The 70995-nt window shown below is 50.2% G+C and overlaps 1 protein-coding gene across 2 annotated transcripts; it reads left to right on the top strand.

Annotated features, from left to right (window-relative positions):
• The first annotated feature begins 21958 nt into the window (after window positions 1-21958).
• Window positions 21959-50438, top strand: MINAR1 (membrane integral NOTCH2 associated receptor 1). 2 transcript variants are annotated; one of them, XR_005987423.1, is made up of 5 exons: window positions 21959-22088; window positions 41858-44208; window positions 45683-45937; window positions 46173-46341; window positions 50199-50325. XR_005987423.1 is itself a non-coding variant. In XM_041753149.1 (4 exons), exons 2-4 carry the CDS (start codon window positions 41908-41910, stop codon window positions 50394-50396), a joined length of 2754 nt encoding a protein of 917 aa, XP_041609083.1. In that variant the 5' UTR covers window positions 21959-22088; window positions 41858-41907; the 3' UTR covers window positions 50397-50438. The 2 variants fall into 2 exon arrangements, 1 of the variants encoding a protein (XP_041609083.1); XM_041753149.1 differs by lacking the exon at window positions 46173-46341 and having other exon boundaries at window positions 50199-50438.
• Window positions 50439-70995: the final 20557 nt, after the last annotated feature.

The raw sequence follows: 70995 nt of genomic DNA, 5'->3' as shown, positions 1-70995 counted from the left end.
AAGCCTGTCCCTGGGTTTGAAGCAGTTGCGTTGAATATTCTGTGCCAGCGAGTCTGTCCTCGAATGGAGGAGCCTGAAGGGCCTGCATGGGCTCAGTAACACTTCCTGTAAGGTTATATCACCCCTGCTACCCTCCACCCCAGCAAGGGTGCTTGTACTCTTCCTGCCATCATGTGGCTGGTTGGTCTTCTTGAGGAACGGTGCCAGAGCAGAGGTTCAGTGTCAGCCTTCACTGGTGATAGGACATTCAGCAGCCCCTGTAGCGTGATGGGCACGGGTGACAGGGGCCCAAGCAGCCTGCCTGCAGCCTCTGTGGTGTCTCTGTCCCTGGTTGGAGCAGCCTCCTGCGCCATGCACTCAGAGCGGGGGTACCCAGACATGAGGTGTTTGTACATACTGTGCTCCTCCTGCACCACCGCCCCCAAGCCACCACCTCAGTGTTTCTGGTTTCTAGTCTCCCAGCCCTGCTCCTTCTGGACCCCCAGCCAATCAGCCATTTGCCAGTACCCAGAGGTGGATGTGGCTCTCCCTTCCACCTGCTTCCCGCTTTGTGCAGGGCTGACCAGCCCACACAGCAGTATCGGTGAGCTCACTAGGAGGATTCCCACACAGATGTCCTTCAGACAAGCCGGAGAGGGATGTGGGCAGGAGTGTCCCTGCCTCGGTGAGCACCCACGAAGGGAGCCAGTCATCTGTGAACAAGGCCCCAGGATTTCCCGCTCTTCCCATGAACCAGGGAAGCCTCCTCTGCTCCCTGCTCTAAGTTCAGAAGGAGGCACGGGTGCCTCTCATGTGGGAGACTCGCAGCTTGGGCTTCCCGCCGAGGCCACAACCAAAACTTCCTGGACCCGATTCTGAACATAGGACTTCGTACAGCTGGAAGACTGCTCATGGTTGCTCAGGCATGCTGGGCGGTATGCCAGAAGGGGCTTTCCCAGGGCAGTGGTCCCCTGCTGCTGATGCTGTGACCTTGATCTAGAGCTCTGGAGGTCTCAACGGCAGCTCTCCTGCAGGGCTGGCCAGCTGTGCACAGAGCATCCTTCCTGCCACTCCCTCCAGCCCCATCAGATCCTCCTGTCGGACCGCCGGAGTGACAGGAGCTTGGTGCAAGTTGGTGTCAATGCACCTTGGATCTGCCAGAGAGTGCTCTCTCGCTCTTGCTCTGCTCAAACCTGGAGGCCTTCCAAACAAAGTGTGCCTGATAAATTGGTTGCAGTGACTCCCAAGTGCTGTATATGCTGTTTCAGAATCCAAAGAACCCTACAAAACATCTTTCTCTGCGGAGGGGGTGCGAGGTGCAGCAAACGACCTCGGCAGGCATGTCCTGGCGAGCCTCAGACCCCTGAATGTCTGGGAACTACACTAATGTGACCAGGCTCTGAATTTCCATGGATTTTCCTCCCCCATACCCTGGTCATGTGTCAGTGGAGAATCTAAAAGGAGCACCATGCTCATCAGGACCGGTTAGCATGCTGTCCTCCGTACAAGGCACCGTCGTGAGGTCTGTGAACGCCACGACCATCCAGACCTGGGGGCTCTCCTGGGACGGGAGCATCCCTGCAGCCCCAGGGCAATGCAGTGAGCCTGCGCACCCGCCCATCCCGTGGAAGGTGAGCAGCCTCTATTCTCGCTCCTGATGGGGTTTGAGGAGAACGTGTTTGCCGGATATCTAGCCGCATTCCTGGTCTTGGAGACTGTGTTTCTCTCTCTGTCCGGCACAGCAGCTACAAGCGAGGCTGCGGTTTGGCTCAGGTTATAATAGTCTGTCCCCATCCGACTTCTGCAGAACCCCCTCGGATGGATGGATGGAAGAGCAGACACGATGAACACCGCCGTGCGTGTCTGAAAACTGTCAAAGATGCGCTGGGATCTGCCACCCTGGAAGCTATATGGCTTCTCGCTCACATCTTGGTTGGGGCGGTGGGCTGTTTAGGGGCTTCTGCTTGCCCTTCCTCCTTGACAGCTCTCCCACCACAGCCCAGGGAACGAGTGAGAGGTCCTGCCAGCTGCCGGGCATGATCATGGGCTTGGAACCAGAAAAATGACTGGAGGGTGGACCTACATGTACAGGGGCCAGGGCTGCACCTGACCTTTTGAGTCTCCCCTCTGCCTGGGAGGGTGGGACGCACGGTGGAGGCGGTGCCAGCTCAGACTGCATCTACGGGAGTCTGCACACACATGGGCTCTGGGGAAGAGCCTCCGGTCCCTTTGGAGAGGTCGCGGAAAAAACGTTCATCTCGCCTGACACGTGATGCTCGGTCTGAGGGCACGCCATCCCTCCATGTGCTGAGGCACCCGTCTGTCCCGTCAGCCCAGGCCCGCAGAAGGCGTGGCCACGGAGCCTCTCCAAGATACCGACGGACTGTCCTCCATGCCCGTCCCTGGGAGTTGTCCAGGTGGTAGGTTCTCTGGTCTATGAGTCCCTCTGGCCTTCAAGCCCTTCCTCCATGTGCTGTGGCACCTCTGTGTCATTTACTGAAGGCTGTTGTGTGGAGGTTTCCAGGGGCTCTCCTGGCAGCACGTTTGCCTGGCCCCCGGGACTCTAGCAGAAGCGTGAGCCCTGTGCCATGGGACCTGGCTCTAGAGCCACCAGGATTCAGCATCGGTCCTCCTCAGCGTCTTTCCCTGTGCTAGCAGGTCCTGAAACGTTACCACTTCCTCCCAGAGTAGGGAGCCTGTTTTCCAGTTCTGATCACGCTGAGGGTCTAGAGCGATGCAGGCAGGTGGGCGCAGTTCTTGATGAAGCCAACATGATGCCCGGCCCTCAGCCAGCTGTGGCCTTATCTACTTCTGCTGGTTCCCATCAGAAACCCATCAGAGACGCCCCGTGTCTGTGGTGGGGTGGGGAGGAGCGCTCTGAGCTTTAGACACTGGCTTGGGACAGTGTGAGGGCCCAGCGTCTACAAAGAGGAGCGACCTGCATGTGAAAGGAACTCATCACAAAACCGTTTGAGGGAAGAAAGTAGAAGTGAGCCAGGAGAGGAACTTTGAGGATGCCTGCCTTTCAGCGAGTGTAAGGAAGAGAGGATTGTGCCAATGAGCTAGAGAGGGTGGGAAATGTTACCTGGAAGCTGGAAACCCTGGATCTAATTTTGCTATGTGGCTTTGTTATGTCATTCCTTTGCTATGTGGCTTTGGAGAAGTCACTTGACTTCTCTGTGCTTCGATGTTTCTCATCCTTAGAATGGAAGTGGTGGTAACTCCTGCCTCCTGGATTCGTCATGAGATTCCACCGGGAAAGGACATAGGGGTGCCACAGGCAGGGCTTTGAAACTTGGCTCTTTCCCAGGGCTGGGGAGGGAGGGTCCACGGCCTTGCTGGGTTTGCATCCTTGTCTGGCCACCACACTACCTGTTGGCCTCGGTAATTTCATTTCCCTCGTACAACATAAGTTAGAAAGATAGGCAGGAACTTGGGACACCTGGGTGGCTCAGTGGTTGAGCGTCTGCCTTCGGCTCAGGTCATGATCCCGAGGTCCTGGGATCAAGTCCTTCATTGGGCTTCTCGAGCCTGCTTCTCCCTTTGTCTCTGCCTCTATCTCTGTGTCTCTCATGAATAAATAAATAAAATCTTAAAAAAAGGAAGATAGGAGAGAACTTGACATTGTATAGATTTCTCTGTGCATGCATAGCTTCTCTTTGTTCTGTGATTGCGTTTTCCTGACATCTATACCTTGCATTCCTCAGAAGGCAATAAGATGTCCCCAGTGCCTGGCAACCTGCTTCTAACTCCCCGGTGAACCTTGTGACAAGGACGGCTCAAGGTGCTACAGGCTGCAGGTGCAGAGAAAGGCTTTTCTCCAGGAGCAAAGATGCATTTGTTCACGGTTGGGAGGCAGCACCTTGGAGCATCGCACTTCCGTCAAGATTCTCAGATACTCAGCGCCAGATCTTGTAGCCAAATGATGTCCTCACAGGTTTCTACAGATAAAACCATTATAGGAAATCACTGTGTTTCTGCAGCTTTCATTATAACTCAGCCACAATGCCCCTGATACGGCCGGGTGGACGGAGAGACGGCCACTGCACTGGGGCGAGGACAAGCTGCACTGTCCACGGGGTCAGGAGCAGTGCTCAGAGCGCCTGCCCCTGGGGCCGCTCACCTTGGTTTCCCAAGTGAGCCTGTGTTCCTCATTGGTAAGCCCAGGCTGTTGCAGGAGAGGAACTGAAGTCCTGCACCTTTTTATGGAACAGTCAGCCAAGTGAAAGCATTTTGCACATTTTCCTCAGCCTTCTGTTTCATCAGAAAGTTTGGGTTGCATTTTAAGAAAAGAATGTCTTGGGGTGCCTGGGTGCCAGTGTTTGAGCAACTGCCTTTGGCTCAAGGTATGATCCCCGGGGTCCTGGGATCGAGTCCCCCATCAGGCTCCCTCCAGGGAGCCTGCTTCTCCCTCTTCCTGTGTCTCTGCTTCTCTGTGCATCTCTCATGAATAAATAAATAACATCTAAAAAAAATGTCTTTAGTTTGCCTGGAGCTTGCTGCCAAGCGGTACTGTGGGGAAGGGTGGTCTGGTGGAGGGGAGAGCTGGTGTCCTAGTCCAGCAGCAGCAGCAGCAAACAACTTGCTCTGTGACTTTGGATTATACAACAAATCAGTAACGTTAGTGCCCTTGGAGAGAGAGTCTAAGGAGCTGGTGACCAGTTTTTGGACATCGTGGGCTGAATTTCGGTAAGAGCTCTACTCACTTGGACTTGTACTCCTCACTATACCCCATGCATTTTACACACACACACACACGCACACACACACACACACACACACACACACATCTACCACCTGCTACTTCAAGGCATAAATGCCTAAAGTTAAATTAGCCCATAGACCTAGGAAGCTTACATATCTGCTTCCAGAAACAAAACCCATACCATGGTATTTCTCACCCAGGATTCTGGAGGCTTAGAATGGTTGATAATGTTCCCCCCATGGAGTGTCCACATGGTTTTATAAACAGGACATGAACATTATGGCTCTACAGCATCCAATCCAGGTCATTCTGGAGTGTGAAAGGGCCCCGTTCTGTCCGTCAGAAGCAAGCACGACCCCTTTTGCTGGCGCATCTTACCGCATCTTTGCATCTTCCACATGACCAGTGACCGTGGCGTGGCCCGCAAGGAGCACTTCCACTGCGGAAGACTCTCGCCAGAGTCTTCCCTGCACTCTCAGGGGAACTGGTTTGGTTGATGTCATCAATCCCATCACCAGCTTAATTAAATGAGAAGTGTTTGTTTTTTGGGACTCATGAAACGATGCTGGGTGATTTCCCATGGATTTAAGCTTCAGACTGTGGGGAACACATAAGATGTACATCCTCACAGATGGACTCGTATGAGCGGCGGATGGTCCTAGCATAAGGGACAGACAAAACTGTGAAAATCGGCAGCTCCAGCTCAGAAGCAATGATTTGCAAGAGGTTCGATCTAAATTATAATTTCCTGAGTCCAACACGATACATTTCCAGACACACGCATTAAAAAATGCAGGATGCGTTGACAGGAAGATGGTACCTGAGGTGTTTTCTGTGACTCTTTCTGGGCCCTGACCCTGAAGCATCCTCTGGGTATTTGTCTTTGGATGTGTGACCTGAGTACTGCTGGTTGCTCACAAAGGCCCCAAGCAAGGGGGTTTGCAGGATTGCAGAGAGGAAACAAAGCAGGGCCAAGGACCTGTTCAATGAACCTCAGGGTTGCCAAGAGCACCCCACCTCTGGCAGGTGAGTGTGCATCCTTCCTAGCCTTCTGGGCTGCCAGTAAAGGTAAATTCTTCCTCAAAGAAGCTAGGCAGCCAACAGAAATGTAGCCAACAGGTGGGGGGCTTTATCCTGGGCTGTTCATGGTTCTGAATTTCATTGTTTGAATCTTTTCATCCTTTTTAACAGTTTTGCAACTCAGAGAAGGGCCAGAGGTGTAGAGTCTGGCTCACTGGAGAATCTGTCATCTGCAGCAGTGGTGGCTGTCCTCAGAGCTCTGTGACTCACCTGCTCAAGTGCAGCGCATGCCAGGTGTGCTGTGGGACCCCCAGGAGGACTTGCTCTTCCCCGAGAAAGACCCAGAGCTGGGATAGATCCTTTCTATGGCCTTATGGATTGGAGACTGGATGGGGTCTGAGGAGGCAAGGAGTCCCTGTGTGGCTCTGGCTGAGTTGTGCCGGAAGCACGTTCATGGGGCATAGCTCACACCCGGGACCAGCTGAAAATGGGCTTCCTGTCTGCTGTTCCAAGCAGGACCTCAGCCATCTGGCTGGGGTGAAGAGAGACATGCAGATCTAGGGTACAGCTTTTCCCGGTGCCGTCCAGAGGTGAGGATCCTCCCGGCAACCTGTCACCGGACAGCGCACCTCAGGCCCTTCAGACTGCATGTTTTTAGATGTTCAGCGCATATCACCGAGATGGACATGAATTGTTCGTGTTGTCTGTGGCCGTCCCGCACCCGTCCCACCATCTACTGAAGATGGCAGCTGGCCTCTGCCACCCTCCTCCCCGCGCTCCCACCCCGGGTACTGTCTGTGGGTTAATTAGGTCTGCCTTTCCCTAACTGAACACATGCAAAAGATTTATACGCGCCCTCCTTGAGTGTGAATTATTGAGAGGAGAGAAAACACAGGGCTGAGCAGCCTGGGGTTCACATCTGTGCTTCCCGCTCTCCTTTATTTGCAGCCTTTCAGAGAGTCCCCTTCCCTATGAGCAGCCAGCGGTGTCTGCGCCTGCAAGAAGAGCCCTTGCATACACGTTAAGACCCCTGTGTGCCGGATCTGTGTCCACCAAGCAGTTTGACTTCTGTGCCTGCCTCTGGTCTTGCACTTGGGTGCCCAGTGAGGTCAAAGACAGCAGTACACGTCCAGGCGTGTGCTGTGCTGGGGATGTGCACGACGAGGGTACAGCAACAGGACAGAGGGCTGGAGGCGAGAGGCACACCAGGTCACTCCAGAGAGGGAGGGCCTGGTGCAGAGTTTGGGTGGGACGTGGTTGTGGGGGAGAGGCAGGGATGGGAAGGCTCAGCATGGCCTCCTAGGGCCAGCTGTCTTCAAGCTCATAAACACCTGCTGAGGACCTACTATGTGTCTGTGGGGGGCTCATAGGGGCACTGCACTGTGGGTTCTGGGGTGAGTAAGGTGGGATGGGGGATTATCTGGAGGACACCAATCATGATAGCTCCTTGCAGAGCACACTGGGTCAGTGGGTATGTCAGGAGGGGTGCCAGCCACCACACTGGGGTGACACAGGGGTAAGAGTGTGAGCCCATCTCATCCACGGTGAAGTGCAGAGCTTTCCAGCAAGTGCCAGAAAGTTAAGTCACAAACGTCAGCCCTCAGTTTGAGGACGTTGATTGAATCTTCCAGGCTGCTGGTGTCAGGATAGGGGCTCAACCGAGAAACCACGTTGGCTCCTTTGGAGTCACAGAAATCTAGTGAGGTTTCAGAAGGGGACAGGGGAAGGTGTGACGAGGTCAGTCGAAGCAGAGTGGGTGGGGCTGGGAAGCACAGGGACTGCATGGCTGGAATGGGGACCCACAGGCTCCCATAGGGAGGCCCTGACTGTGGGCCTGGGGTTATTGACAAGGTCAGCAGTGGCAGCCACGGATGCGCTCCCAGCAGGCCCATGGCTTCGTCAGTCAGACCCCGTGTCCTTTTTAATAAAGCAGCAGTTGCAGCTTCTTTAGTGTTAGGCACCAAAGCACAGAGGGAGCCTGCGTGCCCAACTCGGGCCACTTGTTATTAGCGATTCCCTGGGCACACTTGTCATGATGATTGGGAGATGATATAATTACTTACTATTTTTCTACCTTCGGTGGCGGAATTCTTCCAAAGTCACAAACCCAAATCAATAGTGGTGGGAAACGTTGGCACAGCAGTCCTGGTTCTAGGGCATTGTTTCATGGATTTGGATGAGGTCTGTGCTGGGTTGGGCTGCACACAGGGACCAGACAGTGCAGGTGTGGTCAGACCAGGATCCAGGGCTGCAAGGGCTTTCCCTCTGCATACTTCTGGGGTCTTGCATCCTAGTACAAACGCCTTGGAGCCATAGAAAAAGCAGTGCTCCCACAAAGGTCAAGAGACAGGAAACACACATTTTAATTATAGGCCTATGTGCTGAGAACATGGGGCCTGGAGACAGCTCCAGGGATTTAATAAATGGAGGCGCCAGGACATGGCGTTTTTTAAATTATCCCTTTTCTCTGCCCTGTGGTAAGGTCATACTTTTAAATAATTTTATTTTTTAACAATATATTTTATTTTTTAAAGATTTTATATATTTACTCATGAGAGAGAGAGAGAGAGGCAGAGACATAGAGGGAGAAGCAAACTCCCTGAGGGGAGCCCAATATAGGACTGGATCCCAGGACCCCGGGATCACCACCTGAGCCGAAGGCAGACCCCCAACCACCCAGGTGCCCCAAACTGGCAACTTTTATCATCTGCTCCCCACCTTCCAATCCTTGTCCACACACAGAGGTATTTTCTCTGCAGCAATAATACACAGGGTTCCTTTTGTAGTTTCAAATACAGTGCGTGATAAACTTGTTTCTCCTTCAGATATTATGTTAATTTTATTTTAGTGGCTGAAGGACACACCTTGTAAGCAGGTGTACCATACTTTTCAAAATCCTGCCCTAACCCCGGAAGCTTTCCTGTTGCAGATGACACTGCCACAGGCATCGTCATGGACAGCTTTTGGGAAATGTCTCTCTTGGCTTCCTACTCTGACTTTTTATAAATAAGTCTTAGAATTCTCAGTTGAACCCAGAATCTGGCAGCCGGGAGTGAGGTTTCCAGCATCGGGCACAGTTCTCACCTGGCACATCTGGTGGGGGAAGGCCTGATTTGTGACGGGACAGGCTTCTTGGCCAAAAATCGTGGCCAGCCAGGGTCGGTCGCCTGTCAGCAGATGTGGCCAGCGCACCCAGTCTGTGACCGCTGCCAGGGATGCCAGTCTTCTCTTAGTGGGAGGGAGGCACTCTGCCAACAGTGGTGGCTCCAGAGAGATGGCCCAGGGCCTCGTGAAGTTTGGGCTTCGAGGCAAATATGGGGAAGGGGAGGAAAACCCATTGTGGAAATAGCTCCAGATGGTGTAGGCCATGAAGTGAGGACAGTGAGGCTAATCCAACCATGTACCCCCACCCACTGCATTGTCGCTGTGGTGGGATGGATGGGGAGCACGGCGGCTGCCCCCCGGGGGCGTCGTGGGCTTGCCTCTGTAGCTTGCCAGGGTTGGCGGCCAGGCTCATGCAGTTGGAGGGCTCGCCGGAGCACCGCCTACACCCCTGCCCCCAGTCTGGATACAGGGTGTTGTGACCCCGGCTGCCAGCGACCCCTCCCCCGGGGAATCTAGCAGACCCCCATCTTCCCGGGAGAGGTAAAGTGTCCCTGGAGGCACACAGCTGCCAGGCAACACATCTGTAGCCCAGACGCTTCCACCGACTGGCCTGGCCACGGTCACACCTTGTCTCCTTGCTGCAGCACGACAGAGTCCCTGGAGGGAAAGTCCCACTGCAGCGTGGGAGACCTGCTCCTTTGCATGGCACAGGGTCGTCCCCATTTCCAAGCCTGCGGAGCAGGGCTGCGGGAAGGGAGCCAGGCTTCGTGCAGACCAGCATCCCAGCCCCCTGGCTACTCGCTCTGGGTGCTCTGGTTTGAAAGCTGGTTCCTGGAAGAATGTAAATGCACATGTTGGAGATGCTTGTAGGGACTTGAGAAATAGCTTTGTTGTAAGCATTTTGAACATGGGCTCGGTGGTGCTGTTGACGCCGTTTATCTGCACGGTCCGTGGAAACAAAGATAAACTGTGGTCCAGTCGTGGATTATCATACGCCGTACATTAGTGTCATCCACGTTCATGAGGCTTTACCGTAACCCCCCCTGTGGAGGCATGGACCCGGCGGGGCAGGCCTGGTTGCTGGCTCTCCTTGCAGGTAACAGGGGCAGGGGTGGGGGGGAGGGGGGCTGTGCGTGGGTCACGGAACCTGGGGGTGGGAAGCCTGGCGGTGGAGGTCATTCAGCTGCATTTAAAGTCTAAATATAGCATTTCAGATGGAAAGAACTTAAGGATCCTCTTGGCGGATCCTTCCTTCCCCCCGAGAGGAGATGGAATTAGGGAGGTGAAGCTGTTTGTCCAAAGTCACACAGAAAAGCTGGTAAGAGGCCCGAGCAGATGTTATTTAGATAAGAGATTTAGGTTTAAACCGGCTTTTATAAACACCTCTGTGAAGATTGGTTTTCGTGCTGCCAGCCTGTGAGCAGCACCATATACTCGCGGTCTAGAATCCAGGAGGGGCCCCTGAGAGCCGGACACAGAAGCCAGGGCAGCCGAGGGACACAGGGTGAGCGCTGGCACAGAGAGGGGGCCAGCCTGAAGCTGCTCTTGGTCAGCTGGTGAGAGGAGCTGGGGCAGCAGGGAGCCTGACACTTTGGGGTCACCCATGCACACCCTGCCCCTCTCCCCAGGCAGCAGGAATGCGTTCCTCCAGCGAGAACGGTTATAGGCCCTGGCACTGGGAAGGCCGGCACCTCTTGGAGGACAGAGGACACTTGTGCCCGGGTGCCCTGGGAGCCCGGCCAGCTGACCCAGTTCTGGCAGGCACTGAGCATTCTGTGGGGACAGGTCCTTGCCCTTCCAGGCAGCCGCCGTCAGCTGACCGTGAGTCTCAGCTAGTAGGATGGGCCTCACGGCGAAGAGCCAGGAGACATTTAGGGAAAGCCAGCCCCCTGCAAAGGAGACAGTGTGTCCACACAGGGAGGACATTAGTCCTAGGGTGACCCATCTGGCCGGGCTGTGGTGTGACTGTGATGTGACTCTTCTGCCATAGACTCTGGTCCTCTCTTCTATAGGGATGGGGCCAGGGTGCAGGGACAGGCTGGTAGGGAGCTTGGAGGCAGCATCATTTTTTTTTTTTTTTTTTGGAGGCTGCATCTTGGTGGTACTTGGACAATGGTGAGCTAAACTGTACCAGACCAGCTGATAAAGTGGCATGAACTAGCCAGACAGGTCCAGGGGTGCTCCTACAACCCTTCAAGTCTCAGAGGGTGTGTGACTCAAAATAGTCTCCAATGATATTTAAACCAAAGGTGAGATCACTGTGAGGTGGTGCCAACCTTCAACTGCGGCCGGGGCTGCCTTGGATGCCAGTGAATCTGTGCCTCTCAGCCGGCCAGTGGCGCTATGCAGCCCTACGCCAAGATGGGGCTTCTGTGTGTATAAGAAACTCCCTAGCCTCCCCCACCCATAAGCAGATGTACTTATGACACAAGAAAGAAATTTATAACAAAGACCTTATAAATAATAGGAAAATGCTAACATAAAACCTTCAATAAATGAGTTGAACAACAGTGAAGAGCATAGAGGAGTGAATGAGTGAACCGTCAGGCTGATTGCAGGGACACTCTAAGACCACAAAGAAGGGAGATGTTCAGGGACACAAAGGATCAATGCAGAGGTAAAATCATCCACATCCTTGCAGTTTTAGAAGCAGAGAGGGAAGGACACCTGTGTGGCTCAGTGGTTGAGCATCTGCCTTCGGCTCAGGGTGGGATCCCCACAGGGAGTCTGCTTCTCCCTCTGCCTGTGTCTCTGCCTCTCTCTCTGTGTCTCTTATGAATAAATAAATGAAATCTTAAAAAAAGAAAAGGCAGAGAGTAAGCAGAATGGGGCGGGGACACAAGATCTGGAAAGTATGAAAACTCAGTGTTTTCTACAGCTGTGCACAGACATCCATCCTCAGACTGAGAGGCTCACTGCCCACCAAGCAGGTGAATTAACTCGCAAGCCCATCAACAGCAGCTGGCCAGGTTGTCACGAAATGTCAAAGCTGCAGGGATTTAAACAAAATTCTGAGACCTCCCAGAAAATAGAGATAGAGCGTTTATATATGAATGAGCATCAAATTTACCCCAGCAGCACCGGGAAGAATAGCTACAGGATATATTTCAGGAGGAATCAGAAAGATACTAGTAGAGAAAAAAAAAGAATCAAGCATGAATATTTGCATATTAATTGTGTAATTAAGAATAATTTTTACAAACAGCTTTTAAAAGATAGTTTTAATTAAACTGGAAATCTCAGATACATCACAATGGGAAAGGAAACAACCATGCATTTGATGTCAAAAGCCTAGGTGATGAGAATTTAAAACAAAATGTCTTTGAACACGTACATATGAAATGGAACACGCATGTGTGAGTGTACTGGTTGGTCTTCGTTGGGCTGCCTACCCCTTACCTGTGTGTCCCGCGGGCTTGGCCTGCTCGTTAGCACCTGTAGAACTGAAGGTGAAGAGAAATGAGATTCACCTGTAAGGGTCTCAAAAAACCCTGATCCATAGAGAAGAGCGAGGAGTGCGCACGGGGAGGAGCTGAAGATGGGGGCCCCGCTGGGTGGGCTGCTTTCACCAGCCTGAGACCACCTGCTCTCTGAAAGGGAGTCCAGGTGAAAACACTCAGTTAAATGTTTTGCTCAACAGGTGTAAGCAGAGAGATTGTCTATATTCCAACTAAAATAGGTCTTATTTATTTTTCACGACAGATGCTCATAAATCTGGTTCTATTAGCAAGTAAACTAATGGAGATGCTGACGCAGGGTCAGGTGTTATAGCAATACTTTGCCTTGGTGAAAGAATGCCACCAGATGTGAGTGCAAGGCAAATATTGTAAGAATTAGACAAGCTAACCGGGAGCTCTTAAGGCATCTTGTGAAGTGTAACATATCATGTAAACTTAGGTATTGCTACTAAGCAAGCACCTATTTGAAAATAAATACTTTTATACTAATATATGTGTCTGTCTGCACATGTACATACATACCGGTGTGTACGCATGTGTCCTGGTCTTAGTACAGTACACTGGTAGTAATACATGCACGTATGGCTGTGTGCACAGGTGTGTGGGTGCCGGGGACGTGGGGAGGAAGGTAGAAAGGGGAAGCGTGGTGACTTTTCTGCGTGACACTGAAATGATGGACCACATGATACTGCATGTACTTGTTTCCCGTGACCACTTGAAACAACAGGAATTTATTCTCCCACAGATCCGTAATCATATTCATATATGAGTAAATGAATAAGTGCGGGAGAATAGGCAATTTCATTTGTTATTTGGAAGAATTCCAAATGTGGGCTGTATCTGGTGACTTCCTTCCAAGGAACAGAGTTCAGAAATGGGGGGAAACAGGGTGACTTTGCAGTGGAGACACATGATAAATATGACATCGGCAGGTGAGCAGATAAATGCGCCATGGGGACGGTCTGTCCATGTGGTCATATGTGACGGGAAGGACACTTCACCTTTGTGATTTCCTGCCCCGACCCAGACCCCAGACTAATTAAGAGGGACCCCAACTGAGGGACCCAACCAGCCTTCCTCAAATTGCAAGGTCATCTTGAACAGGGCAGAACTGAGACACTGTCCCAGCTCAGAGGAGCCCAGGAGACATGGGGTGTACATGGGGCCCTGGGGTCCTGAGCAAGGCAGTGGATACCAAGGATGGAATCTGGATGACATGTGCTGAGCACCCTTGATGAGCTGCATCCATGGGAGCTCGTTACTGGTGACACACGAGCTGTGTTGCATCCGGGACACAGAGGCCCTCCTTTCCCCCTCTGCAAAGTATCTGTGACTCTACACAGTTCTTCAAGAGAAGCTTATGAGAAAATATAGAGCTCCAAAGAAAGCGTGTTTTGTTTGTGGGTTTCTTTTCTCCTTGCTCTTTCAGATAATGAAAATACAAGTAACTAAATAATTACAGAAGAAGACCAAGAGGCCAGGCTGTGAGCTCCCCGTGGCATCTCCTCCCCCAGGGTCGTTTTGTGTTTGGAGCACAGGCTCCTGGCTCAGGATGAGCTGTGGAAACAGGTATTTGGGGACCAGGGCTTGGGAAGTGGCTGTCCCCGAAGCCCCTAGATTCACCGGAGACTTCTGCGCTGGGACAGTGGACCCACTGTGCCCAGTCAAACAGGGACGATAATGCTACCTCTGGATCGCGCTGTATGGTTTTCATATTAAATCTTGCCATCAGATGCTCCTGATCACCCCGACGCGGGCAGAGGTGGGCTGTCGCTGTGCTGATCCCTTAGCACACCCTTTACCAGCTGTGGTGGCCACACACAGACCAAGAGCCCCCTGCAGAAGCTGCCCAGGACAGCACAATTGTTGTTTTTATGTTTGTTTGTTTTAAATTTCCATTATGTTTAAACTAAGACTTCTACACAGTAAAATCAAAATAAACTACTGGGGGGAAAATAAAGAAGATGCCCCAAAATATATAAGCTGCCTTGTTTATTGTTAAATTCAACAGACACAGAGCTACTCTGTCTTCCACATCTATGCTGCAGTGGGTGGGTCCGTCTGTGGGTCAGCCCCAGCCCGGGCCACCGTCTGGGCAGCAGCGTGTGTGGACAGGGACGCTGAGGTGGGCAGCCCAGGACAGTCTCATGTCCTCACTCAGGGTCTGCAGGCCGGCCGCTGCACCCGCCTGCACCTGCCCATCCCCACAGCCTTGCCCCAGGGTGGTCCCCAAGGATGGCAATGTCATCCATGCATGGCAGGTGGCTCCAGCAAGCAGCTCTTGGCCTTGGGCTGCGGGGCAGGGAGGATGCCATGGTTGCCCAGCTACTCTGGGGGTAGCCCCGAGTGGACAGCAGCAACACAGAGCCCGTCCCTGTGAAGCAAGCGGGAATCAGAGGGAGACGTCTCCCTACAGTGGAAGGCCCAGGAGCAGATGGGTGGAGGAGGATCTCGGGGATGGGGGGGGGGAAACACCTGCCCCACAAATCCCAGCAGAGCTGGCAAAGCCGGCATCACTCCAAGGAGAGTAATGTGTCCAGAGGAGGAAAAAAATCCTTGTTTTGGAGCAGAGGGATAGGGGAGGGGTGGTGGTGGTGGGAATGTCCCTGAATCCAGGGTGACAGGGTGGGGGGTGGGGGAGGGGAGACATGGGGGCGGCTGTGCAGGAGCCACCGGGGAGGGGGGGCACCCCCAGACCTCCACACTCTCCCCTCCCACATGCTGCCTCCATAGCTGGCACGGAGTTTGGGGGGTGCCGGCCACCAGCAAGGCCCAGGCCACTGGGGCCTGCTTTGTCATTGGGCCTCACCCAGCAAGCATCCTTGGACACATCCTGTCCCCGGAGCATTGTCAAATGTTCAGACACATTTCACTGGGAAAAGGGGAGCAGAGAGCCACGGGGACTGCCTGGGATGAGGAAGGGGACCCGCACAGGGGCAGGGTGGCAGCCGAGAGTGACCACTAGGAGCATCTGTGCCGAGTGCGTATGCTGAGGCTTCAAAGGCACAGCACAGCAACCCCTGTGTGCAGATGGGGTTTGGAGGAGATGAGAGAGGGAGAGACACGGAGGAGATGGGGAGGTGGAGGTGACAGGCGGGACACGGAGAGAGGGAAGGGAAGAGCGAGGGGGGTAGGGGAAGGAGGGGATGCAGAGGACACGGAGGGGACAGGGAGGAGCTCTTGCTGCCCTCTCCAGGAATAGAAGCAGGAAAGCAGGGTCCCCATGACACTGAAGCCTGCACACAGAGGGACAGATACAGACACAGGCATGCAAAGCAGGCTTGAGGAAGGGAAGTGAGCCAAGAACTGAAGGAAACACATTTCTAGATCAGTTTATGAACATGTTGCAGAAATGAAAAAATGTTTGAACTTCCAGACCAGGGTCCACATCGGGGTCCAGGAACCATTTATAGAATCATCAGCAACAGAGTCTGCTACAGGGGATGGGGGGAGAAGGAGGAAGAAGGGACGGTGAAGGAAGGGGGAGGAGGGGGAGGGGAGGGGGAGGGGGGAGGGAGAGAGGGGGAAGGAGGGAGAGAGAGAGGAGTGAGGAAGAGGGGGAGGGAAGGGAGAGGGCGAGGAGGGAGGGAGGAAGGGGGAGGGGGGGAGAGGGAAGGAGAGGGAAGGAGAGAGAGGAGAGAAAATGCCTGAGGATTTCGTAGGCGGTGTTTGAAGCTCTGCCTGGTGTAAAGGCAGGAGAAAAGTGTTCAACATTTGAGAATGCAGAATGCATATTATGCAACCATAAAAAAGAAAGGCCAACGACATGCAAATCTACAAATATCTCATAACCAAAAGTTTACCTGAAATAAGGACTAGGCAGTCTTATAAACACTGATATGGAGGGATCTCCAAAATACCTTGCTGATGGTGAAAAGAATCAATGCTTAAGGTAATGTGTGTAGAATGTTGGTGTTTTGCAAAAGAAATACTGATCCACTGTTACTTTTATGTCTGTCTCTGCAGGAACACGCAAGACACTGGGAAGGCAGGTCTCTCTCTATGCAGGGTAACTGGTTGGCATTTTTTGGATATTGTTAAACTTTGTACATTGTATGCATCACTTACTCAAAACAATAAAATAAGCAATTTATTTAACCAGAAACAGCAATTTATTTAACTGCGACCCTTGGATGGCCTGGCCTCCTGAGCTATAAGGACTTTCTGGGCACCGTCCTTCCCATGGACACTGAGACTTTTGGAGCAAGTGCCATCATCTCCATAGTGTAAAGACGCATGCCCTAGGTTCTAGAGCCAGGCCGCCTGGGGTCAGCTCCCTGCTCCGGCTCTTACTAGCTACATGGTTGTAGAGAAGTAACTAAACCTCTCTGCTCGCAGATTTCTGGTCTGTAATGTGGGAATTGCAGCATTACCTGCCTTATAGGATTTTTGTAAGGCTTAAGCAAAGTAAGTCTCACTGCAGACGTCTGGCATGTACTAAGTTTTCTGCGTATTAGCGCTTGGCGACAGCTCTGCTTTTGGGGCAGCTAACAGGGCCTGGTGCATTGTGGTGCTTGGCATTTGCACAGAATAAACAAATGCATTCTTCCCTGTGCTAACGAATATCCAGTGCTAACGAATCTGTCTCCTGCTTAGCTAGTAGATAATTCTGAATGATGCAGGTTGTCCCATAGACCGACGTCCCTGACATGATAAAGGAGAGGGTTATTTCAGTAGAAACCTGCAAGCATACCCATTTGCCAACCCTAAAAATATTTTTGTTTATCTCAGGGATCCAGATGATACCAGGGAAATACTGAGGTCTCTGAATGAGAGGCCAGCCTCTCCCTGGTCACCAAATAGCCCCCATGGCACTGGCAATCTCCGGGCAACATCCGTGGATTTTTTTTTTTTTTTTTTGTAAATACTCTTCCCCACTGAACTTCACTGAACTCTTCCTTGTCAGGGGTATCACTTAGGCATGCTGACCTGAGACCCACCTTCTGTTCGGAGTTCAGTGCCTGGGGGAAGTGTTAGATCAGCATGAGCGAATGCCCACTTTCTGAATGGCCTCCGTGAGGTCACTTCCTTTACAGGGCTGAGGCTTGGTTCTCCCAACAGTGAGAAAACACATGATAACCCAAATCCACGCTCCCTGTTACCATGAGGATGTTGGGAAGCTAACGCCAAGCTTGGTCTGGGAGCTCCCTGGGATGAATTGTGGGGAAACAGAGATGACTCTGCAGATGTGGCGAGCACCTACTACGTGCCCAGCCTTGCACTTAGGAGAGATTCATGTGATGCAATGTTTGTAAGAACACTCAAGTTGCTTGCCACACATTTACTGAGCCCCCACTATGTTCCAGGCAGTATCTCAGGCTCCACAGAATCTCTTCCGCTTGCTTCCTGAGTCACTGGAGAGCTGTTGAGAGAAATAGGAAGGTCTAGTCACTTCTGCTGGGGACTCGTGCTTCAACTTCTAACATCGGCAGCGCCATCTATGAATCAGATAAACACTGTTGTGTAGTTATGGTCTCAAAGAGGAGTCATGGTTTTTCTGCAGCAAAGGGCATGACTTATTGTCCCATTTGGACAGTGCAGGACGGCTGGGAATTTGGATGAACTGTGTCCCCCAAATAGCCATGCCCAGGACTCACCTGGTCCCAGGTATATACCTCACTCCTCTCCCGCCCCTTATCACGAAATTACAGAACTCAAAGCACGGACAAGGCTCCTTTTCCCTCCTGCTTTCTTCCTCTTGCCTCTCCTTCAGCAGCGTATCCAGAGACCAGGGCTAGGAGCTCAGGTTGTTTGCAGACTCTCCTGCATGCATCCCAGGATCCTGAATGTCAGGCCTGGGTGGCAGAGTTCTCTAGAGAAAACCTGACTCAAACTCCTTCTTCAGCACATAAGGAAGCCAGGCTAAGAGCACGCAGCATGGTGGCCAGGTGACAGAGCCCAAGAGGAGGGATGGGGGACTGGACTCCCCGGTTACCCGCAGCTCACATGGCATCTACTGTGGCCTGTACCTGCAGAGCAGTGCAGAGAGGGCTGCAGGAAGTGGCCATTGCCTGGTGAGCTCAGCTCCGGTGTGGTTGGACACTCCGAGCTGGGTCTCAATCTTGTTTCCTGTCTGGGATTTCCAGGGCATGAGAATATCTGAGCATGGAAAACCAACTTCTCACTGCCCAACAGGACTCTGGGTCACCAGCATCAGACCCCAACTCTGGTCCACATGGATACAAAGGGAATTTCTTGGAAGCATCCCAGGAGCTGACTGCATTGGTGGGAAGGCCAGAGATCAGGCTTGGAGTGCACTGGGGGAAACTGGTGGAAGGGGCTGGGGTCACGGTCAAGGTCACGTGCGGGGTGGGCTCTGGTAGGGCTCTGTGCAGGGAAGGCTCTGGTAGGGCTCTGCTGTTCCCACCTTGGGCTCTGGATGCCTTTCCCAACTGTTACCAGATTCTTTGGCTCCAGCCTCAAAGCATCAGGCTAGAGCCCGGGGTTGGCCAGTGCCCACTCCCTATCTGCCAGGGTTCAGGGGGAGAGGGGACAGTGAAGTTTCAAAATGAGCTTTCTCCAAAATAAGAAGAGAATTTAGAATCTGGGCAGCCACAAAATAACAAATGTCCTCCGCACCTGCCAAACCTACCACAACAGAGCCTCTGCCTGGAAAGGCCACTTGCAAAGCAGAATAGTAGAAACCAAGGGCTCACATTCAACGAGGGATGGGTCTGGTCCAGGGCCTGGCCTTCTGGAGCCGACCATGAGGCTGCTGGCCTCACCTCAGCCCAAAGAGGCCCCTAGTCTCCAGCCTCATCCGAGGATACTCCCCCAGCATACGGCATTTCCGGAAGCAGGGGCAGTAGGTAGGTAGCCCTCCGAGTGTGTTGATCTAGGATTCATGAGACCTCAGTTCTGGTTTCAGATCTGGTCCTAATTCGCAGCACCACCGACAAGTGTATATAGCTCCTTCCAGGGCTCATTCTCATGATTGGCAGTCTGCTACAGCAGCCTTCATCCGTGTCATTAATTCACAGTGGTTAGGGACCCAGAGTGTACCCCACCTCACCCCAAATTTGTCCCAGAAGTCGATTACCCGAAACCCCTGCCCTGATGAAATCCTTCTGGGAACAGGCAATATATCAAAAAGGCTTTCCTTGGGAAGCACAGGGTAGAGGCCACTGTTCTCCTCTGGTTTGAAAACCAGCGTCTGAAATGATCTCTGACATTTATTTCTGCTTGATAGCTCTCTCTGCAAGTCCTCAGATATGAGCCTGGACAAGCCAGGTTTCGTAGGTTGGGATCTAGAAAGCCCCGGGGGGGTCAGGGTGAGGCCTGTAAGTGCTGAACTGGCAGGTGGCAGCCAGGGATACAGCAAAGCATCAGACACAGATTCTTGGACTGCACAGAGGAGAGCTGGAGACAGCACCCACACCATGGCATGACTTTGTGGGTTCAAGCTGTTTGCCACTTTGTCCAGCCAGCTGCTGGACAATATCCACTCCAAAAGGAGACTGCAGCTCAGACTCTCAGCTCCGAGGAGGGAACGGGCTCCCTGTGCTTCAAGTCGTTGTTCATTGATACAGGTAAGCTTTTGCCTGGGCGGCCAAGATGCACATCCTCCTTCCCTCCCTCCCTCCCCCTCCTTCTTTCTTTCTTTTCCTTCCTTCTTTCCTATCCTTCCTTCTTTCTCCTGTCATCTTGAAAAGCCACAGACACCTGCTGAATGCCCATCACTAGACTTTGATCTAGTCTTCTCAGTGACCCTTCCCAATGACCCCAGTCTTTCCTGCCCCAGTTCCAGAAGGCGAGACTGAGGCCAGCAGAGGTTACAAAGTGGTGTTGAGTGTTCCCAGACTATCAGCAGGGGAGCGTGGGCCAGAGCCCTTTGCCTGCTGCACTATGTGCAGCACCTTCCCTGATGCTTCAGGACAGCCCAGCATGCCCAGAGGAGACCTAGTTATGATGGACCTAGGAATGTTCTTGCCTGAGTGTCCACGACCTTCTCCCTGCCTTTGCACTAGAGGGAATTCTGACTCTGACCAGCGTGCCCCTTCCTCTCTGGAGGGAGGACCACAAATGTGGAGATCTAACAAAGCAGAGGGGGAAGGGAGACAAACTGAGGTACAGCGGGGGGATATGGGAGTGCAGGGGGAGGACAGAGGCTCTGAAGCATAAGAGGTGAGAAGGGATAACAGAGAGAGAGGAAAATGCTGTTCCTGAGAAACTCAGATAAGGGATCTGACGACAGATACTTCTCTTTTGGCCACTGGACTGTATTTCATTGAATGGGACACTTTACTGAGACCGGGTCACATTGCTCCCCACAGATTCACTGGGGCTTCACAATCAAGCTTGGATTCTGTATGATGGAAACCATCCATGTGTCTCAGTCCAAATATTAAGCATAAGTAAAACCCAGCATTTCAAGTGTTAAAGGACTGAGGATAAGTGGCGTAATTTGTCTGTGATCACATAGGTGGTTCATACCACTTAGCAGATGTCTACAGTGAGGCCCTCAGATTCCAAATTCAGTGCTGTTTGGCTTATTCCACACTGGGTCCTCTCCTGTTTCTGAATGGTGTTATGTGGGGGGACGTAGGGGTCTGGGAGGGACACAGTAGAATCAGGGTGGGGGCTGAAAGCCACAGGGTTGCTGGGTGCTGATCCCATCCTGTGTTCATGTCTGCTGCTCTGTCCTCCATCTCATCCCGTCTCCTTCTGTTCTCCAGAAAAAACAAAACAAAACAAAAAAACCACACAACCCTAAAACAAAAAAAGACCTTAGCTTATCCTGGGAATAGAATGCATGAATTTCCATCATTTCGTCCCAACCTTTCTGCGTTGGGTCCATAGATAAGTGGGTGTGATCTAGTGGCACTCTGGCACAGTGGGTGGTGCAGAGAAATGACTCTGGATTATGAGGCCTCTTTCCTAGGTGGGCGAGATGGGGTGGATACAAGGACATCCACTGTGAGTGCACAGAAGGAAAGGGAGTCACAGAATTACTGCCACTTCCCAGAGAGCGATGGGGAGGGGGTGGGGAGCGGCTGGCTGAGGTGCTACTGCACCCGTCCTCTCTGGAGGAGAGTTAGCAGCCAAACAGAAAGTGGGAGGCCTCCTGGGACAGGCTTGGGGGAATCAGGAATCAGGACTTGGAAGGGACAGTACGTTGAGTTCTTTGTGACTATGACCACCACTAGCAAACTCCTGGCTGGAGCCCAGTGATTTCAGCGTCAGAGAGCTATACTCTGCTGGTTCGTTTTATGCTGCTTTAAATTTAAAACATCGTTATCCAAAATGGTTTTTTAGAAGAAAAAAAAATGGAGTGAACCTCTAGCCTTCCTCAGCTGAACCAGTATAAGGAAAAAGCAGATTTTGGCTCAATCTGAGCTTTAGGAAGTTCTGGTTTTCCCTCCTCGAACCTCTGTGGTGATACTTCGTGGAGAAACCGCAGGGAGAACGAGAAAGTAGAACTCAGAGCAAGGGGAGGCAGGCACCACACAACTTCCTGTCGGGTCGGACTGCTCCACGTGGGGGCCACCACTCTGGTTTTGGGGAGAAATAGAGCGGTATTTTGCTTAGGTCTCAAGTAACCTGTCCTCTGAACATAAAGGGTAGGAGGCCCCTGGGAAGCTCCAGATCCCCTTAGCTACGACCAGACTCCTCACTCTGGCACCCCGTATTCTTTGGGTTTGTGCCTTTCTTGGCCACAAACCACATTCAGACAAAAGACAGAGGCAGTAGTACTGCCGAATTTCTAGTCCCTGAGCAAGGTGGAAGGAATGGCAGGAACTCGACTCCCACCTCCCGCCTTCAAGTCCTTTTGTTCTCTCTGCAGGGGAGGTTTGCACTTGCCTGGCAAAAAGGTTCCAAAGGTAAATAAATTTAAAACCTCAAGCGGAGAGGAGCTCTGGGAAAACCCAGCCCTTCCCGGCCACACGGATCGGGTCGGCAGGTCCACTTCCAGAGCAGCGCCGGCAGCCACGCCGAGGCAGCGCGAGGCGGAGGCTGGACGGCGACCCGCGTCCCCCGCGTCCCCCGCGTCCCCGGGGCCGGGCTCAGACCACAGGTAGCAGTCGCCGCGCTGGCATCCCGGCCGCGCTCGGGGAGAGCCGCCGCCTGCGGCCCAGGGAGAGGCCCGGCCGCCGAGGTACCGGACTTTGGGGAGGGGGCGTTTCCGTCTGCAATGCCGTCCCACGGGCCTGAAACTCGGACTCCCCTGGTGCTCTCCTTGCGGGGGGACCAGAACTCCGCGCATGCGAGCCTCCCCGCCTCGGGGACAGGGGCGGGCTGTGCGGATGGAGGCGCCCGAGGCCCCACTGCGGCGCGCACCGCGACTTGCCAGCGGCCGCCCGGGCCCATCTCCGCACACCCGCCGGGGTTCCGGGGGCTCGCGTGTGCGTGTGAATGTGTGTGCGTGTTTGGGGAGGGGGTGGTCACAGGACCTCCAGGCTCCAACCTGGGTACCAAGTAAGCCAAGACCCGCCAGGAGCGAAGGGAGCCCTTGGCCTGGCCTGGCCGAAGACTGCGGAGCCGGAGCCTGGAGAGGGCGAGCCCGGCGCCCCGGGGGGAGGCGAGGCCGCGGGGGACCCCGCTCGGCCGCTGGGGGCCGCAGTCACCTTCAGCTCCGGGGCGCGGGAGCCGCGAACCCCGCTGGTCGCTCCCGCCCGGCCGCCTCCAGCGCGCAGCCTCCGCTCGCGGCCCCCCGCCCGCGCCCGCGCCCGCGCCCGCCGCGACCCGGCCCGAGGACGCCGGCGCCCCCCGCCCCCGCCCCCGCCCCCGCCCGCCGCAGCCTCCAGCCGCGCCCCTCCCGGCCCGGCCCAGCCCGCCCCGCCGTCCCCGGGGCGCGCGCACTCCCCGCCGTGCGCCCTGCCGGCTGCGCGCCCCGGGCGGGCCCCGAGAGCCGCGCGCCCCGCTCTCCGCCGCCCGCTGCCCCCCGCCCGTGACGCGGCGCGTCGGCCGAGACAAAAGACCGGGGCCGGGCCGCCCGGGGCCATGCGAGCCCTCGCCCGCCGCCCGCCGTCCCGGAGGAGCCCGCGCGCCCGCCCCCGCCGCCGCGCGCCCGCCCCGACCCCGCCCGCAGCCCGGGGGCCGCCGCGCGCCTGAGGTCGGACCGGCCCCCACCTCCTCGCGGGCCGGGCGGCGGGACCCGCAGCCCCCGCCCCCGGCACGCACCTCGGGCTGCCCCGGAGCCGCGCCGGGCTCGATCCCTCCCGGGGCGCGGCGTGGGAGGCCGCGCGCAGCGGCGCCGGAGAGCACGGGAGCCCCGCGGGGCCTCGGAGGTAACTTCGGAGAGCCCGGGACGCGCGGGGCGGGGGCTCAGCGGGCGGGAGGTGCCGGCCCGGGGTCCGCGGGTGCCGGCGGCTGGGGCGCCGCGCGCGGGGCGAGGGGGAGGCGGGGCGGGAGGGCGCGCCCCCTGCCGCGGCGGGGCTCCCAGCTCTGCGGCCCGTGGCGCTGCGCTCCCGGCTGGCTGGAGAAGGTGTTGGGGTGGGGTGGGGGCGGGGGGTGCGGGCTTGGCCAGACCTGGCGGAGGGATGGGGAATCCGGGCAGGGACCATGCAGTTTGGGGCAAGTTTTCACAGCTGAAAATTCGCTTCTAGAAGACGATATTTTCAGGGTTAAATATGTGAGCTCTGTGTGCAAAAAGCCTGACACATCAGAGGCGCGAAGTAAGACCGAGAGCTGGACAAACCCCAGGTGGACCCGCCAGTGCCTCCGATTCTTCAGTTGAGATTTCCAGTCACGTAGAGGTGGAACGGGATCGTTGTTCTTCCTGGGCAGATAAGGATGTTCAACTTCACCTGCCAGGAAACACAGAAGCCAGGCCTGGGTGGCAGGGAGGGTGCACTCACATACTGTGTGATTCATGCATATGCAGCATCCCTACCTGCTCCAGTGTCCCTGCTAAAGCCACTCTTCCGAGTATTCCTGGCGGGATCAAATCCAGCCAGAGTAATCATTTGTCTGCTCCCCCGGGGTGCCCGGAGCTTCCGGTGGCATTTGAGTAGCTTAACTGTAATAGCGCTCAATCAGCACTGGAAGATTGTAGCTGGAAGACCGTAGCTGTGTTAAACGCTTGTGCACACGTTTGGTGAAGACCTGAGGGAAGGGGAAGCTCCAGAGTCTCTGCTATAAACAATAGAGGTCTGTCTTCAAAAGCTTTACCCCCGTTTCTCTTGCGGACGGGGTGATTTCATTGGGAGGGGGCAGAGTTTTTGCTGCTGTGATCTGGAGCTTCATTGCTGGGCTCTGCTGTGATTTTATGCATGATGTGAAGAGTTGCCAGGAGTCTGGCAGCAGCTTTTGGGGCCAGTGAGGCACCCCTTCCTCCAGCAAATGAACCGCTGCCATCACCTCTTTGGGATGGAGAGGGTCAGTAAAGGGCCCTTCCTTCCCATCTCTGGAATCACGGACATCAACAGAGCCTGCCCTGCAGGTGGAAGCCGGCAGGCTGCTGTGGCCACGGTTGTCTTTTGGAATGAGCTCTGGGCCACCGGCTCATTGAAAGCCTGGCTGCAGTATTTCGAGCACTGTTGAAGTGGGAGAAGAGACTAAGAGTGTGTCGGGTGCCTGGCACCGTAGAGAGAGTTACACTGCGCCCCACCCCCACCCCCCAATGGGCTTTCTTCTTGTGTAGCAGAGGAAGGTGGAGCAGGAGGGGGAGTCAGTCTGCAGAAAGAGCAAATTTACAGATTTTCTTAGCTTACTGGAGCCTGGAGGGAAAAACCTTAAATGTCTGGTAAATAAAGTTGGTTTTTATTGTGTGTGTCTGATGAGGTTTGTATAGATCTGGGACTATGTGAAAATAAATATCAGTTGCCAGGGAAAGAATAGATCAAACAGTTTATTTGCATTTCTGATGAGTTTGGTGAGGAAGTGTTGTATAGCACTTAATACTTGGAAGACAGACAAAGAGTTCTTTGTTGGTGGTATGTTCTTTCTGAGTTTTACATATAGAATGTCTTTTTTCCCTGGCTAGTGCCAGAGGCAAAATTGATGAGACTTTCCAGCTTCTAAAAGCCTTTGTATTTATTAACTCTGATCTTCCCTGTGAAGCATTTGTGCTCCACTGAGGGTAGGCTGTGTGTCCTGTTTCTGTCCACAGCACGCAGGACTGGTCTGGGGCTCTTCTTACTCAGGATTTCCAAAATAAGCCCTGTCTCAAATCTTGACAAACTGTGAAGCAGAAAGCAGTGTTGCAGCTCTGGCTTCGCGCCTGCAGGGCCGGGATCCGCTGGCCCGGGAGAAGGAAGGGGGAGGCTCTGCTCTCTGCTCCAGATCCCTTTGCAAATCTGTTGCTAAAGCCCCACTGATTAGCTTTTCCCACTGACATTGGGACGGTAGTTTTGGAACCTTACCTGCAGACTCCGTGTTCATTGAAATTAAAAAAAAGAAGAAGAAGAAAGAAGAAAAAGAACACACACCGTAGAGTTTGGAGACGAGCAGAGGCAGTGAGGGGTACAGCCTCAGGCATGCTCCTAACTCATCCTATGACGTTGATGAGTTACTTAACTTTCCTGCATGTTTATATGCATGAAATGAGAGCACATCGGATCAGATCATTAATCCCCTTTCTCTTTTTAAAATTAAATATTCGGGATCCCTGGGTGGCGCAGCGGTTTAGCGCCTGCCTTTGGCCCAGGGCGCGATCCTGGAGACCCGGGATCGAATCCCACGTCGGGCTCCCGGTGCATGGAGCCTGCTTCTCCCTCTGCCTGTGTCTCTGCCTCTCTCTCTATCTCTCTGTGACTATCATAAATAAATAAAAATTTAAAAAAAATATTAAAAAAAAATAATAAAATAAAATTAAATATTCTATGACAATTGAGTGTGCGAAACAGACTAAAGAGTGGGGAGCAGCCTACTCACTCCGGGTGTGACTTCTCAGGCACCCTTCCGGAACCCCTAACGGCTCCACAGGACACAGTTTGAGAATCACTGGAAGGCTTCTCTCTAGAACATGGCATATTTTCTCTCTGTCTGTTGGAAACAAAATACTGTGGTTACCTCATTCTGTATTATAAATGTTTCCCTGGCACCGATCCTTCTCCACAGCTAGCTGTGTCCCCGGAGGAGCCTCACTGTTGCTGCCCTAAATCTCCTGGGTCTGGCCCTGTGCCCAGCAGGTGAGTAGGGTGCTTAGTAGGGACTTGCTGGATGAATGAGGAAAGGAGTTATTCTGAGGGAACAGTGACTGGTAGTCGGGCTCTGCTACCGTGTGAATCTTAGGAAGGCAGGGGCTTTGATTTATCTGTTGCTGTGTCTCCAGCATCTAGGACACTGACTGGCTCATTGTAAGAAAAACTTAACGTGGTTAGAGCTGTTAACTGGGCTTTTGAGAATTCTAATGTGGGGAGTGGGGTCATCCACACACTGGCAGTTCCTGGACACCTGGGTTCGGTTCACTTCTGACTTAATCTCCTTGAGACAGCATCAGATTCCACGGCTTACGGGCTCAGTCCTACAGACGGTCCCCACCCCATCCCCGCTTGACACACCAGCCAGGAGCCCTGGGTTGTTACCTGTGCTTCAGATTGGTTGCTGACCACACAGCGGAGGTCCCAACCGCCTCCTCCTTAGGCTCAATTAATTTGCTAGAATGGCTCACAGAAACAGTTAACGTTCACCAGTTTATTAAAAGATATTAATCAATAGCCAGGTGAAGAGAGATGCAGGGCAAGGTCCCAAGCAAAAGAACTACAGTCCTTTTAGAGCTAGGGGCCCAGCCTGGTGGAACATGGAGATATTCTGGTTCCTCGAACATGGAAGCAGTCTGAAAAGGGGCCAGAAAGCTCTCCTCTTGGGGTTTTATGGAGGCTTCGTGACATGGTCACCATTGACTACATCAGTGGCCATTGACTCAAGCTCCAGCCGCTCTTCCCTCTTGGGGATTGGGGATAGGACTGGAAGTCTCAACTCTTGAAATTAGGTGATTGGTCCTCCTGGAAACCAGCCCCAGCCCTTGGGTAGGATCCAAAAGTCACCTTCCTCAAAAATAAGACGCCCATTTCACCCTTATGGCTCTGAAGCATTGTCAGGGTCTATGGATGAAGGCCCAACATATTTGAGAAGTTTATATTTCGATTACCTGAAGGACCAAATACGTATATATTTTTAAATGATTACATTGCACCTAGGAACGGGATTTCTACAAGAGGTAATAGCAATATATGTACGGCTATTCTGTTCATAAATGTTCGGACACTTTCTCCTTCTGGGCACACATAGGATTGCATTTTCCAGCTTCCGTGAAGTTAACCATGTCTGTGTGCCTTGCTTGGCTAGAGAGATGTGCATGGGAGCTTTCAGACGTATAAGATGTTTCACCATGGTCTCCTTTCCCTCTGCTCCACTGGTAGTGAAAGCTCTAGAAGCTGGCCACTCCCTCGGTCTGAGTCCTGGATCACAGATGACATGGAGTGCAGACCCTAGCTTACTCACACAGGATGTGTTAGAGTCCCTGGAGTCTGGGGACTGTGAATCCCCGCAGCAGGACCTGCCCATCGTGACAGGGGCAGTGCATACAGGGCTCAGGATAAGGCTGGCCTTGGTTTGGAACCCATCGGGAAGGCCCATGGCTACTGAGACAGGGCTTCAGGGGGGATCAGCACTGGGGTGTGGCCACTTCATGAGGATGTTGTCATCATTAGCTGGGTGGAGAGCTCGTTTGGGGATATACCCAGGTCACTGTTTTTGAGAAGGACCATGACAGCCCAGAGCCTGGTGAACCGGCCATGACACGCTGGCTCCATAGTTTGGGGGGAAGAAAGTGAATCTGGTAAATGTGTTCACAGACCAGGGAGATTAGGAGTCATAATAAAAAGAAGTTGTGTCGTGACCTTGGAATCCAAGCTAAGAGAGCCTGTGGAAGGAACTGAAGGGCCAGTGTTGTGTGGCTGTGACCTGTGACGTGTCATCTGCTGGCCCAGCGGGCTACACACATGTGCACATGTGTCATCAAAGCATTGAGAGTGGATCTGTTGGACGTGCTCATAGGTGAAGTTGCTAGAGCTCTGCGTGTGAGTTCTGCATGCCCCTAGCCAGCAGGAGCTTCTGAGCGGCCTTCCCACCAGTATGACCAGCAGGCACAGTGCTGAGCACCCAGCGTCCCCTTTGCCTGGACTGTCCTCTGCGCGTCCCCCCTGCCATTCACCTTCTGTTCCCGGGAGCAGTCATGACTCCATGGCTGATGGGCAGCGGCTACCATGTGGAGCCTCTGTGAACACGAGAATTTCAAAACAGGAAAGCCTCCTGCAGGAAGCTAAACGTGTAAGCTTTATGGGTCCTTGAGGGGACTTCCATAAAGAGCTGAGAACACAAGCCAGAGAGGTCAACAGACCAGTGGGGGCTGATGGGTGTCCCATGAGCACGAGGGGCTATGACTGTCACGGAAGCCTGCAGGGAGTTGGCAGTGCCGAGAAGCCAAGAAGAGCACGGAGCTGGGGGGAGTGGGGAGACCTTCCTCAGCGTGGTGGCTGGGGGGCAGTGTGTGGGCAGTAAGTGGGCAGTGAGTGCGGTGGACAGTGGGTAGGCAGAGAGTGGGTGTGAGTGGGCATAAATAAAGACTGGGTGTGGGCAGTGGTCTGTGGGCTCCTCCTCTCTGTCCCCATCGCCACGGGAGCTCGCACTGTGCTGTATTGACAGCTGTCTGCTGCTGGTCTGTCCTCACTGAGCTGGGAGACTGTGGAAGGATGGGACTGCACCCTTCTTGGTGTCATCCTGTGACTAGCATCGTGTCTGGCCTAGGCCTGGTATGTCTGTGCATACCATCGGGTGAGGGAGGGAATGAGGTCCTGCTGATCTCTGCAGGGGTGTGGAAAGCCTGACCCTGCAGCAGCCACAGGAAGGAAGAGAAGACCACGATTCAGTACCCCCACAGCCTGGGTCTGAGTCTACCACATGGTGTGGGCACTGAAAAGATCCTCAGAGCTCGGCTGAGGGAGGGGACGGTGTTCTGCACGCCACCATAAGGAAGCTCTCCTTGAGAAGTGCAGAACCAATAGGGAATTATTTAAAGAAGAACCACAGGTCGTGGCACCACGGTGTGACTCGTCCAGAATCCCCAAGCAGCTGCCCACCATCCCAGAGCCTCTCGGGGATCTTCATGAATATAGATTTCCAGGCTTTGCCCAGGGCTGCCCAGTAGGAATGTCTGGGCTGAGCACCAAGCCTCCGTTTACCCCACATTTTACACCTGCTGTGGCGAGTTGCCTAGAGGGGAGGGGGACCTGAGTTTGAGCTGACCTTCTGAGTCACAGGATGGAGCTTGCAGCCGAGTCTCATCAACGGAAAGGATGCAGTTGCTGCAGCCGGTCATGGATGGCTGGTTGGAGGAACCGGGATGGAGGAGCCACCTGCAGATCCTGGAAAGCTGCCCCGATGTGTGACCAACAACCCCTTAGGGAGGGGAGAAGCTACCTTCTTCTGGCAGGGGGTGGAGGGCACTGCAGGTACCAGCTCCAAAGGTCGGGGCTGCCGTGGGCTCCAGGAATGGGGAGCGGGATGAGGCAGCATGGCCAGCCACATTTCCCAGATTTTAGGACGTGTTTCAGGATTGCTGCCCGGGACAGTCCTTGTTCACACCACCAGCAATTCTTGTTCTCCTCGGTCGCCCATCAGTAGCCAGTTCCCACTGATGGGCAGGGCTTACCAAGTCGTATTTTATCAACTAGGGCAAAGCATTCGCCCTCTGGGAAGGATGTCGTGCTTCCAGTTACATCTGTACATGTGAGAAAATGTGTGTGTGTGTGGGGGGGGGGGTGGGTGAGCTTTCCTTCCGTCCGGGGGCTCTGGTGCCCGGGGATTCGGTTCCCCAGGGGGAGGAACCTGTGGCAGGCTCAGGAAGGAACTTCCCCAAAGCGGCCTGTGGCCAGGCCCCAGCCCCTCAGGCTTCATTAGGGTACCCGGCGGCAGAAGGGACTTTGCAGACCTGCATAAGTTAAGGACCTTGCGAAGGGAATTGTCCTGGCCATGGCCATCTGGGTGGCCACTGCCCTCAAGCGGGCAGGAGAAGGCAGAGGAGTCGCAGAGGGAGCTGTGCGGGGAGGCAGACCCACGGCGTAGCTTCATCTGACTTCTGGAGAATCCACACGATCTTCACCATGGCCCGTGTTTCTTGAATCCTAGAATCTACCCTCTTGAAACTCAAGCCGCGGAGCCCAGTTTGTGAAACACAACAGCAAAAGTTCAACACGGTCTCAAGAGCCCATCAGGCACAGGAGTCACAGAGCCATATACCTAGTTGTCAGGAGGCCACACGCGGGATCGGGGATGCACGTTTACATTTATCGCAGGTGTGAAAACAGCTAACACAAATTAACACAAAGTATAGGGAGTTTGTGCAGGGGAGGACGGAAAAACTTTCCCGGGTAAAAAGTGAACCAAGGGATTCTTGTACTGCTATGCAACATTTTGGCTTCCCTGGCATCACCTCCCCCCACCACCCACCCCCGAAAATGCTGTCTATATGTCTCCATTCTGCCGCCATCATCTGGTCCAGGGCCTCACCCGTCCTGGGAAGTCAAAGAGGGGAGGCTGGTCTGGGGATGATCTCAGGCAGAGAAAGGGGAAGTTAAGGGACCTCCTACTTGTTACTAATATTTTGCCCTAAAATGAGACACGAGTGATGCCTGAGCATTAGGAAGGTATTCTTGGAGACATTTTGATAAAGTAATCATTTTGGAGCTAAATAGTATGTGAGAGGTAATATACTAGTACATAATATTTCTTAACATACCATATCTTATAAAATGCCTCCGTGACCGGCCAAACATGCCACTTATGCTTCTGCCCCAAGGCCTTTGCACTAGCTGTTCCCTCCGCCTTGGACACTTGGTTTTCTCCTCATGGAAAAAAGGTAGGCACCTGGTTTATTCTATATATATGCAGGGACTTCATTCAAATGCAGTTTTCCCCTGAGCACTTCTTTGACCATTGTATTTAAAATTGTGACTTCCATCTGCCCTATTCTTTCTGTGTTTTCCTCTCTTTTTCTCCATAGCACTTTGCATCTCTACTGTACTATATGTTTTGCTTGTTTATTTTGCTTATCTCCCCACCTAGAATATAAGTTTACTAGGGGAGTTTTGTTTTATTTTGGTTTGCTCTGTATCCCGCTGTATTTCTACCAGCTAAAATAGTGCCTGGCACATACCAGTTACAAAATAAGGATCTTTTGAATGAAAAAAAAAATGGATTTCTCATTTGACCCTTTTAGTGATCCCAGGAGCAGGAAGTGATGCCTTCCTTTTCTAGAAGAGAAAACCAAAGGTCATAGGTGATAATTTACTCCCCAATTTAGGTTGCTGGGATCTGCCTAAAATTTTTTCCTCTTTATTTTTCATTAGAAAGTCAGTTATTCAGAACATTTGAGTCATACAGACCTGAGACAAAAAGAGGGGAAAAAAAACACCCAGGGACAATTATTATGAGTTTTGGTATATAGAGATGTATACATATAAACAATTGCATATCATATTACAATGTGCCATTTAGTAGCATGCTTTTTTACTTAAGAAGATGTCATTAATATTTAACATGTCAATAAATATACTTTTGCAACATGATTTATTAATGTGCTGCATGGTATTTCAGCACATTAATGTGATACGCTGAAATCACGACCAGTTTTTGGATACAAAGGTTATCACAAAGATGATATTTTATTCTTATAAGCAGCATTGAGGAGAATGTATCTGTAGCATTTTTCTTTTTACATGTATCTGATGATTTCGTTTAGAGAAATACCTAGAAGTATAGATTTGTTTTATTTAAAAATAGGTATGTTTTCATTTTAGGTTTTAAGTTTCATTTTAAATTTTACTGCTGATTGCTTCCTGTAACAGTCACACAGGTGTGTACCTCTCCAGTGATACATGGGGATGCCTTCTTTCCCATAGCCATTCCCCCCGCCCCCCATAGTGGTATGAGCCTTCTTAACCATTTCCAATCCATCAGGCAAAAAGCCCACATCTTGTAGTGCCTCCCCACCTCATAAATCATTTCAAATACTTTCTTTAGATTTATAAATAATAAGGTAGTCAAATTGCTGTGTTAGTTTGCTTTAGTTATTATGACATGCATTATTTTCTTTGCTTTTCTTTCTTTGTAGATTGACTTTTTTTTTTCTTTTGGACTGCTTCTTCTTTCCTGTTAGTATTTAGAGATTTAAGTAAGATGCCAAAAGCTTCTTCATTTGGGTTTGTTTGTTATGTTTTTTTCAATTTTCATGATGTTTATTGGCATTGGAAGTAGTCATTTCCATTCATCCAAACTGATCAGTCTTTTTCTCCATGATTTCAACTTCTGGAATCTTGTATGGAAGATGCTTACATGACCTGCCATTATCTAAATCCTGACAAAAATTTCCTTCTTTTTATTTTTTCCATAACTTCCTTTTGTGTATGGCAAGGACTGAGAGCTAACTTAATTTTTTTACCTGCTGGTTAACCAGTTATTCCAATAATAATTATTGGTGCATTTATGTTCTACTGAATAAAGCAGTGTTTTCTCATGGACTCGAAAGGCTTCCTTTGTCATATAGTCAGTCCTGCTGCTTCTTGTCTTTCTATTCTCCATTGATTTATCCATCAAATTATAATTATAGGAGCTTTGCACTAAGTTTCAATATTTGGCTATCCAAATTGATTGCCATTTTGACCAGAGCATCTAACTAAGTATCTTAAAGCAGATAACTTTTTAGTGTTCCCTCCAGCACACAGGACCTCTCTCTCACCATAAAAATGCAAAATCAATGAATATGAATAACAGCAAAACACAGTCTTGTTGATTTTCTTAGTTACTCACCTTTATAGCCTTATTTATAAAAATTTTCTTTTGGCGGTGCCTGGGTGGCTCCATCAGTTGAGTGTCCAACTCTTGATCTCAGCTCAAATCTTTTTTTTATTAAAGATTTTATTTATCCATGAGAGACACAGAGAGAGAGACAGAGACATAGGCAGAGGGAGAAGCAGGCTCCCTGCGGGGAGCCCGGTGTGGGACCTGATCCCAGGACCCCAGGATCATGCCCTGAGCTGAAGGCAGATGCTCAACCATTGAGCCGCCCAGATGTCCCTCAGTTCAAGTCTTGATCTCAGAGTCTTGAGTTCAAGCCTCACATTGAGCTCCACGCTGGGTGTGGAGCCTACTTACAAAAATACCTTTTTTTTCCTTTTGTTTCCATTTTTGACAGGTTTAAGTGGGAACTTGTTTTTCTAGGTTTTAAAACATACTTTACCTTTAAATTAGTACATATTTTTAAAAGTGCATAGCAGAACTGAAAGTAACCTAAGAGATGTCCATCTACCACTGAGATTAAATAGGAGTTCACATTTGATCATTTTTGCTTCCATGACTTTTTTTTTTTTTAAAGAAAAACTATGTGAAAGTTCATGTTCCACTTGCCACTCCTTGTACTTTCATCACCTGTTCTTCACCCCAATGGTGAGAGGGAGGTTTCCCTTCCCTCCTAGGGCTATGTGGATGCCCATGCACCAAACACCTGATGTTGGATAGATTATATTGACAATGGTTTATTAATCATGTATTCATGGCCCAGAGGAGGATGAAATGGGGCACACAGGATATGAACTTGGGTCTGTGGGAAGTAGGTGATATAGCGACAAGAGGGTGAAGTGACCCCTGGATCCTTGGGAGGCTTGATTGACTTGTTTGAATAATTCCATGGCTGGCAAGTTACCAACACCTGCTATGCAGGGACAGGTAGGAGCTATGCTTGATCTCCTTGAGAAGGAGGGATGTTGGGCTGGGGACTTTCTGGACAGGAGCAGAGTGTGGAGGTCATGTGAGACCCTCTGGTTTCACCAGATGTCAAGGTGGCATGTAATGCTGGGTCTTACACCACATCTTCCTTCCTCCTCTCTCTTTCTCTAAAGGAAACCATGATCCCAAACCAGACATATTTCATTTCCATAGATGTTTTCACACTTTCTGTTTTATATAAACATTCTAAAACAATTTTTTTCAAATTACATCAATGATATGACACATTCATTTGTAACTCTCCTTTCCACACATTTTTGTGTTTTTGAAGCTCATTCTTTAATTTACTACAAATAAATTCATTCACAATAGCTGCTGTATAATATCAATTATATGATAAACCCATGCTTATCTCTTTCCCCACTGTACTTACTAATAAAAAGTATTTTGAATGAGCAGTTTTGCTGCCTTATGAACCCATGTGAATGTTTATCTTGATGTATAACTAAAGGGGGATTTGGAAGGCAATAGGATTTGCTTATCTTGACCTTTATCTGTATAGTCAAACTGCTTACTCTTTGCCAGGCACTCATACATATAACTCAACCATGTAAGGTTGATACTATTATCATCCCCATTTTCAGATGAGGAAACTGAGACACAGAGACTAATAATGCTTAAGTCACCCAGCTCATAAGTGGAAGAGCTTGGATTTAAATTTGGGCAATTTGTCTCTAGAGTTTCTGATATTTAACTATTGTACCATTCTGCCTAAAACAAATACCAACTGTATTTTGATTTGGTTTTGGCTTATATGTCTTATTTCATCCTTATACATTCAACCTTCCTGTGAAAGCATGTTTAGGTATATTTCTCATAGGTGGCATTTGGCTGCAAGTTTTTTTTTTTTTTTTTTTTAAGATCCAATTTGAGAGTCAGTTTTTTAATTGGTAAATTTAGCCTGTTTACATTTATTGTGATTTGATGTATTTGGATATATTTCTGTCATCTTGTGAGTTTTACTTATCTTACTTTGTCATTGCTTCTTTATTTGATTTCTGACCTTCTATTAATTTACTGAGTTTTTATTTACTCTGTTTTCTTTACACTAGTTTAGAAGTTCTACATTAAGTTCTGTAATTTATTCCTGTTCTATTGATGGTTATCCATAAATGTTTTCTAATATACATTTTTGAGTTAACATCTATATTTAACATATTTTTCCTCCTCTGGAGAATACCAGGTAATGCTTAAGGAGTTTTAACCCTGATCATACCCCTGCTTCCATCTTGGCTCTAAAAGTAGTCATTACTATGCTTTTATACAGTTAATATGTGTTTAGAATTAGCTATATGTTTACTACTTTTTTCTGGATTTTCTTTTTTTTCTGAAGGAGCTTCTTTAGTAGTTTTTACAGTGAGGAAAATGTTTCTGCAGTTTTAATTTTTTTATGAATAGTAGTTTTTCTGGTGTTAGAACTATAAGCTATAGGTCATTTTTCCTTAGCACTTCAAGAATTTTGTGTCTATGTCTTCTAGTTTTTCTTTTTCTTTTTAACTTTAAAAGGGCCAAGAATTCTGGACATCTGTTCATGGAATACACATAATGTGGATTTCATAAATAGACCTCAGCTTATCAAAAAGATGCCCCAAATTACCATCTCATCTTTATATAACAGAAGAGTTCCTTTTAAAATTTATTTTATTTTATTATTTTTAAAGACATTTAATTATTTCAGAGAAAGAGTGAGCATGAGAATGTGAGAGGGAAGGGCAGAGGGAAAAGGAGAGAGAATCCTAAGCAAACTCTGTGCTGAACACAGAGCCAGACATGGGGTTTGGTCTCACGACCCTGAGATCATGACCTGAACTGAAACTATGAGTTGGGTGCTTAACTGACTGCACCACCCAGGTGCCCTAGTCCCTTTTTCTCTATTCTTGAAGAAATTTATGTTTAGGTTTATTCTTTTCTCAGTAATTCATTCCCTTCCCCCACTGCCTCAGCCATTTTAAGGCTTTCTGTCTCCTTCTGGTATGCTTCAGTTTCCATGTGGTATGCTTTGCTGTTTAGGGCTGAGTTTATTTTTTATAGGTCTTCTTGTGGTTTCTCTTTGAATTTGAGGATTTGTGTTTTCAATTCTTGAATAATTCTAGACATTGTTATTTTGATTATTGGCTTTACACTATTCTCTTATCTTTCCTGGAATTCTTGTTAGGCATTTGTTAAGACTTCTCCTGCTCTACCTCTTTTGAACCTGATTTCATATTAAAATATTTGTATTTCTCTATGCTGCCTGTTTATAGATTCCCTTAGATTTGTCTTCCAGTTCTCTCTTTTTGTTGTTGCTTATGCTAGTATGTTATTTGATCTATTGTGATTTTTATTTCAAAGGCTATTTTTAATTTCTAGGAGTACTATTTGGTTCTTTTTCTAGGTCCCTGTGTTCTTTTTTCACAATATCTTTTATTTGGATTCCCCCAAAATTTAGATATCTTTGCTTATTTAAAATATACTTACAGCTTTTTTTAAGATTGCTATTCCATTTTGCAAAGTCCTTAAGATTGCTATTCTACTTTGTGAAATTATTAAAGTCCTAAGGGTCCTGATTATTTTATGTCTGCTGACTCTTACTCATTGTGAATACTCCCTCTTGTGTGCTGTAGTTTTTTCAAATATTATCCTGTGTTAGTGTGTGTGGCTTCTTATCTCTTCAGGGCACCGTCAATTGTCCGGAGCTGTCTTGCACTTGTTTTGCTTGCATCCAGGGATATCACCAGCATGGAACCAATATAGTATTAATTTCTTAGCTTGAGAGTTCTTGAACCCTGTGGCAACATAAATTTTGGTCCCAGAGCATTTAAGGCATTGCCTTGATTTGCATTTTAAGGAATAACCTTTTACTTTATCTAACACAGAGGCTGACAAGTTTCCTTGTTTCCTGAGCTCATGAGAAGTTTTTTTCCCTCTATTTTGTATTTTCATGCAGAGTTAGAGAATAGTCCTTCAGGGGTCCCAGCTCCAGGCAAACATCCATGTTCCCACTCGCCATGTGGTGGAGAACTCTTCTATCCTAACTCAGTGGGAACCACCTGCCCCATCTTCCCCACAGCAGCCACGTGACCAGTGCTCCTGCTCGTCCTGTGATTTTCAATCCTTTCTCTGTTTCTTGCACATTTACCTGGCTCTTTCCCAAACCTAGCTGCACATGTTTTGTTTTGTTTTTTTCTTTTAAGTATGTTTTACCCAGCATTTCTAGGTGTTCACAATAGAAGGTTTTTCACATTTTCTAAGCTTGCCTTCTCACCAGACCTGGAAATTGCTTCATAATGACCTGACTTCTTAGTCAAGGGCTTTGCACCAGGGTTGAGCTCAGGGTAGGACATGCATCTGGGCAAGTGGAAGTGTAGCCCCTTCCAACTCCTTGCTGCCCTCTCTAGCAGATTTTGTGGTGAAGAGCTGCCTCCGGGAAAGAAAGCGGTCTCCCTTCAGCTTAACATTTTCACAAGGAAATGTGAAATTTCCTGACCACACGTTTCAGATTCCTCACTTCATGCCTCCCTTTTACAGCTTCCCTGAATCCACGGCTGCATTGAATCACAGCAGCAAACACCATCCTGGAAACAAACAACATCCAGAGGCACAAGCAAGCCAACACTCAGGCAGGAATCACACAGACACTGCAGGGAAACTGTTCTGCAGTGTGCTGTCCATGCTCGTGAAGTAAGGGCACCGTGGCCACATTCCACTGCTGCCCGCCATTTTGGCTTCTGAAGGATCAATATATGAGGGCGTGTGGGAAAACCTGAATGAGAACACATCATCACTGCCTTTTGCTAATCTGATTGAAGGTTTATATCATTCGTTTTCACCAGCTTTGAGGGTTGCTGGCAGAAGGGAAGATGAAAGCTTTAAGGCAGGTTGGTGGAAATGAAGTCCAGAGAGCTTCCTGCGGCAACTCTGTGAGCTGTGGCCCAGGAGCATATTTCCCTTTTTTCTGCTCTGTTTTGGTTAACATCAGTTGTCAGCACTCTGAGCTCTTAAAAATGCATAAAGCTATGGAAAGGTGGATGTTCATTTTAGCCTTATGGACCAGACAGCAACAACACTTGTCATGGCCAGAGAAGGACGTGAGAAAGGCATGCAGTGCTGTGAGGGGGTGAGACAACATCAGGCATCTGGGTCCCACCCTTCCCAGAGCCACATCTGTTGTGTGGTGGCAACAGCCTTGGGTGGGAGTGGAAAGAGCCTAGAGCAGGTGGTGCGACTCATGGTGTTCTAGCAGAGACAGCATGGGTCCGCCTGTGCATCCTGTGGGCTCAGTGCTCACCCCAACCCTCAGGCCTGGTGTTCTCAGCTCCCGCTGCCTACAGAGTCAAGTCCAGATGCCGCCCAGTCACCCAACACTCGCCTGTCCAAATCCCCTGCTGGTGCAGGTCCACCCCCGTTTCTCCATCCTCACCAAACAAACTCCACTCCACCTGCCCCTTTGGGCCTCCTGCCCTCTGCCTGGAACCCCTGCTCTGTCCCCTTCCCTCTGACACAGCCTCTGCGTCAGTCTTTGGGGCCAACAGAGAAGTAAGGAGGAAAGAGCCTAGGTGAGTGGTGTGAGTATGAATGTGAGTGTGTACACACATCTGAGTGACAGTGTCTGTGTGTTTCCGTGTGTTTTTCCTCAAACAGACTGAAGAGTGGTGGTGCCTCCCTCTCCAGGCTGTGGTGCACGTTTCGTGTAGGCCCCAGTGCGTAGCAGGTGCTCAGGCCATAGTGGCCCCCCACCTGCCCCATTTACTGCAGCCGCGGTGGTGATGCTTCTCTCCATCCTGCGCGCCTTCCATAACATCCTCAGCCCTGGGCTCCTAACCGGACTGTGGCCCCCAGATGACTCACTTTGCCTTGAAGGGGCTGTCACCCCTCCCAGAGCCTCAGTCTCCCCATCTGTGAAATGGGAGTGGCCTCCTCACACCATAGAGTTGCCTGTGTGGTCAAGTGAGGTAGCCCGCCTGTGACAGCACGTGGCAGTGAGACCTTGTCACTCGGTTACAGTGCCTCGTAGCCTGCTTCTCAGCTGAGCACCCTGTTTCTCCCGATTCCTCCCTGGTTTCCTCTGGCATACTGTAGGATGTTGCATGGGGTTCCCCCATAAGGATCCGTGTCATACACATGCAGGTGCCACGCATACATCCATGCGCCCCCTCGGATGGGGCAGGTGCCCATCCCTGGCCATTCATCTGCCCCCAGAGTTCAGTTCTAATAGAAAGTGAGTCAGGTTTCTATTCTATTCCAGATCACTTGCGATTCCTTCATTCACTCCAGGAGACACTGGGCCTTGATTTCCAGATGCTATTTCTGACCTGAGATAAGGAAGTTTTTAGCTAGTGAAGAGGAATAGAAAGTCCTCACAGGAAGCAGAGTCGGGCTCTTCTGGGCACTGCATGGGGGTCATCAGCCTTCCACTTCACTTCTCACTGCTCCCCGTTGCTGCCTCCTACCCCTCAAGGTCAGAGTGACCCCGTTCTCGGTGGTCAGGGCAATCGCAGACGTGACAGTGGTCTCATGAGGCTGTCGTGAGAGTCAACACGCAGTCGAGTATGAGGAGTACAGCTTGCCCTTCCCTCCTTACATTCATGCTCTCTCTGCTCTGGTTTCTTTGCCTGCTTATCTTCCTGACACTCAAGCCCAGTGGGTTGTACCCACTTTAACAGGACATCCCAACACCCAGTACATTCATGGGACAAATGTGGGGTCGGGCAGGACTGGGCGTGCTGCTGGGGAGAAGCAGGCTTCTCAGGGACTGGCTCTGGGTGGGAACGGGACCCCTCAAGGCCTTTGTGTCTTCCAGAGGAGGACATCCAAACCGTGGTCTCCGCGTGTCCCTGAAGACACATGTGGGTGAGCACATGCAGGAGCCCAGGAGCCCTCGAAATCTAACCCAGAGAAAACACACTGCTGCCCTACGAAATGGGTCCGCCATGTGGGCTGAGCCAACCCCAGCATCAGTAGGCCACCAAGCAGGCATGAGCAGGGAGGTGGTGCCCTGGGCTTCCGTGTCTCCTGGTGAATCTCAGACCCAGTCCTCATTTATCCATGGGCTCTTCTTGCTTGTGTGATATTTTGTGGAACGTTTGGTCTAACTTTTTCCATTCAGGATGGGTTGATGTAGCTGCTCCTTGTATTTCGAAGTAAGGCTTATTATTAGTACCGTGTGTGGATTATAAATAGCATGTCAGAATTGTAGAAAGGGTGGGAAATTGTAAAGAAAACATAACATTACCCATAATGCATGAGGACACAGCGTGAACAGGAAGAGGCATGAGGGAACTTTCCAGGGCACTGGCAACTTTCTGGATCTTTCCGGGGGTTTTGGTGACTGCACAGGCATGCGCATGTATCAAAGCTTCCGCAAACACACAACTAAGATTTGCACATGTAGATCTGATATTCAAAGAAAAACTGTAAGCAGTTACTGCACTTGGGTTAATGATATGAATGATGAAACGTTCAGGGGGATTGTTCAGACATCTGCAATTGACTTCGAAGTGCATGAAAAAAAAATAAGAGGGCTTGATGAAGACTCGATGGATAGGTATGTGAAGAGCCAAATCAGTAAAATGTTAGCGGTAGAATCCAGATGGCGGACATATGAGTATTTGCTATAAAATTCTTTCAACTTTGCTGTATGTTTGAAAATCTGCGTCATAAAATACTGAGGGACAAAGATGATTATTAAGGAAAAATCCATATTTACTATCCAGACATGAGCACTGATAATATCGTAGTGTGCAATATTTTCTTTAATCTTCATTTCCAAGAACATCTAACTTTCTATAATTAAGACCTTCTTACATAAAAAGATTTATTTCCATTTTTTCAGTAAGTTTTGTAGCATAGTTGGTTTTTTTTTTTGTCATACAGAGTCTTCAGTGTTTAATTTTTAAATGAATGTATAATTTACATGCAGTGAAACTCACACATTGTTCCACGAGTTTTGACAGATGCATACAGTCAGGGAAGCACCCTCCACTGACTCACACCCAGACCTTGAGGCCACAGATGTTTCCAGAACGTCATTAAAGTGGCATCCTACCACACGTAGCCTGTGACTGGCTTCTCTCACTCAAGCACAATGCCTGTGAGCTCCATCCACATCATTGCGTGTACCACCAGTTTGTTCCTTTAAAAAAAAAACTATTGGGGCACCTGGGTGGCTCAGTGGTTGTGCATCTGCCTTTGGCTCAAGTCATGATCCCAGGGTCCTGCATCCAGCTTCCTGCAGGGAGCCTACTTCTCCCTCTGCCTGTGTCTCTGCTTCTCTCTGTGTGTCTCTCATGAATAAATAAATAAAAATTTTTTAAAAAGAGATTTTATTTATTTGAGAGAGAGAGAGAGAGAGCTGGTGGGGGGCAGGGGTAGAGAGAGAGAGAAAATCCCGAGCAAACTCCCCTCTCAGTGTGGAGCCTGACATGAGACTCGATCTCACAACCCAGAGGTCATGACCTGAGCAGAAACCAAGAGCCAGATGCCTAACCGACTATGCCACCCAGGCACCCCAATTTTGTTCCTTTTTATTGATGTAATATTCCATCAATCAGAATGCATATTAGTGTGATTTTAATGCTTGTGAAAAGTCTGTATGCCAGAACATGTTTTATTTATGTGTTCTTTGGCTATTCAGATACTTAAGATGTTTTATTTTTTCACTATTATAAATGCCATCACAGCACACTTCTTTATATATAAATCATTGTCATCAATTCCTGGGAAGGGAATGACAAAGTCGTACATTATAAATACTTTCAAAGCTGATAAGACATTTTTGAACTAAGAAGCTTTTCCTTGCATGTCCTTATGTGGTTGGTGACGCACGTGGCTTACAACTCCCCCAGTGCTTATGACCTCCCTCCACTTTTTGGTGTTGTCACTGTAGAACAGGCTGGAAGACTCCACATCGGCAGCGAGCCTCTGACGTCCTAAGTCATGGAGACCAACCAGGACACGTCCCTCTTCTTGATGAAGATCTTGGAGGAGCTGGACAGCAAGCAAAACACGGTTTCCTACCAGGATCTGTGCAAGTCCCTGTGTGCCCGCTTCGACCTCTCGCAGCTCGCCAAACTGAGAAGTGTGCTCTTCTACACGGCCTGTCTCGACCCCAACTTCCCAGCCACGCTGTTCAAAGACAAGATGAAATGCACCGTCAACAACCAGCAGTCCAAGAAGATTATGGTGGCAGCAGACATCGTGACAATATTTAACCTGATCCAAATGAATGGAGGCGCCGCCAAGGAGAAGCTGCCCAGTGGGCGGCAGAAGGTGCGCAAGAAGGAGACATCCTTCGAGTCATGCAGGTCGGACACGGAGGTCTGCGCCGCGGCCGAGTGTGAGCCCCTGAACTGTGAGCTGAGCGAGACCTTCCACCGGGGCTACCCCGCCCGGCGATCGTCCCAGGGCCGCAAAGTGGACCGCAAGGACTGCCCACAGTTCCTGCCCGCCTCCGAGCCCAACTTCCTACTGGGTGTCAGCAAGGAGCTGAAGAGCCGTGCGGCCTCCCTGGACCGGCTGCAGGCCCTGGCCCCCTACTCCGTCGCCAGCCCCCAGCCCTGTGAGATGCAGAGGACCTACTTCCCCATGAACATTGAGAACGAGTCCATATCGGATCAGGACTCCCTGCCCATCGGCCAGGGCATCAAGGAGACCTTCATTGCCAACGAGGAGCCATTTGTGGTCCAGTCCTGTGTCCAGAAAAGGAATATCTTTAAAGAGGATTTTCACAACCTGATGACTGTGTCCCCCACGTTGGTTGGCCCTGCTAACAAGGCCGAGGCTGAGCGCGGGGAGCCCCAGCGTCAGAAGGAGTCCCACAAGACTCCCTTCTTCAACCACAGCTTTGAAATGCCCTACAACAGCCAGTACCTGAATCCCGTCTACTCGCCGGTGCCTGACAAGAGGCGAGCAAAGCATGAAAGCTTGGATGACCTTCAAGCCTCCACGTACTTTGGGCCCACGCCAGTGATGGGGCCCCAGGAAGCCAGGCGCTGTCCCGGGAGGCCGGGCAAGCAGACCCCCTGGCCGGTCAAAAGCTGGAGCCTGAATACTGAAGAAGTCCCTGACTTTGAACGATCCTTTTTCAATAGAAATCCTTCTGAGGAGAAGCTGCGCTACCCAAATTCCAGCAGCCAGAGCCCCAACTTCCCAACCCCAGACAGGCGCCCCACTTACCTGGCGCCAAAGGACCCACAGCAGCCGATCCTGCCCGTTGGCTACGTGGCAAAACCAAATGGGCTCAAATCTAAAGAGATGTCGTCACCCGTCGATCTAGAGAAGCATGAGCCGGTCAAGAAGTTCAAAGAGAAGAGCGTCAGCTGCACCAGCGGGCAGCTCAGCTCTGACACCAGCAGCGTGGGCACCCAGACGGAGCAGCACGTGCTGGAGCCCCAGAAGTGCAAAGACCTGTGCACCTCGGGGCAGAGCAAGTACGGCGACAGGCACACCAGAAAGCTGTCAGACGATGACTCGGAAATCATCAGCGATGACATTAGTGACATTTTCCGATTTCTGGATGACATGAGTATCAGCGGCTCCACAGGGGTGATGCAGTCTTCCTGCTACAACAGCACAGGGTCCTTATCTCAGGTCCATAAGTCGGATGGTGACAGTTCCCCCGAACGCCACCTGACCAAAATTGCCAATGGGCTCTCCAGCGGCAAAGGAGAGAAGGGCAACCGGCCAGAAAACAGCCACCCCTCGGAAGAGGAGCTGAAGACCAGTGTGTGCAGGCTGGTGCTCAGGATCGGCGAGATTGAACGGAAGCTTGAGTCGCTGTCGGGAGTCCGCGAGGAAATCTCCCAGGTCCTGGGCAAGCTAAATAAGCTGGATCAGAAAATGCAGCAGCCCGAGAAGGTGAGCGTGCAGATCGACCTGAATTCCCTGACGAGCGAGGCGCCCTCCGACGACAGTGCCTCTCCGCGGTTGTTCCGCGCACACAGCGGCCCCCGGGGCCCCAAGCTGGAGAATGCGGCCGACTGGTACTGCTCAGATGCCAGCGGGAGCAACAGCGAGAGCCTTCGCGTCAAGGCCCTGAAGAAGAGCCTCTTCCCCAGGCCGTCCTCCAGGTCCCTGACCGAGGAGAACAGCGCCACGGAATCCAAGATCGCCAGCACCTCCAACTCGCCCAGAGACTGGCGCACCATCACCTACGCCAGCCGTGCGGGCCTCGGTGAGGAGGACGGCAAGGACAGAGGCCCTGGGGAGAGTAAGGACTGGCATCGCAAGTCTAAAGAGGTAATGTCACCCATGCCTGCCACCCTGGGCACTCCAGCCCTCACAGTCCTGGTGCATGTCCTGGCCCTGAGTGTCCCGGGAGTCAGGAGAGAGGCCTTCCCTCCAGGTGTGGCAGGCTGTCCGTGTTAGAGCATGGAGGGCGGAAGGCAGCGTGTCTGTCCCGCCAGCTCCAAGGAGCACGTCCCGTCAGCTAGACACGGGAGAAAGCGGGGTTGGAATATGGAATGGGTGGTGGAGGCCAGATTCTCCTAGAACGGGGGGTGTAGTGGAGCGGCGGGCGTTGCCAAGGATGACTTCCTGTTCCTTCTGGAACTGCAGGGTTCAGGCAGAGGAAATGGGTCCGGGCACCTCCAGGCACGTGGGCTCGGGTGTCCCCTCCCTGTGTTGTGTGGATTCATGGGGCTCTTCTTTATAGGTTCGAGTTTTTCCATGGTGAGATGGGTAGATGACTAGTAAGAAAAGCAAGACCAATAAGGAGATCGGTCCCAGCATGGCTGCCCGAGTACAGCAGCTCCCCAGATGGCCCTGTCCTTTGCTCTGTCACTGTTGTGTGTCACCCTTGTGTGCTGGGCTATTTTCGTGCTAGTTTGAGTGTGTTTGCATCTCCCAGTCTGTCCAGGGCAAGCACATGCACAGGTGCTCCTATCCCTCGTCCCCTCATTCCCTGCAGCTGGGGGACCTGTGTCAGTGGCATCTGGGGCCACTCTTCATCCCTGGGTTACCGTGATGCAGTTTTCAGGTGCTGCTTTCCTCAGCCCCTCCCCTGATTCTGAAGGTCGGGGGAAGGACCAGAGGGTCCAGCATCAGAGAGGGAGTGACAGAGGTGCGGGCTTGTAGACACATGGAGTTGCGGGGGGATGCTGGGTTCCCTAGAGGGGGTCGAGAAGGAGAAGCTTGGAAAACTGGCCCTCAGCAGGTTTGCAGTGTCCAAAGTGAGGGAAAAGAGTAAATAAAAGAGGTGATATTTTTTCTGATCTCAAGCAACCATGTGGTATCTGTGCTGGCGGCTGTTCTATCCTTCTGCAGCCGCGTACTGCACGTGGTGTTGGCAGGAAGCGGGTGTGATAGGGGCTGGTCCCCGTGCAGGTGCACGTTCGCACACACCTGCACGGCGGCTCACCAGGCATTCACGCAGGCTGTCCCTCCTCCCTCCCTCTGCTCTCAGTCCTGGTTTCCCCTCTTCTGCGTCAGGAGTGCGACTTCCTGGGGTTGGTGGTAGTGAGGGGGGGCCAGGGCTTGGCACCAGAGCGTTAGCTCCAGGCAGTGGTGTAACCGTTACCGGCTGTGCCCAGAGACCACTCCTGCCACAGGCATACTTGGTATCTGGGTGAATGAGTGCACCCCACTAGCTCTGGCCGCATCCCGCCAGCTGGCTGGCCGCAGGGCTGGGGATGTACACCCGAGGCCGCCCCACTGTGCTGTGAAATCCTAGTCTCTCTGCAGCCTTTCTGGACTTCTCTGTGCCTCTCTGCAGGCAGACAGACAGTACGACATCCCCCCCCAGCACCGACTGCCCAAGCAGCCCAAAGACAGCTTCCTGGTGGAGCAGGTGTTCAGCCCGCATCCCTACCCGGCATCCCTCAAAGCCCACATGAAGAACAACCCTCTGTACACGGACATGCGGCTGACGGAGCTGGCCGAGGTGAAGCGGGGCCAGCCCTCCTGGACCATCGAGGAGTACACGAGGAACGCGGGCGACAAGGGCAAGCTGACCGCCCTGGACCTGCAGGTGAGTGTCTCGCTGTCCCGGGGAGGGGGGCGGCGGGGGGAGCCCAGCCATGCCCCGGCCGACACAGGAAGGACCTCAGGTGGCCTAGTCCAGCCTGCTCCCTCGCCCTTCAGCGCCCCGGGCCCCCTGAACTTTGTAAGCCACAGAGCAGAGATTTTTAAAGAGGGGAACGTTATTTTGCTTATATGTTTGTAAACGATTGATTATTTACTTTGGCCACCCGATTTGCTAACAGCGTGTTTAAGACTCTGTACCAAGTGCAGATTCTCGCATTTGCTCACGAGACCTGAGCTCAACCGTTTAATGAGATACAAGCTGATTTCTCCTTCCATACGTAGCACGTGGGATAAGCATATTTGTGGGAGCCAAGCTATGGACTATGTTTCCATACGGAGCAGTCCCAGGTAAGAGCCACCCCCGGGAGCTCTGTGAATGCAGTCGTGGCCGGAGGGCATGTTTTCTGTTCACCACACGCGGGGCTGGGGTTCGGTCACACGTGTATGCGGGTGGGCAGCTCCACCTGGTCCCCTTCGTGTGGCGCCTGTGTCTCTGCATCACCGCGGAAGCCCAGGCGGCAGCCTGTCCCTACCTGCAGGATCAGCTCTGTGGGCAGCGGGGCCATAGCCTCCACGGTGCCAGTGCTACATGTCCCAGAATGAGCGTGTCACTTAGAGGCCGTGGGAGAGATGCCAGCAGGGCTGTGTGGGCCTGAAGCAGAGCGGCTGAGGCGGAGGCGAGGGCACGGTGTGGCGGGAAGAGGCTCCTTTGCTGTGGGACCCAGAACGTTCATGCCCCTGCTTGGGCATCCATCCCCTCACCTGTTTGGTGGGCACACTCACTATCTGCCTCGCAGAATCATTGTGACGGGTCTGAAAATAAGGTATTTAAAGTATCAGCATGAAGTGGGCCATAACAAGGATTGTAGGGGCTGGTTATATGATGCTAAGATAGTTGAACTCCTCAGGGGCTTGCACAGCAGGCTGTGAGCGCAAGGCACATGGACGATTACAGTCTCCTCCAGCTTCCAAACAAGGGACCGAAGAGCTCCGTACTGGCCTGGGGTTGGACACGTCCAGATTCGATCTGGACCCAACCCACAGCCTGTGTTCTTCCTCCCATGTTGCCTTTCCTATTGGCGAGAGTGTCCGAGAGCCTCGTGTCCCCACCATGACTGCAATGACATTTGTTTGTATTGGGCCCTAAGTGATAGCAACGAGGGGAGGAGGTGGCTCTGGCCAGATCCTCCTAGTGGGGTTCGTAGTGGCGGCCACTTATCTACCGCATGCCGTGTCCCCTGTGTGTGTGTGGCAGGCCACTTTCTGTCCTCGCCCTGCTATCCAGACTGCGATGGACTCCCCTGCAGGTGGGCGGTGGACGGCTTGGCCATAGGCGCCAGTCACACCGTTCTCGGCGGGTATCAGGCCCTGAGGTGTGAGAGGCTCCGCTAGTGCGTGACCTTGAAAGGCACAGATTAATTGAGTGAGTCATAGATTGAGAAACATCTCTATAGAGTGTGGGCAATGGAGGCTGCACATAGGCACATGTGACATTGCTGTGCCAATGTTTATAGAGACAAAATTATAAGAAATAAGAGTAGATCTTCACATTAGAGCGTTCTGGATGACGTCACTTAGAAATGCAAAGAGCCACATCTCCAGCTGCACAAAACAGGAGGGAATGTGGCTTGCACGGCCTGACGAGGATGTTTGCTGCAGAGCCAGGCCGACGTTGGGAGCCTGAGGAAGGCAGCGCAGGTGGCCTGAGAGGCTCTGGTGGTGTCAGAGCAGCGTGAGCACCTGGATGGTCTCCATGGGGTCCCCTTGTGTGCAGATGTGCATTCCCTGTCAGTGGGGCCCTCCTGAGTGTGTTTTCACTGCCAGAGTCTGGCAGGCCTGGTGACAACAAGGTACCCTCCCCTGGTCCCTGGAAACCTTGGGATCACTGCTCTACTTGCTGTCATTAGAGCTTGTGCCTACTGAAAAATTAAAATATTAAAATTAGTTTATTTCGCAGGCTGACCCCCAGCCCATGAAGTATACGTATATGGAAAGATACCGATTTCCTGTTTGAGCTGGAGGGAACAAGACACCTGATGTGTGCTGTATGCGTGGCTTGCCTCCTTGGCACGGTTGGGAAGATGAGGTGGTTGGTGCAGCCCACGCGTGGCCAGAGCTTGTCTTGAAGGTCCAGGGCAGGGAGGGTAGCTGACCACCTTCCGCCTGGACCCAGCCCCTTTGGGTGGTCCTCCACCACTGCACACCAGTCTCCCAGCCAGATATGCCCATCCTGGGTCTGTCTGTCCTGTCTAGTGTCTGTGAAATTGCTGAAAGGCTTTTGTGGCCACAGCCACACACTCCAGGTACCCACAGAGAGCAGAGCTTTGGTGGGGAGGGAGCTCTGGCTCGAGTGTACAGACAGTCATTGGTCCACACAGTGGGAGTGAACAGCTCAGGGAGGCTGCAGCTCCTGGGACTCTAGTGGAGGACACTGTAGGGGGGCTCTTGCATAGATGGAGCATCCTGACTTTAGGACTTTACATGACCCGGGGAGTCCTGTTCTCATGATGGATGTGAGGGTGGCCAGCGTGACTTTGCATCCTGCAGATGATAAGAGCCCATAAACGTTCTGTCTCAGTGAGGAAGGGGCCTGGGAGAGTCCCATCCTTGTCATTATGCAGTGTGGCATAGAATATACCAGAACAGGGGTTGTAAAGGTAGATGGTGACCAATCTAGGCCTCAAGGCCTCTCCGGTGTCTGTCACAGCTGCTTAACTCCACCATGGCTACTTGAAAGCAGCTCCCAAAGATCTGTGAATAGCTGGGTATGGCTGTGATTTGAGAGAGACTTATTTTGGACGGCAAGATTTATAATTTCCTATAACGTTAACATAACATGAAATAATCTTCTTTGATTTTGGCAACCATTTAACAATGTAGGGGCCATTCTCAGCTGGTGGGCTCTTCACAGGCATATGGTAGACTGGACATGGGACGATCAGGGAGGGGGCTGTTATTGTGCGGTGGGCAGGGTGAGAGCCCAGGGACCAGTACCAGTGACAGGACATTGTCACCCTGGGATCCGAGGCAGAGGGAAGGGAGCTGTTTCTGAAACTCACTGAGACCCACGGTTCTGCAGCAGGTGCCTGGTAGGAACTGAGAATTCATTGTCTGCTGACCGGGCCCACTTGGGTGGGTCCCTGGGGCCAGGCTCCTGGGACACGGAACAAGGCAGGAAAGGACAGAGGGTGCATCTGTGAAGGGCAGGTGACAGTCAGTGACATGGGTTAGATTCACCAGTATTCTCCCAATAATACAGTACAACTCAGTTTTTTAAAAGTTTTTGAAGGATTTGTTTTGTGATCTTGTGTATGTGAAACAGACTTTTATGTGTACGTGTTTAGAGCATTAAGCCGAGAAAAATCTTCAAAATGGATATTTTGTTTGAATTTCAAAGATTGAGGTGACCTTTCTTGGAATTTCCTTGTTTGCTCTTATGTGACACTGTATTATTAAATGCTGGCTGTAAAAGGAGAACGCTGCCTCTCCTCATGGGAGGAGATTGTAACCATCCCAGGGGAGCGGGATCTGCGGGCAGTACAGGTTAAAGATGGTATTTTTTCTGCAGAGAGTGCATCTGTCTCAGGGAGACGGGTGACGTCAGGTGGGTCCTGCCTCTGGGGATGCAGCTCCGGGCACGGGGGCAGTCTGCGTGGATCTGTAGACCTTGACTCTGAGCAGTGGCCTGACCTGCTCAGACAAATGTTTGAAATGGAAATATTTTATATATTTTTTTGAGCTGATTATCTGGGAGGTGCCTTTGATTTTTCAATAGACCTTTGGTGAGGAACTGGGCCCGGAATCAGAGCGAGAGGACAGCCTTTTTCAAACAAAGGCTCTGTTCTTAAGGACTGCTGGGGAGAACATTTGTCAGGGCCATTGTCAGCTCCTCCTGCAGCGGGGCCAGCCTGCTCTTGGGGGCCAGCCCTTGCAGTCCTGCCCTGTTCCTCTCGGCCCTAATTTGCTTGCTCACAGAGAGGAGACCCGTGGTTTCCCCATGTCTAGACCCTTAGCGCATGGGCAACAAGGGCGAGGCAGGTGCAGTCCATGAGGTGTAGGAGCCCACGGCCTTGGCAGCCTGTGTTAGGTGGGGCCGGCGGGGGATGTCGCAGTCAGCCCTGATGGCCAGCTGCGGACCACTCAGGGGCGTTGGGACCTGGTTTCAGGTGTTCATCGCGTCTCTAACATCTTCTCTTCGCTTCTAGACACAAGAATCTTTAAACCCTAACAACTTAGAATATTGGATGGAAGATATTTATACTCCAGGCTACGACTCATTGCTTAAACGTAAGGAAGCTGAGTTCAGACGAGCCAAGGTCTGCAAGATCGCCGCTCTGATTGCTGCTGCCACGTGCACAGTCATCCTGGTGATTGTGGTGCCCATCTGCACAATGAAATCATGAGCCCGGGGCCGCCTCGCGGCACACAGCCCATGACTACCGGCGCCTCCCTCTGGAGCCTGAGGTCCCGGGGCGGTGTGGCACCAGCTTGCTGGAGTAGAGATGGAGTCATGGAGGCTTCTGCCAGTGTGAAGATGCTCCTCAGAAAGTATGCATTCCACAGAAAAATCTACCCTCCTATTGGTTTTGACTTAATGACGCTCGATACATTTGGGGAAGTGCAATATCTTTTCCTAGCAACAGAATGTACTGAACTATATATTAGTAGATACAAATTGAATTCCAAGCAAAAAGAAAAAAAAAAGTGAATTGGACCCTTTCCATGTTAATGACGTTTCATGATGGGGAATATGTTATAAGGAAGATATTTAATACCTGCCTGCTTGGGGAAGCTAAGGGAGATAGCAAGAGTTCTGTTTTCCTTCATGTTTTCAGACGACTGCAGGTGAAGTAACAGGTATCATGCTCATGAAGGATGTCACTTCTCTGTTGACTTTATCAAGGGCTACCAACTTTTCCTTCTTGCCCTTCTGTCGTCATTATGATCTTCATTGCAGATTTTCATGGAACATTCTGGACCTTCCTCCTTGTGCACAGGGTAGGAAGGAGCTGAACTGGCCCATCAGGCCTGGCATGGAGTGTGCTCCCTCTGCTTACTAGGCTGAGGCACTTAGGCCAGGAGACCTTCCTGACACCACCCTGAGGTGTGGGGGAGAGCTGCTTGCCAACACTGTAAGGTCAGTATCTGAAAATCATGGCCACCGAGGGGTCTCCCATTCTTGCTTGTGGGGTGTGGCTCCACACCTTAGTCTTCTGTCTCCTGGTGGCACTGGCTGCTCTGCTTCTCACAGACGAGGTAAAGAGTTTGGAACTTGTCCTTGTGCCTTGAAGAGTAGAGACAGTGGCTAAACTTTGACATTCTAAATGTAAACCATGGTTTCTGTGCGCCACTAGTACTGGCCATTTCCAGTGGCTCTCACAGGATCTCGAATGCTTGTCAGTAACACGATAGAGGCACCAAGGTATTCTTAACCACAACACCAACTCCAGAGTTCTGAATACTTGTCAGCAGTGCAAAAAAATTAATTCTCTATTTAACCATTTATCTATCTATATGTCTATCTATATACCTAAGTTTGGGTTATCGTCTTCCCTGTTAAATAACTTGAGAGCAAGGTTTCTCCAGCGTACAGGAAGCTGTTGTAACTCGATCAGAATTTGATCTCAGTTTCCACCTGTCGAATGGTGCTTCGACATAACTGGACAGAAAGAATCCTTTTTAGCATTTGATTCTAATGTCTTGTTACAGGTCAAAGAAAAATGATTGACAGATCCTAGCTACCTTAATTCTTCTGAGAACAAGGTGGGATATAAACAAATATTGGTAGCGAGAATAATCACTCTGCATGGTATAATAAATTCCTGAAAGAGAGCTTTGGGGTGCGTCTCAGATTTTAAAGCAATAGGAGTCCAGCATCCATCCCAGAAACCTTCCAATAATGCTTAGCTTGCTCTGTCTAATCCCCACATGGAGTAGTCAGGACCTTTCATGCAGTCAACAAATAAGGGATGGATGCTTTCATCTGTAGTGAGCCTTCATTTTTAGGGGTCTTCGTGATACCTGTTTCTATTCTGTTTATGTATGGACTTCAATTAGGTGACTGAAACTTAAGCCTTAGTATGAAGAACTGAGGATTTATAATCGAAAATGAAAAAATATATATACATATGTTACTGTCTATCGTCAGAATTTTAGTCTTTTGGTGCTCCATCCTGGGTTGGGTTCACTAAATAAGGTTATTTCTTTCACCCCAAAGGGGATACTAGAGTCACACCTGCAAGAGTTGGGAGTTGCCAACCCAGCCCTCCTGCCAACCAGTATGGCTCTGTGACACGTTGTCCCTGTTACCACAGATTAAACCACAAGAGCATCAGAGCTAGGTAGTTCCCAACCTCTTGCTCTATGGTTTGCAGAGAAGTGGAGATACACTTACCCAGGATAAGAAAAACTTTGTCAAATCCCAACCACTGCTCTCCTTGCCAGGTAGGACCACGAGGGATGGACCAAACCACTATTGCCACTGCTCTGGGGTGCACCTGTTCCTAATGGGCCCTGCTTGAGTCATGTGTCTAGCTACCGAGGTGGGGGGGCATGTGACCATTCCCACTCCATGTGCAGAAGAGACAAGACTCTATAGAATTTTCTTCTACCCTTTTCCTATCTGAGGAGGTAGCAGAGAAATTTAGTCCAGTATAGCTTTAAACTTGAACTTGACACCATTGCCACATAGTGGAGAAACATCCAGACCTGGTGATGTCCCTGGGAAACCAGATGGCCCCAAAGGCAAGTGTTTTCCTATGGAAATGGGTTATCCCCAGCTTTATAGGTTGGAGTGTGGTGCCAATTATGGATCTTTGCTGTGGCTTGAAGCTGGTGGTTGCTCAGGGTCTTGGGATCTAAAGAAGATAAAATTCATGGTTGGGTCTTTTCTCTCCTTTGACCCCAAGCTTATGACAGCCTTCTTTCCCTGAACCCCAGACTCTTCCATCCCTGTATTTGCAGAATGGGGCAAGACCAGAGTCTGGCTGGGAAGGAGACCTCTACTCATCCCTCTAAAATTGCCTCTCACCTCCTGCTGCTATGAGCTCCCAGTGGGGGCTGCATGGACTGGCAGGTCTTCTCTGCTGGGCACCTCTTTCTACCACACTCTCTGGCATTTTCACATAAAGTATAATTTTTTTATGCCAGGGCCTAAAATCACTACCCTATCAAAACTCACTTCATTTCTCTTGCTTTTAAAAAGATGAACAATCAGATGTCGTTGCCTAAAGGAGTATCCTGAAATCTGATATCCTCAGTCAGTGGTTAAATTCAGAATCATTTAATTCCTCTTTTCTAGTCTGATTTGCTTTGAACACAGCCTTGCAGAAAAGCAAAAAAGTTCCCAGCTCAGTTTTCAGATGGTTTACATCACTATCCCCTTCTTTAAACTGCAAATACAGTAAAGCAAATCATATTTATAATCACCCATTACTAGCTGATCATAAATTGTTAATATTTTAGGGCATGCGGCTATATGATTGTTATCTGCAAGGCTACTCCAGTAGATGTGCTAACACCCAACTGCTCTGTGTGCCATGAGTTCTGATACCCTTATTGGAATCAAGGCAGTGCTGTTTTTGTTTACAATTAATTTATCAATATAAGAGTAATGGCACCTCATTTTTTTTAACAAAAAATAAGCTCTGCCAACAGTAAATGATTCTGTTAAGTGGTATAAAAATTTGTGAATGTTGAAATTCAACATGCTTCATATTATAACCAACCTGCAAGAATATTGTGGTCAATTGTGTGAATACCAAATCAATATATACTGTATATTGTACTATGGAAATTTGTATTTAAAGGCAAAGATATTAGTAATTGTTGGTATAACTGGGGGAAAGGGTATTAGATATTTATTGATTAACAATGAGAAATGCAACAAACTTCCTTATTTATGCCTTATGAATAAAAGGGTGTGAAATGTAAGGTGAAGTTTTATGTGTGAGACTCAAGGAATGGGTATTTTTGAAGGCAGGGATTGTCTTTTCTATGTTTGTTCTGTATAGTTGTCAGCACACTCTTGGTGCTTGATCAATGTTATATAATACCAATAACTAAGCACATTTTTAGATCTTTTTTCAAATGGCTTGTGTAAAATTTGGTTAATGTACGATGGTTGGTTTGAAGCTATCATGTAAAATCTGCCTCTCCAAATATAATCAAAAATAAACTGAAAAATTATAAGCTATCTTTCAGTGAGATTTTATTCTATGCGTAAATTATAAGTGTTTGGTGTTATGCACACATTGTAAGTGTCCAACTTGGTGATTTTTCACAGTTGTAAACCATCCATAACCATCACATTTGCTCATTACAAGCACCAAAATGAAAAAGCAGGACATTCGGATACCCTAGAAGCCTCCCTCATGTCTCCTTCCCATTAAAACCTGGCAAAGAAAAATGGCCATCCTAACTTCTGAGGGCACACATTCGTTTGCTGGTTTTTAAACTTTATATAAATGTGTTCGTGCAGTTTGTACTCTTAAAAAATATACTTGACTCAGTGTTACATTAGTTTCAGGTGTACAACATGGACAAGTCCACATGGGATGCTGAGCTCACCACAAGTTTGGCTACCATCTGTCACCACACCACAGTGTCAGTGACTGTATCCCGTGACCTTCCCCATCTCATAAACAGGAAGCCTGGACCTTCCCCTCCCCTGCACCCACCTGCCCATCCCCTGCCCACCCCTCCGGCAACCACCAGTTTGTTCTTTGTATTTACGGGTCTGTTCTCTCTGTGTGTGCTACATGAAATAAGTCAGAGAAAGGCAAATAACATATGATTTCATTTATAGGTGAGTTTAAATAACAAATGAATACACACTTTGTGCTCTTTTGTGTCTGTCTTCTTTCACCCAAAACAATACTGTGAAAACATTGTGTTGCAGTGTGGTCTTCCCACTTTGTTGCATTAACTGAGGGAGAACATGGTACAATTTATTTATCTGTTCTACCGTTGAAGGACATTTGGGTTTCTTCTGGTTTGCAGCTATGAACACTCTTGTCTGTGTTTTTGGTGAATGCACGTGTGCATTTCTGCAGTGGGAATAAAACTGCTGAACCATGAGGTATAATCAAGCTCTGCTATAGCAGATATGACCAAAAAATTGTCTCACATGGTTCCACCAACTGACGCTCCCTTGGTAACATGTACTCAAGGTCCAGTTGCTGTACATCCTACTCACAAGGCACCCTCTCTCATTTTAGCCATTGTGCAGGTATGTAGTGGTACCCCATTGCAAATTTAATTTACATTTTCCTGAGGATGAATGAGACTTGCTACCTTTGTGTGTTCGTTGGCCCTTTGTCCTAGTTTGTGAAGTGCCTGTTCAAATTTTTCCCAGTTTTCTATTAGGCTGGTTTTCTTTTTCTCAGTGAACTGTTGAAATTCTGTATACATTTTGAAAATGAATTATTTGCCAGATATACATTACAGATACTATTTTCCATTCTGTGAGCTGCATTTTTATTCTTTCAATGGTATCTTTTTGATCAATAGATAGTCTTTGTTTTTAAATGATTTTATTTATTTATTCATGAGAGACACACAGAGACAGAGAGAGAGAGAGAGGCAGAGACACAGGCAGAGGGAGAAGCAGGCTCCATGCAGGGAGCCTGACGTGGGACTTGATCCCCTGTCTCCAGGATTACATCCTGGGCTGAAGGTGGCGCTAAACCGCTGAGCCACCCAGGCTGCCCTTGATCAATAGAGATTATTTATTTTGATAGAGAAATGTACCCTCTCTCTCATTTAGATTGGTAATGTGAGTCCTGTTTAAGACCTTTCTACAGACTCTGAGGTCATGGAGATGCTCTGTTCTTCTCGAAGCTTTATTGTTTTACTTTGCATGGTTAGATCTGTACATCTTCTGGAATTGGCATTTACTCCTGGCATGAGGTGGGGGGTTATGGTATGTATTTTCCCATGTGGATATCCATTGATCAGCACTATTTATTAGAAATATCATCTTTCCCCCTTTGACATGCATTGTGTTGTATGTTGAATGTATATGTGGTTTTCTGGACTTCCTATCCTGCTCCATTTGCCTATTCATCTGTGCTTACGTGAGCACAGCGTCAATGTAAATTTTTTCATCCCAGAGATATGAAGACATCCCTCAGTGTGCAGTAAATGAATCATCGCTGACTTGGGCAGAGGCCGTAGCACATCTCTTGCTTGTGAAATCGTATCATGGAGGATGCTGGAGAGAGAGAAAGAATTCATCCAGCTTCTTTTATCTCATTCTGCCACTCACAAATGTCACTGAGTTCCCTGCCTGAGTCATTAAAGAAAACTGATTGGATGCAAGTCAGAGCACATTGCAAAAAGCAATTAATATCTTGACACCTAAACACAGAAAGAAGTCTGATGTGAGCTTGGACAATGTTAGAGTTTAAGAATGCTTCTCAGTTTTACAATAAAATACAGATTCAGACCTAAATACAAGGTTTGCATACAGATCAACCGGGCCTGGATTGCATTTTGCCAGAGTGCTCTGAACAAGTAAATTAAGGAAACAATGTGTAAGTAATCTTGTAGGGAAAATGTTTATCCTCCCCATGAGGACAAATCAATGTGCAATGTGCAATTGTAAGACATTTTAATCTGTCATTAATTTAGATTCCTCCCCACCCCCAAGTACCAGCAAAAGGCAATACTTGGTTAACTTACTTTATGCCATTGAAGGTACCTTTTTTTAAAAAGCACACCTTCTCCTCATGCTCCAGTTTTCAGGCTTTGTCCGTGGTAAGCCGGAATCACTGGGATTTGGCCATAACTGGATGTGGATTATCTGTGGACCAGTCCTCATTATAGAATGGAGGGGAGGAGGCGTACCTGGCTTTAGACAGATGTGATACTATGTTATGTGAAAAATACACCAGTATCAGAAAACAGGAACAGAGGATTTCTGGCTGGAGCCCAACCTGTGCAGCATGCCGTTTCTCTGCTGTCTCAAATCTGACTTCAGCTCACAGTGGTTTTTAAAGAGTCCTGAAAGATTCATTAAATCCTGGACATAAAATTATTGTTGGAAATCAGCAGTGCGTGTATGGTTAATTGCAAATATAGTTTCCTTTCCTTTGTCAGGAAAAGCACCTAATAAATTTTGCCTCATAAGTAACCAAGTAGTCACCTGTGAAGAGAAGATACATAAGTGCTATTTTCATGCTGGCTGCTCACAGGCGTATCCCACATTGTAAGGATTTTTGTGTAATTGCAGAAATCCCAATGAGGAAGGCTTGCCCGGCTCGTTCTCTCTGGGAACGAGAGATGTTTGTTTGATGGGGATGTCTCTGCCAGCCTAAGTTAGCATTTTATTACAAATTAGCTTTATTATTAAAGCTCGGTCTTAACATAAACGATGTATGGATGTCCTATTTCTTTCTGATCCAACCTTTTTCCTGCCCTTTGCTCTACTCATTTATTTATTTGGCTGATATTTATTTATTAAGCAACTTGAATGTGCAAGGCCATGGCTAGGGGCTAAATTCCCCAGAAGGAGCAATGTCTTAAACATAGTAGATGCTAAAAACAACAACAACAACAACAACAAAAACCATAGTAGATGCTTAATAAATATTTGTTGAATGATGAGCGATAAAATGAATGCATGGTATCTGAGATCTGATGTCTCGGGATTTCCATTCTAATGAATGTACATATAGCAATCAGGTAAGCAAATAAATAATTTAAAACAGCCAGAGGTGTAAGGAAAGATGATTTTCACCTCAGAGGGAAGCAGAGGCACTGCCTGAGTTGGGGTAACCAGGGAAAGCCCCCTGAGAATGTGGTATGTGGGCATCTCAAGGTGAGCATATCTGGCAGAAGGAGTTGGCTGTGCAAAGGTCCTGAGGTGGTAATAAAGACTGAGAAGGCATGTGGCTTGAATCTCGTGAGCACAGTAGGAGGGAGATTGATGAAGTGGGCAGGATCTGGATTAGGCAGGGCCTTCAGGGACCATAAAGAGGTTAGTTTTTTTTTTTTTAAACTATTTAATTAAATTCAAGTTACTTAACATATAGTGTTGCATTAGTTTCAGAGGTAGAATTTAGTGATTTATCACTTGCATATCACACTCAGTGCTCATCACATCACGTGCCTTTCTTCATACCTATCACCCAGTTACTCTATCCCCCCATATTCCTCCCCTCAAGCAAACCTCAGTTTGTTTCCCAGACTTAAGAGTCTCTTATGGTTTGGCTCTCTGTTTTCATCTTATTTTTCCTCCCTTCAGCTATGTTCATCTGTTTTATTTCTTAAATTCTCACATATGAGTGAAATCATATGGTATTTGTCTTTCTCTGACTTATTTCTCTTAGAAAAATACTCTCTAGTTCCATCCACATCACTGCAAATGGCAGGATTTCATCCTTTCTGATGGCTGAGTAATGTTCCATCATATATATACACCACATCTTCTTTATCCAGTCATCTGTTGATGGACATTGTGGCTCCTCCCACGGTTTGGCTATTGTGGACATAGGTGATATGAACATTAGGGTGCAGGTGTCCTGGAATTTCACTACATCAGTATCTTTGAGGTAAATCCCTAGTGGTGCAATCGCTGGGTCATAGGGTAGCTCTATTTTTAACTTTTTGAGGAACCCCCAGAGGTAAAGGATCAGTACTCTGAAAACAATAGAACACTCATGAAAGAAACTGAGGAAGACACAAAGAAGTGGAAAAATATTCCATGCTCATGGATTAGAAGAATAAAATTGTTAAAATATCTATGCTACTCAAAGCAATCTACACATTCAATGCAATCCCTAACAAAATATCATCAATATTTTTGCAAATTTTTTTCTCTTCAAGATTTTTTAAATTATTTTTTTCATTTGTTTTTATTTTTTATCTTTATTTTTTACATATATATATATATATTTTAAATTGAAGTTCAATTTGCCAACATATAGCATAACACCCAGTGCTCATCCCATCAAGTGCCCCCCTCAGTGCCCGTCACCCAGTCACCCCCACCCCCCGCCCACCTCCCTTTCCACCACCCCTTGTTTATTTCCCAGAGTTAGGAGTCTCTCATGTTCTGCTCCCTTTCTGATATTTCCCACTCATTTTTTCTCCTCTCTCCTTTACTCCCTTTCACTATTTTTTTATATTCCCCAAAGGAATGAGACCATACATTTGTTTTTATTGACGTTCGATTTGCCAACATATAGTATAATACTCAGTGCTCATCCCATCAAGTGCTCCCCTCAGTGCCTGTCACCCAGTCACCCCGTCCTCCTGCCCACCTCCCCTTCCACAACCATTTGTTTGTTTCCCAGAGTTAAGAGTCTCTCATGGTTTGTCTCCTTCTCTAATTTTTCCCACTCAGTTCCCCTCCTTTTCCTTATAATCCCTTTCACTATTTGTTATATTCCCCATATGAGTGAAATCATATGATGATTGTCCCTCTCCGATTGACTTTCTTCACTCAACATAATACCCCCCAGTTCCATCCATGTCGAAGAAAATGGTGGATTCATCCTTTCTGATGGCTGAGTAATAATCCATTGTAAATACATATACCACATCTTCTTTATTCATTCATCTGTCAAAGGACATCATGGCTCATTCCACAGTCCGGCTATTGTGGACATTGCTTCTATGAACACTGGGATGCAGGTGTCCCGGCGTTTCACTGCATCTGTATCTTTGGGATAAATACCCAGGAGTGCAATTGCTGGGTCGTAGGGCAGCTCTATTTTTAACTCTTTGAGGAACCTCCACAGTTTTCCAGAGTGGCTGCACCAGCTTGCATTCCCACCAACAGTGCAAGAGAGTTCCCCTTTTTCCACATCCTCTCCAACATTTGCAAATGTTTCAAAATACATCACAAAGCCATTGGATTATGTCACAAAGCAGGGAGATGACATAATCCATAATCCAATTCATACTTTTAAGATCACTCTGGCTATGATGCAAAGAATGGGCTGAAGGGAAGAAGGGGTCGAAGCATGGGGGACTGACCCAGAAGGAGTTGCAACAGGACAGGAGAGGTGGCTGGGCTGGGCAGGGGCAAGGCCATCAGGTCCAGTAAAGTGTGATTTAACTGGTCTTCCAGGTGGAGTGCTAGTTAGTGTGGGAGCATGTTAGATACGCCCCACCCCAGATCTACTGAATCAGAAAATGTTGGAGGTAAGGGGAAGGTTGCAGGTCCAGTAATGTGTGATTTAACTGGTCTTCCAGGTGGTTCTAATGCATGCTTAAGTTTGAGAACCACTGACCTCATACACCTTCTCTGTGAGGTCAAGACCTGTTCCCCAGCACATCCATACTTCTATCACTGCTTTATTTGGAAGATCCAGCCTTTACAGAATCAAGACTGGCATATGGCAGGCACCTAATATTGCTGGTGTAACACTGACCCATAACCATCCCTTGACTCCTGGCTTTTGACCCTTTGCCTTACATTGACATCACTCCCTAGCAACCATGGCTCACTGCTATTTGTCACTGGAGCTCTACTTTGATAGCAAGGTCCACTGCCATCCCCTGGCCCCTTGTTTTCCAGCCATATTCGTGGCAGCATGTTCTGTGGCTGTGCTGGTCTGGTACCGCGCTGTCCACCCAGCACAACTGCTTTTTCAGTTACTAAGGTTAACAAAGTTTCACTCATGGCCTCCCCTGAGCAAGCCCACAGTTCTTCAGAGCCCAGTTTGTGTTTGGATGATCAAGGAAGTAGGTGGAGAAGGCTCTTAATTGCTTGTCGTTGCCCCACTCTGTGCCCTGTCAAGCCCTGGCTTTTGCGCTGCGCCATGGTGACTACTTAGTGAGCGCTGAGGTACATCTGTGATGATCACATAGGTAATCACTCTCTTTCGGCACTTAGCATGTGCCAGGAACCTACTGCTTGTTCCCCACAATGACCTGGAGAAGTAGAAATTGTTCCTGTCCCTATATGATCAAGAGGAGCCTCAGCGAAATGTACCAAGGATTATACAGCTGGTATCTTAAATCTTGGATTTAAAGCATGGATCAAAATAGTGTATTTGCAGGAAAAAAAAATCAGTTTCAGCAAGGCCAACAGATAAGGGGAAGATTGTCCCTGGAAAGACCACTCCCAAGAGCACCACAGAGGGGGACACAGGGGAACCTGGCTCTGGCAGGAGGTGGATGGAACTGTGGGCAGGAGCCTTTATGGTGGCTTCCAGGGGAAGCAGCAGGAGAGGCTGGGTGGGTAAGGAGGTTTAGCACTGATTGCCTAATTTCTCTATGGTCCCTGAGCTCTCCTCCTGGATTCTTAGCCTCAGGACATCTGCATTAGAACACAGTCCCTGGCTGCGGGCAGGTGCTGAATAGCTGGGAGTGTGAACGTCTCCTAAAACATGATGCTGGAGTGTGGGCTCTGGAATGGTTGGTTTGCATTTAAAAAGTGCACTCTGGAGCCTGAGTCCTGTGCTCTCTCTAGGAATTGGCTGGCCCCGAGAGGGATGAAGAGGGATTATTAGCCTGGCTGGAGACACTGAGAATCGTCTAGCTCGTATGCAACACAGGTGGGACTCAAACTCAACTCTGGGTGGGCCCAGGGATTCTGACTCCAAACTCCAAGGAGTGTTGGGATGTACTTTGAACTGGGGGAGACCTGCATGACTGGTGCCCAGTCAGAGCCACTCAAATGGATTTCCACCAGAAGTCTAATTCTGGGGGCTGGATGCAGCCCACTACAGGGCAGTGATGACCACGTGACAGCATTCACCCAGGAAGGCAAGACCAGAGGCATCAAGGGAAGATGTGGAAGGAGGATGGGTCTTCGGGCTGTGACTAATTCCCACACATTCCATTTCAGCTGGAACAACTTTCAAGCCCTTGGGGTTTCTGGGAATGGAAATAGTCACCCTGGTCTTACGAGGTTTTGAGAGAATTAAATCCAAATCCACATACAAAGCTCCAGGCTTATAATAATTATTCAACAAACTTAATTGCCTTCCTCCAGCTTAGGGGGGTAGCACAGGCAAACGTTTTGGCCCCCCTGGTCGGCCCTGGAGAGGCAGGAAGCCCATGGTCATTTTGTAGGTTGGCAGACCAGTGGGGGACCAGCCCTGTGGTCTAATGTCATGTCCTGAAGTTACAAAAACCTGCCATGGGAGCTCAGAACCCAGAGAGAAAGCCAGGAACATAAGATCCACTGAGAAAGAAGGAGACAGCTTTTTGAGAACCTGTGGAGAGGTTTTTAGGGATCTAGCGTTGGCGACAGCAGTCCCATAGAGAGAGGGGGTTCTGACATCAGGATGCTGTCATCAGGAGGCAAGAGAGAATGTAAGGAATTGGCCACTAAGGTGAAGTCTTTCCTGGGGTGTGCTTTCCAAGGGCAGAGGACGATGGGCGACCGGCTGGACTCTCACTTAGCCCTACGTCAGCATCCATTCATCCACCCATGCATTCGACCAACACCTACTAAGCACCTGCTGGGTGTTAATTCTGGTGATCAGAGAATAATAGCAAACCCAGCTTCCACTCCCAGGGGATTTGAGTCAGCCGCTGGGCCGAACATGTAAATACATACGTCCCCAGGAGTTGTGCATATAGGCTGCCAGGAGAGCATATGAGAGGATGGCTGGTAACCTGGGTATGGGGAAGGTTCAGGAGGAGGTGCCCCTGGGGTCTCCTTTGTGCGTGAAGATGGATGTCCATTGGAAAGAGGACATGAGAACACTATTCAGAGCTGAGAAAACAGCGTGGCTGGCACGCAGAGACATGAACAGGTAAGGCTATTTCAGGGCCTACTGCCCCTTCCTGGTGGAATGCAGAGTTTAGGGGAGGATCAGAAATCAGGGGAGGCCACTGCCCCCATCTTACCATCAAGGAAACTGAAGCTCACAGGCTGTGCTCGCCCAGGGTTGAGTAGGGAGTGAGCAGCAAAATGAAGAGGTAAGCCAATGCTCATTGTCCCCAGGCCCCATGTTACTGCTGTTCTGGAAGAGTCTTTCTAGAGCGTGTGGTTTAGCAATTGGTCTAGAAGTCAGTATTTGGAGCTCAGGGTAATTTTCATGTGTGGTTTCAGCAACAGACAATGTAGTTGAACTAAAGAAAGAATCAAGATACAGGTGCAGTTGTATGAAGATCTAGATATACAGGGGAGGCATCTTGTGCCTCTAAGGAAGGGGTGCATTATTGAGTAAGCCGGCTTATCATTTTCGAAACATTTACTCATGCTTTATATCTTTCACCAAAATAAGTCTACGTGGGCTGAAGGGCTCAATGTTAAAAACCATGAAACCGTGAAGGTGCTGGCAGGAAATACACGTAAACGTAAAGGGTTTTTCTAAGCCTGGCATCACGCTTGGACCAACTTTGCTAAATACGAGTGCATGTTATAAACGAGACGGAAACGTGCCTGCAGCCACGACAGAGGAACCCGCGCCAGACCTGCTCTTCCCCAGTAAACACGCAGGACATGGGGCAGAACATGAAGAAGGTGAAATTGTTTCCAGGCTTATTATACACGGGGCATCCACAAATGTGAGGTCAGCAAGAAGGTCACCCCGGGATTCTGCTTGGAGGAACGTTCTGGGCTGTGAGGGAGCAGGCTCGGCCCCCACAGCCCCACCTCTCCTCACATAACTACTCCAAGACCGTCCCCCTGAGGTCTGGGGGACTGCGGTTCCGCTAAACCTGTGGACCTTACTCTGTGTCCGTGTCACCAACCCCACAGCAGCATGCGACACGTGTGGCCCATCCTCCTTCAGACCCCCTCCTCTGCTGGCCTCTCTCCTCCTCGCTGGCCTCCATCTCTGCCTCCCTTCCAAGGCCCTCCTCCTTCTATCTGTGGTTTCCTGGGATCAGCACCTGCAGGATGTTGCCTCAAACACCATCTGTGGGCCGAGGGCCCCTGCTTGGATCCTCACAGCCCGTCCCTTCTCCGACATCCCGGCCACAGGTCCCGATGACCGGCTGACACCGCAGTAGCATGCGTGACAGTACCGCACACTCACGCAGCCACACATGGCAAGCTTGGTCGTGCTGTCCTCAGCTAGCTGCATTACCAGCTCTCCAGCTAAGAGTAGACGGGATGAGCACTGGGTGTTATTCTGTATGTTGGTAAATTGAACACCAAAAAAAAATAAATTTATTATTAAAAAAAAAAGAGTAGACGGGGCCCTCCCCCTCCCCTTCCCTGGCTGTCTGCATTTACCCGTCATCCCCCACCCCCTGCTGACTCCCGCTCACGCACACATTAGGCGCCTCCTGTGTGTCCACCACCTCCCACCTTACTAACTCCATACCCTTCTCTCTGGCATCTCTGCTTTTCCCTCATCCTCGAGTTCATTCTCCATAAGCAAGCGAAGGCATCCACTGAACCAGATGAAATCTGATTATGTTATGTTGTCCGGCTCCCACGGCACATGGTCTAGAACCTGCTAGGTCTGTGGCTCCCCCCCCCCCCCCCGTGCTCGCCCCCGCCACGCTCACCTCCCGCTGAGCCCCGGCCACCTTGCTGTCCCAAGCACACCACACCCATTTCCACTCAGGCCCCTGGCACCTGCTGCTTGCTTGGCAGGAATGTTCTCCTTATCATCATGTTACCAACCCAGAGTGGTCCTCCCAACCTCCTCGCCAAAATCCCTCCCTGTGGTTCACGTCAGAAGGCATCCAGGAGCTTGTCTTCATTCGTTGGGTGGATTTAATTATTTCACTGAAATCCCTGCAAGTGCTGCATCTTTAGCACCCAGACCAGGGCTGAGCCCAGAGGCCCTCAGGGGATATTTGTGGGAAAAAAATGGAGTATTTCTTAATATTTGTATTAAAGGTAAAAAAGAATACAATGCTGTGTAAAGGAAATGTTCCCTACTATAGAAAAGATGTTATTAATGTGGGTTTGGAATGCTCAGTGAACTTACAAATGCCTGCAGATAAAACTCCTATAAATTAGCTGGAAATTCTCAGTTGTAATGAAGAATAGCATAAAATAAGATCTTTAGAAACAATACATATAATGACGGTAATAAGCCTTTACATAAACACAGCACAGCACCATCTACATTCGTGTTTGCACCGTTGTTCCCGTCTCCCCGCATTTGCAAAGATGAGATTTTGCTGTTGAAAAGGTGGCTCGGCAAATTGAACACCAATAAAAAATAAATTTATAAAGAAAAAAGAAAGAAAAAAAGAAAAGAAAGAAAGAAAAAAAGAAAAAAAAAGAAAAGAAAAAAGAAAAGAAAAGAAAAGAAAAGAAAAAAGAAAGAAAAGAAAAGAAAAGAAAAGAAAAGAAAAGAAAAGAAAAGAAAAGAAAAGAAAAGAAAAGAAAAGAAAAGAAAAGGTGGCTCGGGTCAGGTTCTGCGGGAGACAGGTGATGGGCAGAGATTCGTTCTCACTGGTCCCCGGGGAGAGCATGCGGGTCAGCAGCCTGCAGGGGGAAGAAGCGTCCCTCTGGGGGCCTTCAGAGCTGCTGTCCCTGGAGGCAAGGGAGTGGGCCTTTCTGCCTCTGCTGGGAACAGTGTCCAGGGGCAGCTGGCCTCTGGGGGTCAGTGACGTGTGGGGGGACTTTCTTCAGCTGAAGGCAATTGCAGGGATCAGCTCCCCTGACGCTGTCAGCCAGCAGCCCCGGAGGGGCCCCAGGGCAGCACAGCACCATGCAGGGGGACTGTTCACCTATGATCCTGAGAAAGGCACAGAGCCTGGCCCGCCTCCTGGGCCTGCCCTGGGAGCTGGCCCGCCTCACAGGACACCAGGGCACACTCCATGCTCTGCCTGGAGAGCTCAGAGCTGGACACCCAGGAGAGGAGAGGGCCTGGGGCTGCTTCGGAGGATCCACCTTGCCTCCCACCGTGCAGGAGGCCCTGTGAAAACTGGGGACTCTCTTCCTGGGTCCCAGATGGGAACCCAGCTTTGTCTTGGTGCCTCTGCCCTCCTTGGAGTCAATCTGCCACAGAATCAATAAGGAGGGACCTGGAGGGACGGTTGTCCCGGGTGTCCACCAGCTTGGAGAGACACAACGAGAAACATTGGAAACAAATGAAGAAACACAACCGTGGGTAGACAGACAAGCCTACAATGGATGGTTGTGGGAGAGACTGTGGAGGAGGGAGCGCAGGGATCCCCTCCCCCTGCGGGAGGTGCAGCTAGCCCTGTGCTCCCCCTTCTGTGCCTCCGTGGCCAGGAAAGCATCCTTCCCGTGTAAAGTGTGCCTGCAGTTAGTGGATTATGGCCCAGAGAGGGTTTGAATGAATCGTAGAGAAACACAGGAACATAGGAACACGGACCAGCCTCGGGGTTTCGGTAACCCACGGTTCCTTAAGGCGGCTGCACCGTAATGCACTCTGCTTCCCTCTCCAAATGCTCAGAAAAACGAGTTTCATCTTCATACTTAACCCTTTTACATTATTAAAGTAATATTTTAAACCTGTAATAGTAACTCCTCATGGTTGTGCATCACTTGGAGTTAACAGCCATGTTTTTAGTGAAGAAGCGAAGTGTGGAAATTGTGTGCAGTGTAGACACAAGAAGTAAGAAGAGAACATACTGTCCTATTGCCATCCACATGTGTGAAGCCTGTTTGTGGGGGGCAGCTGCTGACAGTGGCCCCCTTTGCTGAGGGCTGGGTTTGGGGCTGGGAAATTGGATGAGGCGGTTTTCACCACGTGTCCTTTGATCCTTTCTGAAGGATGAATGATACGAAGGCATTGCTATTCAGAAAACATGTTTTAATGCGGCTTCAGAGTATTTTCCTGCGTCCTCAGGAGTGACGAAAAGAGGCCACTGCCACCCTCGTTTTACAAAGGCAAACAACAGGTGGGACTTGGCCATGGGCTCCTCTCTGCTGGGTCGGGGCTCCCCCTACAAGGCTTTTTGCCTCTGATTTCATCTACATCTGAAGACATCTGTCTTGGGAGCCACTCGAACTTCTCAGAAGCAAGCCCAGCTTCACGAGGTGAACTGCTGCAACTTTTATACAATTTTTATGGAATCAAAAGTCTGTTTCCTCAGAGAAGGTCAAAGCAATGTCTGATTCATAAGCAAAGAACAATTTCCTTGAAGTCAATTTGCTTTCTTCGCAGGAGCCTGCTGAATGATGACATTCACTGGGACCACAAAATGCAGAGCCGCGTCTCAGGTGGAAGGGTTGGAAGAAATTCAGTCTGAAGGTCTGGTCTCCCTGCACCGCCCCCCCCCCCCCAGGACAGGTATGAAAAGACCCTTCTGCACACACCTGAATCCACCCCCCTTTCCAGACAGGGCACTTGTGGAAGATTCTATCTTTTCTCATTTCCAGAAACTGGGTCTCCTCCGACCCTGGCTATCCAGGTGCGTGCACAGTAGATGCAGCAGGTGGGGGCGGGTGGGGCTGGGCAGTCAGCAAGGAAACTCTTCTCAGTGGAATTCAACTCAAAATGGGCCTCACTGTGAGAAAGTCACTGCTACTCCAATGACACATCTGTGAAATGGAAACAATTCCTTCTTAGGCTCGTTGGAACCGTTAAAATGGTGAAGTGACTGGCACAGTGCCTGGAAGAAAGCGTGTTTTACACAGATGCTGCTTCAGGGGACAAGGGCCAGAATTGGGGGTACACGTGTCTCCACCCTCATTTCTGAGATGACTCCCCAGCAGGACAATTGCCAGGAACACCCTGGTCATGCAGCGCCCCTGCTTGAAGGCCTGAGGTGGCCGTGGGCAAGGCTCCACACCAATCAGGGCTGGGGACACGGGAGAGGTGTGGGTGACATTTGGGAGGATGGGGTGGAGAAGCAGGTTTTCCAGTGCCTTCCAGAAGAATTTCTGAGTGTGGGGACTGGGAAAGGGTCACAAGGAGGGTAGAAGCTGGTATTCTGAGGAGGACAAGATTCTAAGGTCACACAGGAGATTATGAGCACCAAACCCTCGTTACATCGGACCAGCTGGCACGCACTGCTCAGGGGCTCCTCACAATCACCTGACAGGGCGGATGCTCTTTGCAGTTCTATTTATAGATGGCAGGGTGAGTCAGGCCAGCCAGGGGTCCCCAGGGCCCCGAGGATCCAGTGGGTGTGCTGGACCAGCGGCACTAGCATCAAGGCCAGGGGTGCTGAGACCCCAAGTGGAAACAGGGCCCCAGACACAAGTTGGACGCCAGAGGCCAGACCACGGCCTCCTGAAGAGTTAAGGAGATTGTTCTCCTCTTCTTCACTTTGGCCAGGAGGGCTGTGTGTATATGTGTGTGTGTGTGTGTGTGTGTGTGTGCATTTGTGAGTCTGGGCAGGACTGTGGGCATGTAGGTAAGGGGTGTGTGTGTGCGTGTGTGCATGTGTGTGAATGGGGGAGACATGTGAGTGTGGATTTGTGTATAATGTGTATGACCGTGAGTACATGCGAGGTGTGAGTTTGTGTGTGATTGAACATGTGTGTGTGAGTTTGAGGGTGGGAGGCAGTGTGAGCATGGCTAAGGTGAGCGTGAGTGTGTGCATGCACCCTGGACACATGGCTGGGATGCAAACACGTCCCTCTGGAATGCACCCCTGTCTGCAGAGTAGGTGCACTGAGTCAGGCGGTCTGTGAGCCACCTGACAGCCTCTGGAAGCTCGTGGGCTATGGTTGCCCCTTCACGTGGTTCCAGACCCCCAGGCACAAGGACGCTCCACACACACCTACCGGTCACAGGTGTTGCTCTTCCACGGGGGGGTGGGGTGGTGGTGGTGGGAGTTCCTGGCCCAAAGTGCATCTGTTCTCTGCATATCTGAGTCTGCAAGGGAGACCCAGGTGCATAGAGTCACATCTCCATGTTTTTGTTCCTAAAATGCAGGTGGTGAGGATCGGATTAGAGACAGAGAGAGGAGGGGATGTGCGTTCTCGGGACAGGGAGTATGATTCAGCCAAACACGTCACATGTTTAGACTTCTCTTGTTTGCCTGTGAAACTGATGTGCTTCATGCACTCTGCAGACATCGCCGCGTCCATCTGCTGTGCCAGGGCCTGTGCGAGCTGCTGGGGCAGAGCCACGCGCCTTCACACACCAGCCCTGGCTGCGAGCTGTCAGGACAGGCACACACGGAACATGTCATTAGCCACTGGCATGTGCACTGGGTCGGTGATCGGGGCTCAGACGTTGTCCTGCACGGGGTGGGGTGTAGGTGACCAGGGCCCTTCCATACGCACTTCTTAGGAGTGAGAGTCACCTCTCTGCACCCAGGGTGTGAGACACCATGCCTTAGAGAGGCCACCGCCACAGGGAAGCATCCCCCATCCACCTTCCCCTCCTGTACCTTCTCCTCCCCTCCCACCACCACCTCCTCCACCTTCATCTCCCAGTCTCCTTCCCATCTTCCCCTCTCCCGACTTCCCCTCCCCAACCTCCTCCTCCCCCACCATTCCTGCCCTCCCCTGCCCCTCCTTGCAGTGAGTAGGCCACGGCGAGCCTCAGCCCAGGATGGGACACACAGGCCTGAAACAGCCCAGGCCCTTGGTCTCCCATCTTATAACTCCAGTTGGCAGGCAGTGACCTTCCACTCAGTTAAAACACCTGGGATCTGATGATCTGGCCTCACCACATCCCTCCCCTCCCCCCACGCTCCCCCACCCTTCCCACAAGGGCCAGCTAATCACAGCAGGCTCCCACGATGAGCGGAGCACGGGTCCAAGATCATAGGCGTGCCCGTCTCTGAAGTAGGTACGGCGATTACCGCCAGCTTCTTCTACAGTGACAGGGGCACGGAGGGGTCACGTAGCCTGTCTGTGATTATACAGTAGGATTCATGGGGTTTAAAACCACAACATTCTGGAATCGGAACTCTTGCTCGTGTCTGTTCTACTGTGTCGCCTTCCAAAGCTTCTCAGATCTCAACACAGTTTCCTCCTCCTGTTCACAGACTTGAAAGCCGGCGTACCTCGGGATCGTGCTGTGAGGACGCCGGGCTAACCCCTGTGTTTGCACTACTACTCACTCCAACGATTTTTATGAAGTGCCAGCTATGCCATAGGCGGGGTTCTGGATGCTGAGAACACAGCAATTTTCCTGCCTTCAGTACAATTTAGGGGAGACGAGAACCAGACACGCCAAAGAACACCTACCATCAGACAGACCCAGAGGATGCCCCTCCCTGGGCTCTCACTCACCCTCAGGAAGCAGGTGGCATTGTACTTAGTTCACAGACACAGACACGGAGGCCAGGAGATATTACTAAGTGCATCTGAGGTCACATGGGCAACACCTTTGAACTGGACTTCATTTTGGGTTAAATCCAGATCTGACTCTGAAGCCAAAGTTCTTAACCAGGCTGCACCAGGGCCACTGTCAAAGGAAATAGACTTTCATTTGTAGTCTATTTCCCCCTGTCCCTCTTTTCCCCCCATCCTCCCATGAGACACAGGCAAGGGTGACAGAATGGGGTCTGAGGGCTGGGGTGGGGGTAGAACCTGGGGTCACTTCCTGAGGCCACCCGGCCATGCTCCTGCCTGTCCTGTCCCAGGAGGCCAGTCCTTCCCCTGCTTCAGTCCCATTCTGAACGAGATGGTCACGCAGAAGTAAGTCACCGAGTCAGTAAGATGTCCTCTCTGACACCAACACTGCTTTGGTGTGTTTTTTCTCTCCTCTTGTACTAACAAACGTGTTCATGTAAAGACAAAAAAGAAAACCAAGTGATCTGTCACAGTCACACCTTCTCTCCTGGCCTCCATAATGAATGGTAGCGCTTAGAGTTAATCAATCACTCCCGTAACTGTCCTTGGGATGCCTCGCTTGCAAAGGGCCCCAAGCCCAGGCCCTGGAGTTTGCTGCTCTCACAGACTGCCCGTGCACTCGTGTAAACCCCGTGTTCCTGGTGCTCACCAAGCACCTGCAGCAGGCGCCCAGCTGACTGGTCCTGGTGATCCTGTGGCCCTCCCACACCCTGGGGGATGCGCCATCTCATTGGGCTGTGGGCAGGAGGGGTCTGCAGGCTGAGAGGACACTGCTTGTGGGGAACAGGGTTGTGATGTGAACCTAAACCTGTGTCTCGGGGCCCCCCCACTAATCTTCTACATCCTAGCTGATGTGACTATCTGGTCCTTAAAGATTCCATCCACATCCTCACCCAATG

The sequence above is a fragment of the Vulpes lagopus genome, chromosome 4, assembly GCF_018345385.1.
Source record: "Vulpes lagopus strain Blue_001 chromosome 4, ASM1834538v1, whole genome shotgun sequence".
In the NCBI taxonomy this organism is placed as follows: Eukaryota; Metazoa; Chordata; class Mammalia; order Carnivora; family Canidae; genus Vulpes; species Vulpes lagopus.
The sequence above is the reverse complement of the archived record's forward strand: the minus strand, read 5'-3'. Positions and strand labels throughout refer to the sequence as shown.

What these genes read in the sequence shown, in the direction of transcription:
- MINAR1 (XM_041753149.1), top strand. Translation starts at nt 41,908, where the DNA reads ATGGAGACCAACCAGGACACGTCCCTCTTCTTGATGAAGATCTTGGAG. An exon ending in GGCATCGCAAGTCTAAAGAG is followed by an intron (nt 44,209 to 45,682) that starts GTAATGTCACCC and finishes GCCTCTCTGCAG; the next exon opens with GCAGACAGACAGTACGACAT. An exon ending in TGACCGCCCTGGACCTGCAG is followed by an intron (nt 45,938 to 50,198) that starts GTGAGTGTCTCG and finishes CTTCGCTTCTAG; the next exon opens with ACACAAGAATCTTTAAACCC.